The sequence below is a fragment of the Protomyctophum parallelum genome, assembly GCF_964188405.1.
Source record: "Protomyctophum parallelum genome assembly, chromosome: 11".
Taxonomy (NCBI): Eukaryota; Metazoa; Chordata; class Actinopteri; order Myctophiformes; family Myctophidae; genus Protomyctophum; species Protomyctophum parallelum.
This window is the reverse complement of record NC_139707.1, coordinates 26519051-26591139: the sequence shown is the minus strand read 5'-3', so window position 1 is coordinate 26591139 and position 72089 is coordinate 26519051. Positions and strand designations below refer to the sequence as shown.

Sequence of the window (72089 nt, the reverse complement as noted above, 5' to 3'; positions counted from 1 at the left end):
TATCTGTGTCCATTTTATGTAGTTCATTGATCCATGCCCAAATACAGAGTCCAGGCTATTATGTCAGTACTTTTACACAATTTTGTTGACATCAGGGTACTTCATGGGGATTTACGGATTCGTCATTGTTTTTGGTGATCAGCTGCTCCACCCAACTTCCCCTTATACATGCATACACATACTGTATATACCATACATGTGTTTACATACAAATAGTTCCACACAGCTCCAGATTGGCCTCCAAGTACTGATATGTCTTATTATTGATGACATCATTCACAAACTGCACACACAGTAACTCGCTATCATTAGGCAGAATGTCTCATTTCAAGTTTTCAAATGTATAAAATATTTGGAAAATAGCAGATCTACAAGCTCACATTGTGAGCTTGTATTGTAGAGCTTTCTAGGCAATTATCAAATGGCCGAAATGTATATGACACTGGTTTGTGTATGTTTTGTAATAATCCAAATCTACAAAGTAACTTGTAACTAAAGTTTTCAAATAAATGTAGTGAAGTAAAAGTACAATATTTGTGTCGCGCGTGCAGACTCGGCCCCCAGCCTGGTACGCTAGTCAAAATATGGCCCTTGAGGAAAATTAATTGGGGAACCCTGATGTAGGCTATAGTAGGAGTAAACGTATTGGGAATTGGAAATGCTCAAGTAAAGTACAAATACCTCAAATTTATAAGTACAGTTCTTAAGTAAATGTACTTAATTACTTTACACCACTGGACAAGAAATAACTCACATAAAGTGTCTTCTCAGAGATCACTAAAGACAGCTTAGTAAAGGAGGTAATGGCATTTGTGTTTCATCAGGAAGATGATTTGCATATATAGAGGAGACTATGTTTGAAGGACACACTTCAGTGCTCAGGGAGAGTTTATAGCTCTGCAAGTTGAACCCTTGAAGGTGAAGCGACAAGCGTGTTACTCGGGACAATTTCAAAATCATGTGTTTTACTATCATCTTCATCTTGACATGTGCTCTCTGCATTCAAGGTAACATTGACACAAACATTTTCACGAATTCTCTTTATTTATCTATTCTAAAATTTAAATTTCAGATTTTTTTTAAATTGTTGTAAATGTGTTTGTTTGCAGAAACATTGGGCCAGGTCACCGTGACTCAGACTCCTTCAGTGAAATCTGTTGTAGGAGACTCAGTGAGTCTAGCATGCATAGTGAGTAGTAGTACTAGTTATTTATCCTGGTACCAACAGAAACCTGGAGAAGCTCCTAAACTCCTTATTTATCAAACAAGCAATCGTCACTCAGGAACTCCATCCAGGTTTAGTGGTAGTGGATCTAGGACTGACTTCACTCTGGCCATCAGTGGAGTCCAGGCTGAAGATAAAGGTGTTTACTACTGCATGAGTCACCAGTGTCCTAGTAGCTGTCTGTTCACACAGTGATACAGAGTCGTACAAAAACCTTGCTCAATAAAAGAGGAAGTGACTGGAATATCTCAATGAGATATTAACACACTCATGTAAATAAATTAGGACTGTCAAATTATTTGAAGAAATGATCAGGTTAATCACATCTTAAAAAATGTATCATGATTTATCACCATTCGAACTATGTCCAAAATTTTCCATGTTTTTCTGTATATTGTTGTGGGAATGGAAAGTTCCAAAAGAATAAATGACAGAAGCCGGATATATACATTTTTCATACGTATGTACATTATGTTTTATTCTTTATAACAAATCCAGTGTGGCAGGATGGTGTCTCTCTGTCTCTCACCCTAATTCATTTAACAATTTCAGTTAATTAAACATCTACTGAGGCATGAACTTGGACACATCATCAGTGTTGTAAACCTGAGATCATTGGGTGTTTCTGGGTCTTACAACAGACACCCTCCGCCAGGCGACCCGACCAAAGCTGATCATACCCTGTGTCCAAGTGACATGCTACAGCTCCCACTGTCTCCTGCAAGACTAAGAGACAGTCAATGGGGAAGATGGCTGTTGAGATGTTGGCGACACTAAGACACTCCTGATGCTGTGGAAGTGTCCAGGCCTGGCTCCTCCTTCGTCTGATCAGAAGTGCAGAATTTAATTTCACTCAGTTAACTCAGTTATTTTGACAGTCATGAATGTTATACTGATAAAAAGTGAACGTTAAATGAGGTAGGAATTTTACAACATCTTGGATACAGCCTGTGTTTGGATGACACGATGTCAAGTTATACTTTGAAGAACAGTTATATGAGTTCATTCACTATACACAGTTATACTGTACATTTACACACACACACACACATGCACGCACACATACACACACACACACACACACACACACACACACACACACTTATTTAGTATTATATCTAATTATATTATTATTACCATTATTATTATATTCAAATATTTACTGCAAGATCAAGTTAATCAAAACACATTATAGAGATTGTGTTAATAATTATACCTAATTTACCTTTCAGTTATGATTATGAGTATTGAGTGCTTCATATTCTATCACATTAATGTTTTCTCATAATTAGCCTATATTGATTGTGACAGGTTCCATCGAGTTGTTCAAGTCACTTCCTCTTTTGTTGAGGGAGGTTTTTGTACGACTCTGTATCACTGTGTCGACGACCACACACCGTTGAAGTTTAATACTGCGCTCATGCAGTAGTAAACACCTTTATCTGCAGCCTGGACTCCACTGATGGTCAGAGTGAAGTCAGTCCCAGATCCACTACCACTAAACCTGGATGGAGTTCCTGACTGAAGGGTATTTGTGTAATAAATGAGGAGTTTGGGAGCTTCTCCAGACTTTTGTTGGTACCAGGACAAATAAGTAGTACTACTTGGTCTGCATGCTAGACTCACAGAGTCTCCTACATTAGCAGTTTTCACTGAAGGAGTCTGAGTCACAGTGACCTGGGACCATGTTCCTGCAAACAAATGAAATATTTATATTTCAGACAGTATTTTATATTCCAATCACATATATGTTTTTAAGCATGATATCCTTTATACCTTTTTTATAAAAATAAAAAAATCCATAACGTCAGTCATCCAAACAGTATTGAATTCCATGCATCGGAATTATGTGAAGATTATTTTGATTTAATAAAATGTTTGAGATAAAACAAACAGCTAAAATCAACGTTTATATCGGATTCAGAGATTTATAAATATTTGAGTCTTACCATGAATGCAGATAGCACATGTCAAGATGAAGATGCTGGTCAAAGACATGGTTTTGGGAGTTATTGTTATGCAGAACACGCTTCAGTCATGAAGGGTTCAACTTGCAGGTCTATAAACTCTCCCTGAGCACTGAAGTGTGTCCTTGAAACATAAAGTCTCCTCATATATGCAAAACATCTTCCTGAAGAAACTCAACTGCTATTAACTCCATTACTACAGTGGTACATGGTCAGCCATGTTACACCCATTTCTTTGACTGAAAGAAGAATAAATTGGTGTCTAATTAGATTCATATGGAAGTTATTAGTTATCTTATTTCAGCTTTGAGGGTGTGTGTGTAAACACAAACATTGTCCTAACACAAACATTGAATGCCATTGATAATGAATGGCCTGTTTTGAGTGTTTGTGTAAACAAACATAACATAAACACTGAAGACAAAATTGGCCGGAATGAGATGTACTGTATGATGTTTGATGATAAGAGCGCCCCTCACTTCACAAGGGTGTGATTTTTTTTAAACTAACAGGCTTAATGCAACACATCTCAAAGTTTTATTTACTGTCTTCTCATAACATTGATAATATATTGGAAAAACACGATGACCAAAAAATACTACAAAGATGGGTGGACAGATTTAAAGAAATGGTATCAACGAAATGCTATACAGTAGTTGTTGAAACAAATTATACTAACACAGGGAAGTTATGCAGTGCAGCTAGTGCTCTTCTAAACACTCAAGGATGCTTTACAAGGATGACTATGATGAGTACAAATTAATTACAGAAATTAATGTCAAAATATGAATATGAGGGAGGCTGCTGGAGGAGTTAGGAAAGATATTATCCAGTGCCTTAAAAGACGTTGGTGAGAAGGAATTTTAAGTGTATCTTGTTTGGTATTGTTTGAGATATCAATTATGATATTTTCTGTTGAATTTTCCTTGTTATGGACACTTACTGCTGTTAAATGTACGTATTATTATTATTTTTTTTTTCTGTACATTTTTATCCCACGATTTTGTAACCCAGTTTTCTTTTCACCCAGTGCCAATTATCTAATGTAATCCTGGGCGCTACACTTCCTCTGCCAACCTGGGGGGGCAGCGGACTGACCTCATGCCTCCTTCTATGCATGAGGAGTCCAAACTGCTTCTTTTCACCTGACAGAGGGGAATTTCCCCGGCCGGACGTAGCGCATGGAAGGGACACGTTATTCCGACCAGTTCCTTTCCCCTCCATCAGGCGCCCCGGCTGGCCAGGGGGAGGTAGTTTTAGAGACCAGGATTGGTCATAAATGTATGTAGAAGAAGAAATATAGAATGTTACTATGAGTAATGTTAGTATATAATTGAACCTATACTTCATGTAATAACTGTTTTTCTCATGGTAATGGCAGATGAGGTTCTTCAGGAAGATGATTTGCATAGAGAGTTTGAAGGACACACTCCAGTGCTCAGGGAAGGTTTATAGTTCGGTAAGTCGAGCCCTTCACGAATGAAGCTGGTTCCTTGTGACAATACCTATCAAAATGTGTTTGACCATCATCTTCAGCTTGACATTCGCTTTCTGCATTCAAGGTAACTGACAGTCTGACACATTCATAAATCTCCTACCCTGATCTAAATGGTTTGGCTTTAGCTAGAATAGATATTTCCATACTGTCTGCTTATATGTTTTGTTTGTTTGTTTGTTTGTTTGCTTGCAGAAATATGGGGCCAGGTTACTGTGACTCAGACTCCTTCAGTGAAATCTGTTAATGTAGGAGACTTTGTGAGTCTAGCCTGCAGACCAAGTACTACTCCTTATGGAGGTAATTATTTATCCTGGTACCAACAGAAACCTGGAGAAGCTCCTAAACTCCTAATTTATTTATTAAGCAATCGTCAGTCAGAAACTCCATCCAGGTTTAGTGGTAGTGGATCTGGGACTGACTTCACTCTGACCATCAGTGGAGTCCAGGCTGAAGACAAAGGTGTTTACTACTGTCAGACTTATCACAGTGGACCAGTGTCCACACAGTGATACAGAGTCGTACAAAAACCTCCCTCAATAAAAGAGGAAGTGACTGGAACAACTCAACAAGTGGGACATAACAGCACTGACAATTGACATCACATTACCAACCTTCTTAAGAGCAATCGCAACTGGAAAAACAAGGATGAGGAGGTTTTACAGATTACATTTTGATAGAGAGCTGAAGGAAAAGTGTCCCTTTCCTTACCTAACCCTGAATCTGGGATTGGATTCTACACTGGATTTACCAAAGCTACTACAAGGAACCCAGACCTAGTTATCTTTGCTATCGTATCAAGCAAGGATCAGCAGAGGATTTGGTATGTTATTGGTCCTGTCAATTGGAGCCAATATGGATGGAGTTTGATCATAGCCTGGCCTATAACAACTTTTATTCAGGATGGAGAATGGACCAGGAACCCAGATGTTTCCCATTTGGTTTGATGATGCTGGGGTGTTTTTCCCCAGTCTGAATACTCCTGGATGAGACTGAATTTGGATGTCTGGATAAAACACTTGAGGTGTCTACAGTGCACACTTCTGCATTTCTCAGATTCTTAGCAGCATTTTTCCACCGTTTTCTGCAAAAAACGTGTCCAGTCTGTACCAGTCAGGACTTTTAAAGCATTTTTGTGAACCTGGACAACATGCTGCTGAGGCCTCCTGAATTTCCTTGAATTTATCATCAACATTTTTTAATTTAGGTCTTGGAACACAATTAGAACATTAGAATAATATTCTCAATGAACATCCTCCACAAGGAAATCCTGGCGCTCAAGTTGCGCTGTGTTTATAACAATACGTTTGCTGTGTATTATGAATAGGCTACACATCATGACATGATCTTTTACATTATGAAGTATTTCACTGACTGTGTGAAAACTGAACAGTCATACAGTATGTATTTACAAAATAATAGAATCAGTAATAAGTAAAATTTCAGGTATGGTTCCTTATTAAAGTGTCAGTAAGCCCTTACAGTACTGTGGAGCCGTTCACTACATTGTGAGTGAGTGAAGTGAAACCATTCATGTGGAAAGGAGGTTTTTGTACGAGGATTTAACCAGACTGTATCACTGTGGTGGACTTTCGGTGGAGGCACCAGACTCATCATCAAGAGTAAGTACTGACTGATTTTGACTCCATTTATCTTCACCGTTTCTTGAAGTGACCTGTGTTAGAATTTGTTCTAAAAGTGTGACTGAAGGAATTCGTTCCAAAAGTTATTTGTTTATATATTTTTTTGAAGAAAATTGGGATGACATTCATGACTTACTGTCTTACAATACGATATTATAATTAAGGAAATTATTATATTGCATTTATATTACATTACTTCATTTAATATAAAATCCATAATATATGGCCTATACCACTCTAAAATAGTTTGAAATTGAAATATTATGAGTTAAGTAATTAATCAGTAATAACCTGCTCAGTACATTGTGAAATATTACATAGCATGGCATACGTTACATTAGGCCTACTGTAGCATTACATATTTACTGCAGTATTTTTACTATTTACTGGTCTGTCATTATATATCAGAAACAATACAGTCATGTGCAGTAGATGCATGTGTTACTATATAGATATAGTACCATATTGAATTAAACTGTATCTTATGGTCTATTTTATTTTTAACGGTCTTATAATCTGTTCATGTTCAACGGTATGCTCTAAATCACTGTTTCCCAAACAGTGGATCGGGACGCAATTGTGGGTTGTGAGTCGTGACCCTATTTTTTGTGGGTCACGAGTAAATAACCAGAGTTTATATCTTGTATAAGCAATTTTCCAAAAGACTTTCATGAATAAAATAATTAAATAATTAAAAGAAAGACCATAAATTCCACAATGGTAATTAACTTTTAGACTTTTCTCACTTTGTGTAGTATTATACTGTTGTGATTCTATGCTAGTTTGATGTACAAAGTCAATTGAAATGGATCAAATTGATTATTTTCTGTACAGCGGGTGACTTGGCCAGCCCCTCTGTCTCTCTGCATCCTCCGTCATCTGAGCAGCTCTCTGCTGGGGACTCAGCCACCCTGGCATGCCTGCTCAGTGGCTACAACCCCCCGGGTGCCCAGGTGAGCTGGGAGGTGGACGGGAAGGAGGTGACGGACGGGGTCCTGACCTCAGAGGAGGTGGAGAAGAACAGCCATTACGGCCGCAGCAGCACCCTGACCCTGAGCAAGGCACTCTGGGAGCAGGGGGAGGTGTTCACCTGCAAGGTGAACCATGAAGGAAATACACAGCCCACTGAAATCGCCAGGACACAGTGTGGGAAGTAGATAAGACGTGCATGCAGCGCTTCTGAAAACATATAACTTTATGGATCACGAAAAGTCTAATCAAATCATATGATGTTAGTTAATGTCATTAGTACTTTCACGTTTAGGAAACTAATGACACTCAATAGACTGTCTGCATTGTTCAGAAATCAATAAAAACTAAGACAAAAACAACAGGATTGTGTTGTTTAAAGAATGTCATTGTTTGTCATTAACGTACACTTACAGTGAGATGCTCTGACTACCGGCTTTGCTCAATGCTTGTGAAAATGACTGGCCTTTATAAATAAAAAGCAAATAAAAAAAAATGTTGATGAAGTCAGCTTTTTGCCATTCATATTTATTTACATATATAGAGATACTCAACTGAATGTATGACTACTTCGTTTAGGGTTTATAGAAGACAAATACAATTATATATAAATGATAAATGTGGGATGAGGCAGAAGAAAATTAAGTTTCATATAGCTATATAATTCGTTGATCTGCAATTTTCACAATAAATTGGGGATGCCAGGGTTAATGTCATGGTTTAATATGGAGCATTATTTGAATAGACATTTGGTCATACATTAAATATAGTCGGTTAGATTGTAAATATCCTTATTGTTCTAATGGGATTGACAAAGCTGTAATCTCATTCCAGGCAGATAAACATAATTTCATGGGAATACTAGATTTCCTATACCACACACATTCAAGACACAATATATTAAATACACACAATAGTCCTGTATTCAAGTTGTTCTTTGTCAGTAACCTGTCAATCAGAACATGGTGTGACCCACTTCTGCATGGGTCCCAACTCCCAACCGACACAGGGTGATAACAAACCATGCAGTATTATTAATAGAATGTTTCATGTGTTTGCAAATACAGTGTAAGCCTCTGAGGGATAGTTGAACATCTGGGAACAGTGATGCTCCATTGTGGTCAGCAGCTCAAACCACTGCCCCATGACTATGTAAATCAAACCACTACAGTACCATCCCAGGCCATGACGGTATGTAAATCAAAGACTAAAGGGGAAATACTGCATACCGGCAATTCGATAATTTATGTGTTTCCTCTATCTGTTGAAGTCTCTTGTGGATCTGTTCTGCTCAGGAGGTGAGCAGAAACTAAGATGCAAATCTTAGTTTCAGTCCCCTGGGACAGCCACAGTTAGCACAGTTTCAATTTCCATTGAGCAGATGTTGCTGTAGACTTTGCTATGATTTATAAATTATACTGTACTCGCACTTAATAGCCTACTATTGTCATTATATTTTTCTGTGAATCAATTCACTTGAGTTTAGCAGTAAGCAACATTCTTGTTAATGCAAGTCAGAGGACTTTCACTTGACACGGTTAAATTATCAGCTATTACCCATAGACTGTAAACTATTACCATAACCTGTCATAACTCATTCTATCAAATATCAATGGCCGGTGCATGGTGGGGCCGAATTTGGATAAAAAAGTAAATGACAGAATGCCACGTGATAATTAATTTATTACATAACATAACCTTATTCACGAATAGAAAATACCATTTGATCAACATCTAAATATATTAGCATTACGATGAACAAAGAACTGGAATCCCCAAGAAAGTAAGACGTTCATTCTCAATGGCAAATTTCATGGTGGATGTAATTAATTTTAGTTCTTTGCCAATAAAGCATATCCACTAAGAGAGCATGTCATACAGAATGTATCTATTTTGTTAGTAGCCTGCCCTATAGTATAATTAATGCTTGTTTATTTTCCTATTAATTTTTTTTATTTATTATATTTTATTGACAAATGAGATTTCATAAACATGGTGAGCACTACAGCAAGTTCTTTTTTTTCTCCTTTCTTTCACAAGACAACACAAATACACAAAGGTTGCTCACAAGCACGTTTTTCAAATAGTACTGTCGCCCCCAAATCCCGCTCGCCCTGGGTCAAATCTGATGACCCACGTATTGATATCCCTGTTACTGAACAAACTCTCTATGGTTACTATTAGAATATTATAGAGCTTTAACTTGTTTGGATTAATCCAAAACAATATCACAAGTTACCCTACTTTTAATTAAAGGCCATCTGGATTTGGTGTCTAGGACTGCGGTCTAGTGTCCTAACACAAGATGGCAGCAAGATATTGCAAAAAAATAAAATAATCTCTGTACTGTTTGAGAGCTGAGGAGAGTGTACAATAAAATATACACTCTCTATATCTGATGATGTCAATGTTGTTGATTGGTAACATTTCTTGTCTGGTCTTTATCTTCCAATTATTACATCCTAGTCTTAACTGGTCTCAATGATGTCGTACCTCTACAGTCATCTCCTACATCTCACTGTGTTCGTTCTTTAGTTCTTTCTTTCTTTCTTTCTTTCTTTCTTGTGGGTACAATGAGCGGATGGTCATACCCTGGTGGTGGCAAGTTACCTCCATGACTTTGGTCACATGCCCCATTTATTAACTTCCCTTTGTGGCTGACTGGAGGCGGCAGCACAATCGACAGATTGTCCTGAGTGTGTGGATGGTTTGGAGGGTTGTGAGTGTATGTGTGTGTGTGTGTGTGGGGGGGGGGGGGTCCCCCTCATTTAATCTGCCATTACACGCATGAGATTAGTTGGCCTGCTTGTTGCTACGACTGCTTGACCAGACCACACCACTTGACCACAGACATCATCACAGGAGAACACTCACTCACTGGTCTCCTATATCCACCATGGCCTGCTTAGACCTGATTCTTGACTACGATGTTCGGACACATGTAAACAATTAATAGCCATCATATCAGATACACACAGAAGGAAACAATCACACCCGTGTGAAGTTAGGGGTGCTTTACCAACATCACATATGACATATGCCGGTATATGACATCAATTTAGCATCACAAAATAGCAGTTTATAAGAATCGTGGTCCCTTATTGGCAGAGGTGGCGTTTTTAATGTTGTCTAGACAAGACAAACATTAAACCTGTGTATAGGAGGTCAAAAATAGAAAAAGAAGAAGTTCTGCTTGTGGTGATGCAGACGAGAAAATATCCATTTTTGCCCTGAGTCCCTAATGCTCATTCTGGAGCTACAGCATGAGTGTAGGGATGTAATAATAATAAAGATGTATGTATTTATTGAGCAAGGCAACAGAGAATACAATACACACTCACACTGTAGGCTAGTCTGTCTGTCTGTCTGTCTGTCTGTCTGTCTGTCTTTGACCCTCTCTCCCTATCCACGTATACACACACACATTATATTCGTACTCATTCTGGAACAGCTACAGTACATTTTTGTACATGGGGAGAGAGAGAGTGCTGCAACATTAGCTTCATTATCTCACATCTGTTCTTCATGTTTCAGGATCTGTTCAAAAAGCCCATAAAGTAGACGTACATGCTGTATACAAAGAGGATGGTGTGTCTGCCAAGAAATACACACACGCGCGCGCACGCACACACGCACGCGCACACACACACACACACACACACACACACACACACACACACACACACACACACACACACACACACACACACACACACACACACACACACACACACACAAAACAAAAAAATACATTACCTGTAGGCTGTCAATGATCTATGTCTCCACTTTTTTCTTCATTCAGTCATTTTTTGGGTCCAGCACCGTATTCTGAAACTGGGATGTGCATATCGTTTTCCTTCTTTACAAATGATCTATGTCTACACACAATACAGTGGGCTCTATTTTCGTCCATGCTAAACCCCTTAACCCTAAACTTCTTTGCCTTTTTTACTATTTTGAAAAACATTTTTAAATAGTTCAATTAGCCGATCTACATCGGCACGTTGTGAGCTTGTAGATTGGGTATTTTAAGTATTCAAAAACGTATTTCAAAATAGTAAAGAAAAGGCAAAGAAGTTTAGGGATAAGTGGTTTAACTGATTGTCAGACTCTGAGGGCTCCATTTTTGTCACCACTAAACCCCTTATCCCTAAACTTATTTGCCTTTTTTTTACTATTTTGTGAAACATTTTTGAATAGTTAAAATGGCCAGTCTACAAGCTCACAGCGTGTCAATGTAGATTGGCTACTTGAACTATTCAAAAATGTTTTTCAAAATAGTAAAAAAAGGCAAAGAAGTTTAGGGATAAGGGGTTTAGCGGTGACGAAAATGGAGCCCTGAGAGTCTGAACCAGTGCACTCAGTCGAGTGGGCGGGGTCTATGGGCTGGAAACCAGGCTAGGTTTAGCATGGACGAAAAACATGTACCGGTATTTGAGACTTTTCCTCTCTTCTGCATACAATAAACACACACACACACGCACACGCACGCACACGCACACGCACGCACACACACGCACGCACACACACACACACACACACACACACACACACACACACACACACACACACACACACACACACACACACACACACACACACACACACACACACACACACACACACACACACACACACACACACACACACACAAAACAAAAAAATACATTACCTGTAGGCTGTCAATGATCTATGTCTCCACTTTTTTCTTCATTCAGTCATTTTTTGGGTCCAGCACCGTATTCTGAAACTGGGATGTGCATATCGTTTTCCTTCTTTACAAATGATCTATGTCTACACACAATACAGTGGGCTCTATTTTCGTCCATGCTAAACCCCTTAACCCTAAACTTCTTTGCCTTTTTTACTATTTTGAAAAACATTTTTAAATAGTTCAATTAGCCGATCTACATCGGCACGTTGTGAGCTTGTAGATTGGGTATTTTAAGTATTCAAAAACGTATTTCAAAATAGTAAAGAAAAGGCAAAGAAGTTTAGGGATAAGTGGTTTAACTGATTGTCAGACTCTGAGGGCTCCATTTTTGTCACCACTAAACCCCTTATCCCTAAACTTATTTGCCTTTTTTTTACTATTTTGTGAAACATTTTTGAATAGTTAAAATGGCCAGTCTACAAGCTCACAGCGTGTCAATGTAGATTGGCTACTTGAACTATTCAAAAATGTTTTTCAAAATAGTAAAAAAAGGCAAAGAAGTTTAGGGATAAGGGGTTTAGCGGTGACGAAAATGGAGCCCTGAGAGTCTGAACCAGTGCACTCAGTCGAGTGGGCGGGGTCTATGGGCTGGAAACCAGGCTAGGTTTAGCATGGACGAAAAACATGTACCGGTATTTGAGACTTTTCCTCTCTTCTGCATACAATAAACACACACACACACGCACACGCACGCACACGCACACGCACGCACACACACGCACGCACACACACACACACACACACACACACACACACACACACACACACACACACACACACACACACACACACACACACACACACACACACACACACACACACACACACACACACACACACACACACACACACACACACACACACAATAACACACAAGCACCCCCCCTCTTGTGAATCTCCTGGGAGATCAGCCACACATTCTTTAGTGTACACTTCATTCTAGCAGTGATTCAGAGACGCTCATGGCCAAATAAGAGCAAAAACCCACCGCCGACTTACTGGACATACAAACTGGGTTTTTTAACTCACTGTGTCAGCCGTTTGTCATTTGTCTTTTAATTCTGTATGTCAGTGGTTCAGAAGCTTTTTTCATTTCAAGGACCTTATCTGGCCGCAGGCAGGCAGACCAGACCCCCATCTGAAAATGTGCCAGGGACCCCATACACTTAAGAATTGTTTGAAAATAGCAAGTCAGCACACACGTGAACTTTTAAATAATCTATTTTCAAATAGAAATCTTGTTGGGGACCCCTGGAACCACCTTTAGGACGCCCGGGGGTCCCCAGACCCCATCAGTAAAATCCTCAGTGTTAATTATGGGTCCATTTGGTTCCAGAAAATAATCTGTTTTGTAACTCTTTGTTACCAGAATCAGTAAGACATCTTTGTTTTAGTTAAAATGTAATATATAGACCAAGACCATATATAAATAACAACAATAAAGTGTCTGACTTCTGCATAATGTATAAGTTGTCAGAGGAATTAAATTATGTCATGACTGGGCTTTAAATCGCTGGAATGTACGGTACTGTACATGGAATGTTAAAGCAATGACGTTACTGCATTAGGAGGTGATCCAGGTTATGTGTGTGTGTGTGTGTGTGTGTGTGTGTGTGTGTGTGTGTGTGTGTGCGTGCGTGCGTGCCAAAAATGTTTTGTGTACTCTCCTCAATAGCTGTGTAGATAATGACAAGATAATGACTAAATGAAACTGTAGTCATGAGAATAATCAACACAGATGACTCAGGGACTAGCCTAAACCTAGCTCTGGTCCATTAGCCTTAAGGACTTCTCGTCCTCAAGGCTATGGAACAGGGCTAAACAGTAGACTAGACCCTGCTTGGAGTTCTAAGCCCTGGACCTGCCACAGGGTGCCATTTCGACACACAATGATATAACCAGACCAATGGCATCTTGAGGAGGGCCCCTGTTCACTTACCCTTAGGGAACCTTTCTATTTAACAGCATTCATCAAATAATGAAATAATACTTGAGGTACGTAGTAGCTCTCTTCTGTCACTTAAAAGAAATGTAGATAGTATCTATCTAGTTGTGTCAGCTTATGTGTTCATAGCTCTGATCCATAGCTCTAATGCGTTGCATTTAGAGCTATGGACCAGAGCTAATGTGTTCAGTGGATGGCAGTAGTGCTGTAGGCTAGTAGCGGCCCCAACACACTATCAACTGGACAGTGCCTGTATGTTTTCTATTTTATTTATTGTATTTTATAGATTTTTATTTATTTATTTATTTGTTGTTACTTTGAATACTGTAAGTACACATGTAAAGAAAACGTGAACAAAAAAGTAGACTATAAGTAAGAGTGGGAGGCTGCATGCAGCCTATACCTGGGTTATTTATTGTTGATGAAATGTATGATGAAATATTGTTTACTGCATGGGCACAATGGCGCCCAAGAATATCAGTTATGGACCACGGTCGATCCAGGGTCCCAAGCAGGTCCCGACAGTCTCTCTTCAACGCAATGGTCCCAACGCCATAGTTTGAACAACCAGACGCGTAAAGCTTATGTCCCATAAAACATTCCCTTTTAACTGGCGCCGCCTACATTGCGGAAGTCGGCTCGTAGCCCCTGTGATGCGGTGGAGTTAACTTCCTGTAATGTATTTATGCCGAGCCCTGATGACACACACAGTCACACACACACACACACACACACACACACACACACACACACACACGCGCGCACACACACACACGCACACAAAAACCTCCCTGTGCTCGTTACAATGTTGCTGCTGCTGATTTGGTAACAAACAGGGATTGTGCTGCGGTCCAGTCTGTGGATGTGCTACAGGGAGGTATGCTTATGACGGCTTTATACTGAACCCCGGCTGGTTAGAGGTGGCGACTCCGAAACAGAAACAAGTATATCGCTCCGTTCGTTACGCAGGTTGAACAGATCTCCGGGGAGACGGGGAATATTGGCAATAACTTTACATTAATTCACGATTTTAATACCCAGCATGAGAATCATGTCTGGAGGAGGAGAGCTGAAGTGGTGTTTCCCGCTGGCTGTTGTTGTCATGCTGGCGTGTTTCAGATGTTGTTCTGCGTTTAATCTGGATGTGGATAAACCATCCGTGTTCTCAGGACCACAGGGAAGCTATTTTGGATTTTCGGTGGATTTCTTCAAGACGCCAAATAATCAAAGGTACCAGTCTTGAGTCTCCGTTTATGTTGTGTAACTTCTTAATCTGTCATGTACCACAAGTTACAACGGTGCTATCGGTGACTTATTTTATTTTAATAGTCCCTCAAAGCAACGTCGATATATTGGGCTACTTTCGTTTATTGTGATTCTACTTATTTGTGTTCATGTCACAGCATGCGCCACGTTTAGTGTGAGGTGACTGAGGCAATTCATGTTTTGGGTTGTAGCCTACGCTAGAGCCTAACTGTATGGTTGTACATACTACTACATAGCAACCCAGAGGCCAAATCTATTTGTTTGGGTTGTATTGATTTCGTGTTGATTAAATGTACGAAATCATAATCTCAATGGAAATTACGTGTTTGTTATTTTCCGGGTGCTTCTATCATTTTAGAGGGGTTGGATAGTGGTAAAGATGGTAAATGTAGTCAGGCTCTTTCTAGCACCCCTTGGCGCTACAGTAGCCCCAATCTGAGAAGCCATCGTCAAAAAAAGGAAAAACAGCGCCCTCTTTTGTGAGTCATGAGAGACTACATTAGCCCTGGTCCAGAGCGCTTTCTTTGGACCGGTACAGGGCCGACCGGGGCTATCTACAGCTCCCCACATCTCATAGTCCATTTCATTTGTATGACACATTTCACACAAAGTAAACTTAAGGTGCAAGGACAACAAAATATGTATAGATAAAATATAGCAAAGATCCCCCCACCCATGGCACACAGACTTTGAGATGAGATTCAATTTATTGTCAATGTACAGTACAAGTACAGCACAGCGAAAAGTATTTTCGCATCTCACCATCTCACTTTCATCAACTAGATTGTAACTGTATCCTTTGAGCTGTTGGTGTGCTATATTCAGTGTGCTTATTGAAGGCGTGACAGTGATCTCTTATTTTTACACTCCCCCATAAAGAACATCTTCACACTGTCATTAGATGTTTGCGGTTAGGACACTCATGGTGTTGTTGACTGAAGTCTGTGTTTAGATGCTCCTCTCCTCTCTTCTCCACACCTCCTCTTCAATCCTTCACTGTATCCTTCACTGTGCTCTTCCCTCCCATCCTTCAGGTCGGATGTTCTGATCGGTGCACCGAGGGCCAACACCACCTCCTCTAGCAGCACGGTGGTGGAGCGGGGCGCCGTCTACAGCTGTCCCTGGAAGAGCGTCACGGCCTGCCAGGAGCTACAGTTTGACAATACTGGTAGGACCACGAACCTCTCCTCTGCCCTTGCAATCTAATTTCTCCTCTCCTCCTGATCAGCAGTGGGACTACATTCTGCCTGACATGGAACCTTTCACACAGTGTGCAATGCCACCGGGAGCCGTGGTGGGGCCCTGGTGGCAGGGAAGTGCTGTGGATTGTTTTAGCTAGTGGGTTGTTATGTCGCGTGCACACGCTCGCCGATTGAAATAACCTATTTAATATGTAGGCGGCAGTAGGCCTATTTATTAACCCACAATATACTGTATATAAATGTTTTCCTATTTACTTGCATAATGGGATAACTTTAGTGTTATCATAACTATGCGTTCACCGAACAAACGTCACCTTTGTAATTTTATTAGTTCATAAATTCATCAGCCACTGTTATCCAAATATTTTGCTGCTTCAGACAGAACACCTACAGTATGCTAACTTAGCAGGTTGACACAATGGATATGTATCCATTATCCAACCTGGTTGGATATGTATCCAACCTGGTTGGATATGTATCCAACCTGGTTGGATATGTATCCAACCTGGTTGGATATGTATCCAACCAGGTCACTCACTCCTGAGTCCTGTTAATTCAACACCGCATCGATCGGCAGATTTGGTTATTGAGGTGCAAAAAACTGCAAATGGCTGTGTGGACATGCAGGCATCTTCAAAGACAGTAGAGATCCGCCCCAGTAGCCCAGCCCCCCCCTGGCAGCCCAACCTTGCGGCTGGTGGCTCAATCAGTTGGTGTCGTGACCTCAGAGGCCAAACACATTGATGTGTACTCGGTTCTGACCTTGCTCACGATCTGTGTCACTGTCACATGACCTTCTCCCTACATGCCTTTACCCTTTTCCATTTGAAAGGGTTATACTACGAATTGTAAGTGGTTAAATTACTGCTCCGAAATGTTCTTTTTTGTCGGAAACAAGGAGGATTATATTGCTGGACTGGTAGGAGAGAGCATTAATGTGTGTTGTTACGACGATTCACAACAGCGCATTGATGATAAACAATCAAGTACACAGTATTATTGAGGGTTCATCTAGTTACTATAGCTCTACTCCTGTTCCCTCATGTCAGGGCTTATTGTGGAATGTGTAGCTGAAAGAGGATGTGTGTGGACATGAATTTGTGTGTGTGTGTGTGTGTGTGTGTGTGTGTGTGTGTCTGTCCAGGTGTGTTGTGTTCCAATTTAACCCGCAAATGTTTCATTTAAACACGGAAGAGAAGAAATTACTTGGAACATTTTTGTGTGAAAAAATGTATACATCTTTACAAAATGAACAGTGTGTGTGTGTGGAGGGGGGGGGGGTGCGTGCGTGAGCAGTGGTCCTTGTCTTCCTTAATGCACAGCACAAACTGATTCAGCCTGGCATAACAGCTGAGCTGCACTGTGTATTGTACTGATTCTACGCGTTAGTAACAGGGAATAGTCGCACAGAAAGAGAGAGAGCGAGGTAGAGAGAGAGAGGGGGAGTGAGGGTGACTGTGACTGACATTCAGCTTGAAGTCTAGAATGCATTGATATTTAAAATGTTAGTCAGAATTAGAGTTGCTCTGTATGAACATTTCTGCGTAGTGACTAGTGAATGCGAGGAACACTTCATCATTCTTTCTCTCCCTTTTGTTAAAAACAATTCCTTTTTTGGGCACAGAGCACTGCTTCACCTTACAGCTCAGCTGATTGCACATTTCACTCTGCCTGTCTGCCAGTAACATATAATATGAGACGGGCTAGATAGAACAACCGTCCATTTATGCTTTATAGGGGGAAAAAAACGGTTAAGTCCTCTGTGTTAATTCAACCCTGGTGGAGAGGGTGAGTTTACAAATGTAATCAAATATTGGTCAATTTGGTAACATTTGTACACTAGTTACAATTATAAATCGATACATTTTCGAGGATTTTACCCCCCCCCCCCTCTTACCAGTGTATCTGTATATTGTTTTTAGTAAACATTTCCTATTTTGTAGTTATTCCACCTCCCCTTTCCTTCTTTTCATCAGGGTCACTTTTAATGACACAAATGTATTTGTCATGTGACTGTTTTTTAATCTAAAACCTAACAGTTGTTTCCTGGTATTTTATCGCTGCCGTGTGGTTTGTGTGGCAGCATTCTCACATGCTTAATGGGATGGTGTCAATGACAGCTCAGCTGGCTTGCATCCTGTCTGGTGGATTCCTGCAGAAGGGTGTTTGTACTATCTGAGGAGTACGTCGTCATTCAGTAAAAACCCGCAGTAAAAGTGAATTGCTGCAAAGGTTGCACAATATTATCCCATGAAGAGTGGAGACAGATGAGACAAACGGACTTCCTAATTTGTACTTTATTATAATTTCTTGGAAGTTGGAATGGGTATTGGCAAGTAACTCATCATATATCTATACCGATTACAGGAGTTATGATGTGATATGTTTACCAATATGATACACCACAAGATGAACCCAAACAAATCTTCCAAATATGGGCTTTAAGAGTGGCAGGGCGTAGCTTTTTATTCATTGTTCTCATGTCCTGCTCTAGTCTACACATTGGCTGGGCAATATGCACAAAATAGGAACATACTGAACACTCAATTTCCCCAATGACAAGAAAAGCATTCTGATACCCATGGAGTGAATTGACAAACCCTTATACTTTATGGGTAGAGTGACAAAAAGGTCCTCCAGTGCACCAGTTCTGAGCAATGTGAGCATGGTTATAATCACTGCAAACTGCATTTCAATTTGTGCACGGTTTGGTTCTGTTTGGCTGTTGGCTGTTTTACAGATTTGGCAAACAGTGCTCAGCCAAACTGATCCGTTGGGTCTCGTGGGGGGTTGGGGGGGGGGTTATTGTCATTGGTATTCGATTATTGGTTTTACGCCCTCTGATGGGAAAGAACCCTGAGAGTCAACACAAAATCCTCTTTTCTCTATTTTACCTTTCTTTTAAATGTAAATGTGCTGTGACAATAAACTTTGAGATTGAAAATGCATATCAAAATATTTTCTTCTGCCTACAGTTGAGGAGAGACAACAATACATGTACAATTCCACAACTATTCATATAACACTACAGTTGTTGTTTCCTATAGACAGACACTCATCAGTGGCACTTAATTGTATGTTATCATGTTTCATTACAGTATTCAGGTACAGTTAGGGTTGCTGAGGTTCCATATTATGTGTATTTGGATTGAGACTAATCTCTTTCTCTCTTTATCGCACATACCATATACTGTATATATATATATATATATATAGTAGATATCTTCTTCTCCGAGGCTACTTTACCCATTTCTGATATACTGTAAATCTCATTCTACAGGCCATTACCTTTCAGTTGTATGTACAATTGACTGTAAAGTTGTGTAGCTGTAACCTCAATGTCAATTGTAATATGCTGTTGTGTTATCCCACACTCAACATCACTGTAGTTTTTCTTGTGTTTCCACGAGAAGTGGAAACACAAACAAATTATAATGGCTCACACACAAGCCTGGCACGGAGAGGCATGGCACAGCACACCCTCACTTGGCCTATACGAACCGTTATGGAAAAGAGGCTAGAGTGAAAGAAATTTGGAAGATGGATGTGAGGCCAGAGAAGCAGAGATACACTTGGAGGAGAGATGTGTGAGGAGTGAACGACTAGGCTGCGCGCGAGAGAGACAGCAGTGTTTTGCAGTGAGATGGTTCAAGCCTCGTTGGTATTCTGTGGTTGTCTAGCTCTAGCAGACCACTGCCAATCTTAGCCTGCCTATAGAGGAGCAGCGCTTCAGCCCAGACCCTTCTGAGAGCAGACAACAGTTGACATAATGTAACCATCACTCACACGCAAGCACACACACACACACACACACACACACACACACACACGCGGGCACACACACACGCACACGATAACACGAAGAAGTGACACTATGGCTGATGGACACAAACACACCAAATGATGACAGAAATATCACCATAGTGACTCTGCAAATCACCCAACACAACATTAAAACTGTTTCCCTCTGATACAACATACAACACACTGTGTGTGTGTATGCCCTGTGTGTGTAAATATCTTACGCACCATACTCGTGGCCAAAATATTGTCACATATATTCATTGAGATATTCTGTCATAAATTTGTCACTATCAGTCACTGATGTCACTGATGCACGTGCATAAACGTGTGCACGCACGCACGTGTGCACGCACGCACGTGTGCGCTGTATCATACGTCTGCAGTGACTACTATAGTCGGTGCCAACAAGTCTGTGGGAAACATTTGTACATAGTCTGTACAGTAGTATTATATTTAGACCACACTATTATTTATACTATATGTACTGTTGTCCACTAAGGTTTATTATCATATACTTGTCTGTTGGCCCTTGTCTGATATATTGGCCTAGTCTTGTTACAGTAGGAGTATAAAGTGTGTGTGACCGTGCGACTGTGCGTGTGTGCGTGTGCGGCTGTTCTCTTGCCACAATAGAACTCTTTGTTGGTCATTTGACCTAATGCCTGGTCAAAGCATTACTGCCCTAGAAAAGAGAATTGACTGGAAATAGTGTGTGCACTCTTGTATATGTGCTGTATAGAAGGAAATTGTATTTGAGTATGTGTTTCTATGTTGCAGAAAATGTTTGTTGTTGTTACTCTGTGTGTATGCGCACACACGCAAAAGATCATGCTTGAGTGACTGTTAAAAAATAAATACGTCTGGGTTTCCGAGGCTAGTGTGTGCCTGACTCACTGTTTGCCTTCTGTCTGTCCAGCCATTGTCAGGCATATGTTGTTGTTGTTGTTTTGCCAGACCCTGGGAGGGACAGCCTTGGATAGTCAATACACAGTCAAATCCTCAGAGTTAAAGCTCTCTAACAGACACAGTTAACGATCGCTTGTTAAGTGCCTGCCAGACAGACAATCAGATGAAATGAAGGCAGGTGTAGACTAGTGAACTGAACATGTTCTCTTTATATCAAGTACTTCATACCAGCCCCTTATGAAACTACTTCTCCCCAAATCCAAATGGATTTCATTTTCCATCCTGAATGGCAGTAACTAGCATACAATGAGAACTGAGAAGATCTCCACAAACGTTTACTCATCAAAACTGATTATAAAACTGTAACCATCAAAGCATGCACTCAACATTTAATGGTTATGTGACCATGGCATGTGCATAATATAAAATCTTATAAGTTGTATCTGATATTGATTAATATGGGGTGTGGGTTCAATGAATCGATTATTAATCGGCAGAGCTGTGGACTATTGTCAACATATTCCCCAATTTCCACTGAGATTATGGGGTGAATGAATGTGGCCAGACCCATCTTCTCTTTCTGTCATAGTGACATTGTCCTGCATCAGATCATGTCCAAATCAGGTTCTCCAATCTCCAGTAGCCTCTTCAGTTTTTTGAAGATTCTTTGAGTGGTGCTCCTTACGGAGCTATGTGTGTGGCTGGCTGGGTCTGAGCACTATGTGTGTGTGTGTGTGTGTGTGTGTGTGTGGCTGGCTGGCTGGCTGGGTCTGAGCATACATAGACAGATAGATAGATTATAGCAGTGACTGACTGAGACATCGAGCGTGCGTGCGCAACTGGTTGTGGCCCCCATCAAGTGACCTTTTGACCAATGCGGCCCTCGCCCCAAGTTGAGTTCGACACCCCTGGTCTAAACCCTCTGTAGACATTTTTAAATCTCAACTCAAGACTCACCTCTTCACTCTTGCTTTTAGTTGAGTTTTACTATGCACGTTCCTACCCTGCCCTGACTGATTGCTGCATGTGGTGTTTTTATTTGTTTTTATTTATTTTATGTTCTTATATTCAATTTTGTTCTTTGCCATTGTTCTATCATTTTAACTACTTGTGTTTTATTGTATTATATTTTTGTGTCCTGCCCTGTGAAGCACTTTGAGCTGCATTTATGTATGAAAGGTGCTATACAAATAAAGTTTATTATTATTATTATTATTATTATTAAAAGTCTCACTGAAAGACTATAGGGAGGGAGACCACTTTCAACCACTGTACACATACTATACTATTACAATTTAGGCATTTAGCAGACGCTCTTAATCCAGAGCGATTTACATTAAGCAAGAACAAAAAGCACTATGTATACACACCTACAGTACTATCATGTACAGATGTACTTGCTCTATTGTACTTTAAATTCAATTCCAGACACACCCATATAGTATATACAAATCATCAACATCACAAAACATTACCATACAGATTCAGGTCACAGGTCACCAGGATAATAGAGTTTGTGATGTTTGGAGTGATATATGAAAAAACTCAAACTGATCTGTGTTGAACGCATGACTATAGAGGTAGTGTATACCAATTTGCGTGATGTATGGATAAAATCTGTACGAGTAATATTAATATAAAGAAATGTGTTTAGCAAAACTGGTCTTATGATGGCGCTATAACTGTTTAACACTAAACAGGCAGATGTGGAAAATGCAGGGCAAAGGGTTTTCCTTGGCCTCTAGGGAGTGTGCATACAAAGCGGTGCAGTTGTAGGTAAAATCATAAATAGGCCTGTTATAGCGCCACCATGAGGCCGATTACATTTCTTTAAAGTGCCATTTCTTCCTCCTGCCTAGTGGGAATGTGTGTGCATATTTTCACTGCAATTGCATGCTGTATTCTAGATTTGAGGCATTTTGTTCAAAATAGACCAATCCTGCAAACATTGGAAGGCAATCTTAGCCATGCAGGCAACCAAGCATTAAGCAAATGGACCCGGAGAGGTTAACGTGCCTCACGCCCGTTTGGCTACATTTGTAGTTGTACACTCTCCGAGTTACAAATGGAATTCTCTACCCCTTGTTGAAACATGCATCTTGACAAAAACTCCCTTATGACCGTGTGCAAACAGCAAGTGATGTACCCCATTTTATTAACTCTAGCTCTCCGAACAAACTCGACAAGGAAATGTAAAGTATGCATCTTCATTATCCCACAGGCAGCTTTACTCGGCACGTCTTTCAATTAAAATCAAGTCACTGGTAAGTGGCCAGGGCTTTTATAAAACAAAAAACAAACAGAAAGAGGCCTCTGGAATGCGCTCATGTGGTCCAATGTTTGCCATTTGTTTTCCCAGTGGTGTCATTCAAATGTTTAATTAGTTCTTGTCCTACTCGCTTGCCTTCTTAAATCTATATTACTGTATTGTTGGAGCTTCACTCATGCTATCTATTACACTGCGTTTAAGAACGAGCATATACAGGTACATAAATTCAGCTGTCGGGGAGTAGGACTATGGGCACCAAATGGAGAAGGCAACTTGAGCAGTTCCTTCAATTAAGTTACTTTATTGTCAATGCAAAAAATCTCAAAAGGCTGTAAAGAAAGGTATATAAACTAAGTGTAACCAGAGTGAACGTGATGCAATCTCAATTATTGCTGTGTAGATAATGGGAGGTTGTGACGTTACACAGTCTTGGTTTAGGTTGCAAGAATTCAGTTCAAGTTAGTTTGTGGGCAGGCACACAGTATTGTTATCCATGTTGCATGGAGTGACTGGAGAGAGGAAGGGCTGAAGCGAGTTGTGAAACTTGTAATGAGGCTGTCTGTTTGTCTGTCTGTCTGTTTTTGTGTATGTGTCACTCTGTCCAGTGTGTCCACAAATTCGTCAACAACACAATGCTGAACGCATGTCTCAACTAGGCACACCTCTAGAAAGCTGTTGTATTACCTTTTGGAGGGTTATTGCCTCAATATAATATGACTAACTGAATCGAGTTGACTAACTTGAGTTGACTCGTAGAAGACATGGGTGATGGGTCCCAATCTGTCCCAAACCCATCATGTGGTGAAGACATCGTACACGCCTTGGTCTAACATCCATTCTTCTGCAGTGCACATGTTCTGTGGGCGTAACTTCTTTCATGTGTTGCCTATTTATTGTGCTCTTTGTATTTACCACAGATTCTCTGTCTGTGTGTCTTCTGCCTCGATGGTTGTCTCCTTCCTGCGTTTCTGTCTCGTAGATTCTCTGTCAGTTGACTAAGCAGGTGATTGTCCGTATGTATGGACTATGGAGAGTCACAGACAGACAGACAGACAGACAGACAGACAGACAGACTATCTAGACTAGATCTATCATTCAACCACTGCTGTAGGATCAGTTCAGTCTTTGTTTTTGTAAGAGTGTGACCTCATTCCCAAGTCTGGGCGTAAAATCCTTACTTGACACGCAGCCAATCATCAAACAGAGGGAGAGATTTGTTGTCACTATTACCACACTCCAAGTGAGCTAGATATATCCACCAAATCATCAGGCTTTATGTTTACATTTTTAGTCAAGTGAGCCATTGCATAACTATATATAATCAAGTTTTAAATTATGAAAAGGTAATCAACGCAAAGAACTCAAGTTCCCCCGTGGGGTGTAAATTATATTAAAATCGATTAGTTCGATTAACCCCTATTTACCATGATCACACCCTTCATTTGAATTGTGGGCACAGAGACACTTATTACAACTATTCGTATGAATGTTCTCCACCAAAATGATTAATACAATTTTGCAGGGAAATGGCATGTTAGGCTCAGTGTGTGACTTACGTGTGTGTGAGCTGTGTATAGGCTTAACTATTTAGCTGTGTGGTTGTAGCTAGGTGTGTTGCAACGCCCTTTTTATTTAAGTAATACCGGTAAATCATGGCTTAGAACTGGCTTCGTACTCTCTAACGTTGAATTCACACACTAGCTTTGTTCAGCTGGCCCCAGGCCACGAGCAGAGGAGGATGCTAACTATCTGATGTATTTGATATCTTAAAAGCTGTGGTTTGATGCTGTGCTGCACAAGTATGTGTGTGGAACTGCACATTCCTATGGAGCACACAGGCTTATGCAGTGCTGTCTGTCTGTGGCTCCCTTTTAAGTTTAAGGAAGAGATGAGTCCGAACATTTAGCTGTTGGAAACATGAGTGTTGATTGTTGAACATCCTATAGTTTAGAAGTTGACACATAGTCCACTTTTAAGGAATTCTGTTCAGTTTTGATATATTTTAAATATAAGTTTCAATCTCATTTACGCTGTCATTCATCTATTTTGTGTCAATATTTAAAAAAACTGTACACACACTGTACACACACTAATGTTGAATTAGTACATGGCGTGCCATGCTTAGATGAGTTTGCCATATCTGAGCCCTCCAGGCAGCCATCTCTCTGCCTGTGTTTGTACAGGACGCCATACCAGGCTTCTGTTACCTCACAGCTGTGCAGGTCGAGGGGCAGGCTGAGGCAGGCATGCTAGCTAGTTGCAGGTCTGTTAGCTCACACTGTTTCAACCTTAGCCAACATACTGAGTCCAGGCTTGTCTCGTTGAGAGCTGGGTATACCCTGCACAGTGTAAATGTACTTTTTGTCCACTGACCACAATGGTTTGGGAATGGGGAATGCCTCCCTGCCGAGTTTGCATTGCCGGGGATGACTAACCGGAAATCAAGTTGAAACCGGTGGAGCCCACTTCCTGCTGGTCTGTTATGCATCTTGTGATTGGCCAATTAAAACTAATCTGAAACTTGGATGACCTGCCTGCTCTGACACCCTCATAGAGCCAGAGCTCCTGGAAGCTCTGGGTATGAGGTTTAGGGAAATCCTAAAATTAACTTGCACATTTCTGCCAGCCTTTTAGTTTTACAAAAGAATATGACCTTGATTTCACTGAACTTGAACTTATTGATTGCGAGAGTTATAACATCATCTACAGCTGCCCTTGCCAGCCATTCATGGCGTTTTCACAAAACTTTGAAAATTCATCATAAATTATAGTGTTGTAGAGTCAACTGTGCTGTCGTGATAATCCGTTCCATAGTTCTGGGCAGTTGATTCTGGCTTGTTATGGCCAATAACCACCAGCAAGCAGAGAAAAGTTTATTTTTAGCATTATCCTAAACCAGCTGAAAAAACTTGTGATCACATGATTTCTGGGTGTATACTCTTCTTCGTTGATTCTGGGAGCATTCACAGACTGCGCTAGATCACCATGGATGAACAACATAATAAGAAAGTGGGGTCTGCTTAACATTAAATTAATTCCTGCCAAAACTGCCCAGAGTTTGGCTGTTGAACCCCAACACTATACATTGAATCCAAATGCTATGTTTCACTGCATTGCCTTTAATTAGAATCAGGCAACCTGCCTGCTTATTTTGTGTGTGCTGCTGTCGAGTGCAACAACAAAACACAAACACACCCCCACCGAGAGATGCCCAATACAGCCACAGTACTGTGGCCAATGGCAGCTTCCCAGTATTATCACCATGTTCTACTGGCCGCAGAACATATACACATACAAAGTAAAGTATATACACAGTTTACACATAGTATGTGTATACTTTCCAGCAGGGTAAGGAAACACAGGATATAAGTATTTTTAAGGTTTTGTTAAATCCATGGTTCAGAATGATTTTGAACATCCTAAAGAGGTAAATCTTTATAGATGATTATTATATTATACCATTTCTTTAACGACTTTCTCCCTGGCGTTCCTATTTTGGGTCAGGTCTACTAACTAGCTCAGAATGCAATGTGGTCTGAGCTTGTAGATCTTCTATTTCTTTTAATGGTTTTATTAAAGTGGTTAACATGTCCAATAACTTAATATTTGTGTACTAGAGTGGTTATGTAATACAAACTCAGCATTCCAGAATATTAGTGAAGCATATGCACATTTAGTAGCAGCCATCAGAGTTAAATTAGCACTCAGGATTTAGCAATGTGGTTATGATGTTACATTATTTTCAAGCAACCTATCTTTCTATTCTTTCAAGCAATGTCGTAGTGGCTCCACCTATTCTTTGTAGAGTCACTCTATCTGTCTATAATGCTTATAGTCTTAATGCCTGGCTATTGGAACAAAGGCTATCAAAGCAAGCGGAACCATTTTTAGACTCTGTCTGTGTGTTTGTTCAAATCCTGGCACGTGCCCATGTGTATTAAGTCGTAAGCGATAGTCTTGTTTTTTCTTCAGCTTACATGTCCATTTGCTTCTCACTCCTGCTTGCCCTATACACACAACTCAGCCATTCCACAGAGATTGAGTAACATGGGAGGGATTTTACGCACGCACGCTCTCAGGAGGCGTTGGGTAAAAAGAACACACAGCTGATTATTTTGTGCTTCTTTCAAGGCTTTGCGTTTATCTTTCATACAAAGCACATCGAGGTTCATCATTTACTATATGAATTGTGACGAGAGAGACCCTGCTTTTAGCATAAGCTGCCATTGTAGAATATGAATGAAAGTTGTCCAAACTGTACTCTGTATTTATAATTTCATTTTACCGACGGCACGGGTGGACGGCCGTGGGCCCCAAATGACTGGGCCCCAATGCGTTATGGTATTTAGCACCTGCAATCTGGGACTTCATATCAATGAATAAAACATATGTTTAACCAATCTGCATGGTAGTGAAGTTAATAAACTCACAATTAGCCTTTGGACATGTTATTACCGGTAAATGTTAACTCTTTAGTTTCAGTAACCCCCCACCACAGAACCTTGGTACTAGCAAGGTGTCTTTTGGGGGTTGCAGCTGATTGCCCCTCATTCTGACAGACCACTCAGACAACATACTATAGCCCCAGGCCACTGCTTTTGGTCAGCATGCCTGTCAGCTCCCTTGCACATGCAGTACTTTGTTAATTCCATGTTGGAAACAACCTCTTTGGAATGCCCAACCCATTCTGTTTTTAATGTTTTAGTGGTGAGGGGGTGGCTGTCAGAGCCTCAGAGAGTAGGCCAGCACAGAGAGTATGAAGTTAGCAACATAGCGGCACAAGTTGTGTACAGTTTAGACCGTTTGTGTCAGTGAATTCATGCTCCTACTCTGCATAAAACATGTTTGTGTCAGTGTTGTCCGCCAGTGTTATCAGCACGAGTGACTAGTGAATTTTAAATCCATAATCACACACCACTTTTTACTCTATGGCCTTGGCCAGTCAGGATAATAGCCGTCTGTAAGATGTCTGCAAGTGTCCGGAGCTAATCTCTTAACCCATTCTGACCGGGCACCCATTTTGGTGTCGGCATCATGTTATGCTTTAGCTATTTAAAAATAGCAGATCTACAAGCTCATATCGCGCCACCGAGTGGCGCGATACGAGCTTGTAGGTCTGCTATTTTTGAAAAATCGATGAGCGACTGACATTTTTTTAGAATCTGATCTCGGGTCAGAATGGGTTCATCAGACCAGTGTGTGTCCGGCGGAAACCTCGTATGAATCTGATCTCAGGTCAGAATGTTTTAAACTGCTGCACCGATCAGTACCCTGCATGTGGATCCCAAGATCCACGATTTGATCACCTTTTGGCACTTACTTCATCTTTACCTTTGTGATGGAACGTTAACTGAGTTAACCTGACCTGACCTTAAAGTTGGCCAGCTATTTTAATTTTATGAATAGCCGCTCCTAAATGGATAACTGCTGAATTTGTTGCAGCCCCACACACCAATTGTCTATATTCTGCAACACTTTAATAGCTGTGACACAGGAGACAATTCCTCTTTCCTCTGAGGTCGAGACGGGGCTGACAAAGGTTCCATACACACTTGGCACAGTGGCTATTTTCGTTTGTATTATTATTATAATTATTATGACACACTGATGTCTCTGTCTGTCTCTCTAGCACATCCAGCTGACCCTTTACATTCAGCAAACTTGTAGAGCTGATATTTTTGGTGAATGACCCCCCCCCCCCCCTCCCTGTTTCACATTATATATTGTGGATGTTGTTTTTACATGATGTGACCCTCTCTCTCTCTCTCTCTCTCTCTCTCTCTCTCTCTCTCGCTCTGTCTTTCTCTAGATGACAGGAGGAGTCCAGAGGGACATCAGATGGAATTCAAATCCAAACAGTGGTTTGGTGCTTCTGTACGCTCTGATGGTGAGCATATCCTGGTGAGAATGACACACACACGCACGCACGCACACACTTACTTTTTGGTGTTCAATGAACATGTGTATTTGACTGTGTGAATGAATGTCTCCCTGCAGGCGTGTGCTCCCCTCTACCAGTGGTCAACCCTGGGCTTTTCAGACAGGGAGCCGGTGGGAACATGTTTCTTGAAGAAGGGCGGTCAGGTGGTGGAGTATTCACCGTGCAGATCAAGTCAGTGATGTTGCGACAGCGTTTTTGTTTGTCCTATTTTTTTCCTGCTTCTCAAAAAAGATGAGTAGTTTTATGAGTAATCTTATAATCTCTCTCTCTCTCTCTCTCTCTCTCTCTCTCTCTCCCCCCCTCCCCTCCCCTCCCTCCATCTTGTTTCTGCGAACAGAATCGAACACACCAGAAGGCCAAGGATTCTGCCAGGCTGGCTTCAGTGCTGATTTTATCAAGGTGGGTACTGAATCAAAAAGAAAAAACTACGCAACTAAGTAAATCAGAACACATACGCATTAGGCACATGCTTGATAATATCCTAATTAAGCAATCAAACATGATTGATATAACTACAGTCCCTATCCCTGTGACTGGTAACTTTGTCCTGTTCTAAGATTCTTCTCTATATTATAAACCTATAGCGGTGGTAAAATGGTGGGTGCATGCTTTAGTTCGACATACCATTGGTCCGAACGACAACCTACCTCAAACGCTAACATAACCATAACTACAAGCACGGAGCAGTGCATCCCTCACCAACCTTAATCCGGTCGTTTTAACGCATCCCTCACCAACCTTAATCCGGTCGTTTTAACGCATCCCTCACCAACCTTAATCCGGTCGTTTTAACGCATCCCTCACCAACCTTAATCCGGTCGTTTTAACGCATCCCTCACCAACCTTAATCCGGTCGTTTTAACGCATCCCTCACCAACCTTAATCCGGTCGTTTTAACGCATCCCTCACCAAACTTAATCCGGTCAGACCAATGCTATGTCGAACCAAAGTCTGCCTCCCAAAATGGTGAGATTTTCCTGGGATGTTATCCCATGACAGGCCTGTTCATCACAGTAAGCTGTCCCTTATGGAAATAATGGGTTGATGAATGGAACGATAATAAAATAGCGGCTCTTGTCTTTCCCTGCTGTTGCAGAACAAACATAAAGTGGTGGTGGGAGGACCTGGCAGCTTCTACTGGCAGGGTGAGTACTGTGTGTGTGTCTGTGTGTCTGTGCATGCGTGCATGCTCATTTTCCAAAAATGAAAAAAGTTCTTGAAATAGCACGGGCACCTCATGTATTGGAAGAACAATAACAGAAACAAGGACGCGTGTTTTTGATGAATCTATCATGGTTAAATTGCAGTTTGAAGTTACAATGGGTTTGTGTAGGAAGTGGGCGGGGCTGGGTTTGGGGCTGCTCAAATCAAGCAACTGTCCGGGGTGTTCACATAAGCCTGAATAGACGATAAAATGACCATCTTTTTCGGAAGTGGAATATCACTTTAAGGAACTGGATAGCCTCCTCTGCGTGGAGGATGAAGAACAGGTGTGAGAGTGTTCACTCCGACCGGGTATGGAACCAGACAGTTGAAGGTACTGTAGGATGTCGGAGAATGTGTTGCTGGACAGCATTCTCTGTGACCTGTTATTGAGAGAGTCTATTTTCCACATTAGTCGGTCATCTATGTAGGTGAAAGTGGGTGGTGAGTTTCTCGGGAGGAATGTGTGGCTGCAGGGTGTTGAAAGTCTGTAAACAGGTGTCCAGACACCTGTTTGTAGTGTTGGAGGATTCCAGATGCTTATGGATGTCATATATAATATTGGATGCTTTTGCTAACGCCCGTCCGATGCCAGATTTTTGGGTCCAATATCAGTCCCGATTTCAGAGATTCCTATACCACCGATTACCAATGCCTTTAACTATATTTTGTCAGAAAGAGCAACATTTTATAATCAATTTGTAAACCTGGATTTTATTAAAATTGTTTAAATGTATCCTTACATTTTCCAAAAAAAATATGAAATAGCAGATCTATTTTTGTGACGTGTAAAGAAAAAAGAAAAAAATATAAAAAATGATTAAATGTCAGTAATTTTGTTGTTGTATATTTAACTCATATCTGCCCAGAAATTGTAACGTTCCAATAATGTTCAATGTGAGAAACACAATGAATCGTCAACTTAAATTTGTAATCGTGACAGCCCTATCTATCGGTCTGCCTCTAGCTTTGCATTGTGGAGCCCTCTGACTGCACGCTATGCAAACTGGAGTGGGTCCATCTGTGAGTGGGTCTGCCGCCTTGATGATGTGGTTTTTAATGACCCTCTCCTTAGCCTTCGTCACAAGAGAGGTGAGAGCCACAGGCCTGAGGTTATTCAGGTCCTTTATAGTATCCTCCTTCCGTATGGAAATCATTGTGGAATCCTTCAAAAAGTATATCCAGGTGGATATAAACATAACATGAGCGACTTACACAATAAATAACACACGGATGGATATCTCAGTGCCGATCAGGCACCACAATAGGGGTGACCCATTTCAAATGATTTGGCAAAAGAACATGTCATCCAAAATCTGACAGCCTTGCATGTTGCTAACCGTGTGCTCTCAGAGTGTCCAACCGCTGCTAGAAGCTAAAAATATTTCCAGTGATTTTTGCCAGCCTGGCACGGTAGCAGCTCTTTGTCCCATGCTGTGGGTGATTTGAGTGCTGCTGGGATCAGCAGGTCCTGTGTGGTGGTGTGGTCAGCCCTCCCATAGGGAGAGAAGTTGCAAGATGAATTTAGACAAAGTTAGAGGAGCCGTAGTGGAAAGTCGGCTTAGTCCAAGGAAAAACTATTTTGGAAGCTTTAGAGGATTATGCTTTTTTATGCTCCGTTGTACTACGCCTGTTTCGCACGCTGAAAATGGCAGATTTACAAGCTCACAATGGGTTGAATGATACACAAACACAAAGTGTTGTGAGCTTGTACCTGCTATTTTCGACGAGCATAGACATATATCTATGCTTCCCATTGCCCAGAGGCTGCTTTGCCGTCCCATTGGCTAGAAGCAGCCAATCGCGAGGTTGTTGCCAGTGTTGCTAACCAACCTCCAAAAACCAGGCAAGCAACTGTGGGGAAAAAACAATCCAAGTTTTGCTGGAAATAAGCGGACTTGGCAACCCTGGAGTCGACTAGGTGGCGAACTGTCGTCTACATTTCACAAGTAGATGTCAGTCAGGTTTTCACCTGACAAAAAAACCCCAAAATATATTGCGCATGAAACTGTTCCATCTTACTGCCTCATAAGTCAGACTCACACGGATTTAGTCCCAATTCCTATTCCTTCGGCATGACCTCAAACTGTTAAGTCCCTTGCATCATTGCCTTAAGCGTTTAATTGGCAACAACAAAGTGGGCAGGTTAGAGTTTAGCCTGGTTACTGTGTGAGTACTGTGGTAATCTAGGTGTGTGTGTGTGTGTGTGTGTGTGTGTGTGTGTGTGTGTGTGACTGTGTGTGTGTGTCTGGTGTGACAAGTGACAGCATGGCTGTTAACTATAGACTTCTCTTCAACACCCCCCCCCCCCCCCCTCTCTCTTGGCACGACTCCTCCAGGGGTGTGTTAGCCTAATTACTGTTTCCTGTTGAGTCAACACTCATACACGATGCACCAGAGCCTTGTTTTTATTTTTTCTTGTTTTTTATTTTTTTAATCAGAAAGGGGTGCTGTTAAAACTCTGTGGCAGATGTGTGGATGTTGTAATTAGGCATGTGTGTGTGTTTGCGCGTAAGCTTCTCTGTGCTGCGGTTGTCCTTGTAAACAAACGTAAAGCATGGACGTTGAATGTGGCTAACTCTCCTCTGCCCTATTCCAGTGGTTCTCAAAGTGGGGTCCGAGGACCACTAGGGGTCCTTGAGGGGTTCCAAGGGGTCCGAGGACCACTAGGGGTCCTTGAGGGGTTCCAAGGGGTCCAAGGACCACTAGGGGTCCTTGAGGGGTTCCAAGGGGTCCAAGGACCACTAGGGGTCCTTGAGGGGTTCCAAGGGGTCCAAGGACCACTAGGGGTCCTTGAGGGGTTCCAAGGGGTCCGAGGGGGGTTCCAAGGGGTCCGAGGACCACTAGGGGTCCTTGAGGGGTTCCAAGGGGTCCGAGGACCACTAGGGGTCCTTGAGGGGTTCCAAGGGGTCCAAGGACCACTAGGGGTCCAAGGACCACTAGGGGTCCTTGAGGGGTTCCAAGGGGTCCAAGCAAAATGAGGGACAGTTTAACAGGCCAATCTAAAAATGTGTTCTAAAACACTTGATGTTGCTATATACAGTACTAGGGGTAACGATGCATTTTGAACATTGATATGATGCGTATCACGATACATGGTTGACAATACGATACACAAACGATATTGGTTCATTCATGGAGATAATGCAATGATTTAAAATCGATATACCGATTATTTGAATTCCAAAACAATATGATACAAAGTCAAATGACACAATATGTTGGTGTCTACCTACTTACCTACTATATACTGTATATAGCAACAACTACACATACACTAGGTGTTCCCGGCTTTAAAGGTATAACGGCATATAGATGTTGCAGGTCTAAATGAGTTATTTTAGAACCGCTGCTCTACTCCATTCTGTTCTTGTTTGTCTGTCTCAGGTCAGTTGATATCTGATGACTTGTCAGAGATTTTCGCCCGCTTTAACAATGAATTCATCACCGGCTATGCAAACACCTTGTCCACCAAGTCAGCTGGTGCAACCTACGATGACAGTTACCTGGGTAACACACACACACACACACACACACACACACACACACACACACACACACACACACACACACACACACACACACGCACACTTTGAATACATTTTTTGACCACAATACCGACTAGTGTTAAATTAAATTAAATCCTTATTTAATGGACTGACCACATCGTCCAGACTCTCCTTCAATGTAATGGCATGTCTCTGTTTGTCAGGATACTCTGTGACAGTAGGAGATTTCAACCAAGATGGAGAAGAAGGTGAGGACGTCTCATCACTGTTATTTATACCAGTGTAGGTGGCTTTTAGAATAAATCTTAACTTCTGTGTTCTTGTCCACATTAAAAATAGACTACATCACTGGAGTGCCAAGGGGAGACAAAGCTCTCGGATACGTAAGTGAATAATCATGCACACACACACACACACACACACACACACACACACACACACACACACACACACACACACACACAGATTGATTTTGTTTTTCTTCCTCTAGGTGAACATCTTCAATGGTCTGAACATGGAGTCTGTGGTGAACTTCACAGGAACACAGGTGAGAGGCTGGATGCTTTGATGTCCAAACACATTCATAGTAAATTATCCATGAATCATCTATCCCTCAGTTCTAAATCCCTTTATACGTCGTCGTACTTGAGCTTGTAGATCTGCGATGTTCGCTATTTATTTAATATTTTGAAAGTGTTTGCCCAAGACAGGGTCAGCAAGGTTAAAGTGGTTTGAAACAGCAACACAGTTGCATTACATTTTCCTGGCATTGTAATTGTAAAACAAATTGCAGCCATCTGCTCTTTCTATCGAAAGTTTAAGTGGAGGTAATGATCACTATGATTATTATTTATAATACCTTTATCATCATCATCACCCCCCCCCCCCCCCATTATGCAGGAATGCAGGCTATCTGAGTGGGCTTTCGTTTAGGCTTCGGAGCAGAGGAATGTGAGGACGCGTCGTTGTTTTCTGCAGTATGCTAGGCTGGGTCCACAAGATGGAAACCACCAACGCCCTGTTGTCAGCCAAACAAATGGGGAGGGACTAGGGAGGTAGAGAGACAGAGAGAGAGAGAGGGTGGAGCAAGGGAGGAAGTGGAGGAGAGATGCAAGGTAATGAAAGGAGAGGGGGTGGAAGGGTGGAGGAGAGAGAAAGAGAGATGTTCTCTCCAGGATTTAAAGTTGTAGTAATCATAGGGTGTTCCTCTTCACTTTCCTGACTCACCCCTCCTGTTTCCCAGTTGTTTCTCTCTCGATCTCTCTCTCTCTCTCTCTCTCTCTCTCTCTCTCTCTCTCTCTCTCTCTCTCTCTCTCTCTCTCTCTCTCTCTCTCTCTCTCTCTTTCTCTCTCTCCTTCTGTCGTTCATCAGCACCCAACCATTGGATCTGTCTGTCTGTCTGTCTGTCTGTCTGTCTGTCTGTCTGTCTGTCTGTCTGTCTGTCTGTCTGTCTGTCTGTCTGTCTGTCTGTCTGTCTGTCTGTCTGTCTGTCTATTTCTCTTTCTCTCCCCTTCCTCCCTTTCATTGGGTTGTGGTGGTGATGAGTCAGCCTCCGTTTCCACTAAAGACTCTTTGGTTAACTCACTGAACTCTGATACTGTCAAAATCATCATAGACTTGCCAGCTAGAGGGAGATTCACACTCGGCCACCAGCCGAATGTTTGGGGAACTTTGTCTGTGACAGTCATCATTTACAAGGTCTTACTCTTTAGGGTGGACCTAACCTTTAGATATCAATTTGGGTCAATCAATAGCAACAGCAATGCTGTTTTTAATACTTTTTGTTATGTTACATTATAATATATATATATATATATATATATATATATATATATATATATATTGTTTAAAGAATATTATTAATGGTAAATGGTTCCTTTATATAGCACTTTGATCCAAAGTGCTTTAGATTCACCCATTCACATACACATTCACACGAGCATGGCAGAGGAAACCACGCAAGGCACCCACCAACCTATTGGGAGCGGTTATTTTTCAAAAATAAAGGCGCTAGAGTGCCCAGCAGATGAGGCAGATTTTACTCTGAAAAGCCCCACCTTCCATTACCCCCAAAACTGGCATAATCTTCAGTTACTACCTCGCGCTGTCACATCTGAACTCTCTCTAGAAGCGTTTATTCCAAACGAGATGCTTGGTTAAGTCAGAAATGAGGACAGAACATTGCCGTTGTAATCAAAACCATGGAGAGCAACATGGATTCAGAGAGAATAGACAGTTTAGTCGGGCTGTAAACAAGGAAGTGAAGACGTCTCCAGATGTCATGGGCTTCCTACGGGGGTAATTCTAGAGACGTGTGGGGACGAGTGTTAAGTGTCTTACTCAAAGACACTTCGACACTAACACAGGGAGAGGAGTGAGGAATTGAACCGGGAACCTTCCGATTCCAAAGCAGCCACTCTATACCTCCTGAGCCACTGCCGCCATGTTTTTACAATTGTACCTGTGGCATTTAGACTTTGGATAATAAAATATGGGTTTTATTGCTAAACATTGGGGTGAATCAGACCCCAAAGACAACACATCTTACTTTGTTTAGGCATTTAATAACACAGAATTTCAATGTAACCATGCTTTATCTACTGTGTGTCACAATCTAAAGCCCTTTTGGCATACAATTAGCAAATCTTGTTTTAGCAGCTGATTGTTCTGAATCAGAGGTTCTCTTTTCCAATGAACGGTTGAGGCCGGGAATGAACTTGATGGCGCGCCAGCCATCAAGCCCACCGCCATCTGGAGGATTAAAGTGTGTTATGCAAGTGTACCCGGGTGAGCTGTTGAATCTCGGGCAATGTGAATCATGGCCATCGGGGACCAGGCAATCATATTCGGAAACGGTTCCAATTAAACTGATTCAGTCTCAGTGTGAATCGCCTATAAGACTGCCAGGTCCCTTATCCAGTTTCTACTGCAACCTGACCCCACAGCTGCAGAGTTGACTTGGTTCTAATTGCTGTCTCTGTTGATTTGTCACAACAGTGGCTGCAGCAGAGAGGAGCCAGACATGTCTCTTATGTTACTGAGTTATTATGTGTATGTGTTTGATTAGATGAGCCTGATGAGGGATATATATTGAGATTAACCACATGAAGCTTATAGCATCCCTATTCTGGGGGGAACATTTTGGTGATTATTTTTTCCGGCAAAGCTATTTGGTATAGAGCAAGGGTCTTCAACGTTTTGCAGGCCATGGACCCCTTAGCTAGGAGAGATACATGAAGCAGGGATCCCCACTACACTACATATTGTATAAAATTGTGTTGCAGATTAACATTTTCATAGATAGTTTCATAGACTTGTTTGACAGCACTATCGTCGGCGCTGTGTACATTTACGTATGTTTTTGTTTACACATTGCTTTTTCTATTAATTTGTGTATTTTCAGACATTTAAGCACCTCAAAACGCTCAAATCTTGGCCATTGGCTTTGTACTTGGTCTGCTCTTTTCCCCCCTCTATATCTTCACGAAACATATCCGATCTACAAGCTCTCAACGCGTCGCAACAACTGGGGCATAATATAATGACATGCCCAAAACAGAGACGGAGTTTGATTTGATGCCCCATTAGTTTAACTCTTTAAAGATGCCTTTTCCCCTCTGAAATGATTCTAATGATTCAGTCAGCTTGGACCATGTTAACCTTTCACCTCCTTTCCTCTCCTTCTCTCCTCTATCAAAGCTCTCCTCTTCCACTTCCACTTCCTCCTGCTGTGTTAACAGCTGCTGAAGTTCAAGAAGTCTCTCTTATCTCAAACTGTAAAAGGCCCAGCAAGACCACGCAATGCAGGATGCTAGTTAGCCATCCCCATCCCCACACAATCTACACTTGAGGCGTACTGTTAACTTACGTGACTTTCCGGACCTTTCTGCCCGATGGGTGTGGTTTTAAGATTGTTATTCTTTGAGGTTAGGGGTAATGTTAGGCCTAGTGTGTGTGAGGTTAAGTTTAGGTTTAGGCATAGTTAGGCATATAACCACGCCCATCAGGTAGAAAGGTCCGGGAAAGAGGGTGTCCCGTTAACTTACAGATTTGAACTGTTCAGTTTAAGTCCCCCTACATGAAGCGCTACGGAAAAACCACATTGTCAAGTCTAGACTGTCTAATACTCCATGAAGTTAATGATAGATTTTCTTTTACAAAATGCATGCATATAGATGACCATATATTTTTACATACAGTATCTGTCGGTCGAAAGGTTATTTCCATCATACAGATTTTGTTTCTCATGGATGTTGAGGACATTACAATATTTGTTTAGAGCACTTTAGAGCCAACCAGGTCTATGGACTTTAACATTTGTTTAGGCCCTAAACAAACGTTAAAGTCCTAAACTTTAGGGCACTAAATGACAACGTGGGCGCCCCTCACTTCATACGAGTGTGATTTTAAATGTAGACATGATCGAGAGAACTCAATGCAGAAGCATGAAGGACACAACACATCTAGCCAGCCAGGAATTGAACCAGGGACAAGGACCATGCCATTATGTGGTCAGCTACTGGGATGCCCCCATTGGTCTCTTATCTTTTATTTTTGTCTTTATATCCCAGATGGCAGCTTACTTTGGTCACTCTGTGGCTGCTACTGATGTTAACAATGATGGGTGAGTTCTGTCTGTCTGTCTGTCTGTCTGTCTGTCTTGTCTCCATTTCGGTAGGCCTGTTTGTCCTCCATTCATTGTTTAATTGAACTGCTTTAATAATTTTCTATGCGTCTTTGTCTGTTCTACAGTATGCCTGTTTTCTGTTTCTCTTCCTGTCTGTTACTCCATGTTGGTCTTCCGCAGGCTTCCTGTTTGTGTCCATTAGTTTGTTGTAGAAAGAGGTTATGTAAAAGTCCTGCTAACTGCTCTGTCATTACACACTGCTGGAGTGTCTCCAGTTACTCTGTCTGTTTTTCTCTCGTTCTGTCTGTCTCTCACTCCAACTCTCTATTTATGTCTCCAGTTACTGTCTGTCTGTCTGTCTGTCTGTCTGTCTGTCTGTCTGTCTGTCTGTCTGTCTGTCTGTCTGTCTGTCTGTCTGTCTGTCTGTCTGTCTGTCTGTACGCACTCACTCACTCACTCACTCACTCACTCACTCACTCACTCACTCACTCACTCACTCACTCTCTCTTTCAGTATGATAGATCTGCTGGTTGGAGCTCCTCTCTTCATGGACAGAGGTTCAGATGGTAAACTACGGGAGGTGGGCCAGGTATGAGAAACACTCTAAAATCGATCTAACCCCAACCCTCATAAGTCTTGGGTACTGGAGATAAACAGGCTGTGTATTTCTGCAGGTGTCTGTGTACCTGGGCAAGGGAGGGTTCTCCTTCCATTCGCCCCAGAAGCTGACGGGGACGGAGGTCTATGCCCGCTACGGCTCTAGCATTGCTGCCCTTGGAGACCTGGATATGGACGGCTTCAACGGTACTGCACACACACACACACACACACACACACACACACACACACACACACACACACACACACACACACACACACACAAACACGCAAATGTGTGATGTAATGTACGATATTGTGATATTTCTGTCCAATAGACGTTGCCATCTCAGCTCCATACGGCGGCGCCCCCGAGCACAACGGGCTGGTCTACATCCATAATGGACGCCGTGGGGGCCCTGACTCCTCCCCCTCTCAGGTAAACGGAAAGTGACTGATGAGGAAAAAATAGAGTCCGCAACACTGGTATGAAAAACTCAGCTCCACTGGTTTATTGATTCAACGTTTCGATCACTGGGATCTTCTTCAGGAAAGAAGACAAATTGGACTGATGACAAATGACACTTGATTGGTTTATAGTCTTGCTTGCTATATTGGCATCAGTATTATGTCATTATTAGGTTTTGTTACGCTTGTCTTTTCAATACCTGGTGCAATGAGACCACCCGCTGAGTTGGCCTGACTCACATTATGTTTGGATCACAGTCAACTCAATTGGAATGATATAGTGCCAAATCTCAATACAGTAGGTTGTCTCATGGCACTCTCATGGCACCCATGAGTGTTTGGTGAAGGCATCAAGGTTCAAACTCCCCTTTAACGGGAAGAAACATCGGGTAGAACCTGGCTCTGGGTGGTCGATAATACTACTGATACGTTTGGTGACGCTCTAATTCTGTGGGGGCTAGAGGTGTGTGGAACCTGGTAAAACAAAATGCAATTCCAAGGACGGAGGGCAGTGATTCCTAATCTGGGCCGGAGGCATTCAGTTGGTTTGGTGAAGCAGGTAAAGGCTTGTCCTAAAAATAAATAAAAACAACAGTGGGCGTAGCTTTGCCTTCGTCGGCCGTCCAAGCCTCTGCAGAATTTAAATGAATCGGAGGAATTGGTAGGAAGAGATAGGTGGAGACATCCAAACGTCTGGCTGAGCAAGACTAGGTGGCTGGCCATCTGCCTTGACGGTTGGAGGGGGAGACAGACAGAGACACACAGCAACAACAATAATAATAACAATGACAGCTATAATAACAGTCTCTGCAGCCATAATCCATGAAACCCCTTGATCTGCAGCAGGTCCATAATCACAATCCATGTACAGTAGGCCTGTGTGTGTGAGACGAGAAAGCACCAAAACAACACAGTGAGTTGTGGACAATTATGTGGGCACAATCCACACAATTTATTATCTTCCCACATATCGTACATCGTAGCATTTTTATCCAAAGCGCCTTACAAAGATGTGCATTACATTCACCCATTCACACACGCATTCATACGGGGTGCATACCTTGGTTAGACATACCAACAGCTGCGGGTTAAAAATCACCCCTGCTGCCGGTTAAAAATCACCCGTGGCTCCCGACATGCGTGGCGGGATAAAACTAATCCGTGCTACCACCCCTGAGCCACTGTCGCCCACATATCATCACACATTGTACATTACTTTTCTTTTATGATGTGGGAAACATTTCTACTGTCATAAAAACTGCAGCAAAGTAGTGATTTTTCTCCTGGTACAACCAAAAGTAGGGCATCACGTTATTGTCAACTGTACAGTAAAAACCACACAAATGCACAAACGGTTTTGTGGTGAGCACTGTGCGTCACGGACACTGCAAGAACAACTGATGTTGCAAGCTGTGGACAACTAATTACACTTTTTACTATTTGACTGCTGCAAATACCTAACAATTAAGTAAGACTGTAATAAAGGGATTGGCACAACAACAACTTTGTGATATATGTAGATTTAGCGTTATATTCGCAGATATTTGCAACTTACAACCCTTACATCCCTATTTTGGGCATGTCAAAATAATTCAAAATGTTCAAAACTAGCGACAATAGCAGATCTACAAGCTTGCGACGTACAAGCTTGTTTGTAGATTGGCTATTTTATACAGATTTTAATTTATTTTACATAATCTTAAAAGTAGTCAAAAGTATGATGTATGATGAATAGCAAAAATAACTGTTTAATGCAATGTGTTTTGAAACATTTTTACATGCCCAAAATAGGGACACAAGGCTAAAAGTGGTTAACATACACATACAAAATAGAGAGGAGTTACCTGAATATCAAGAATTGAATAGGCAATCAATACATAAAAACTAAAGGATGTAACATTGTTGGATGTGAGAATACAGTAAGTCAATCAAAAAGCAACCATGTGGTCTGTAAGGCTATGCAATACTTTTCAACAGCTGATTTAAAGGTGTACTATATAATACAGGGTCTATAGCAGTGTCATTAGAGGCCTCAGGCAGTATGAGAGGCCTCAGGCAGTATGAGTATTTGAAAATCACAAGTATGAGCCTTTTTTCTGTTATGCAGTTTGCTACTGCAGTAGCTGTAGGCCCTAACAATTGAATTGAATAATTGAATCAGTCCACCCTGGCATGCCACATTCAATTGGCTCTATGCACACAGAATAACTCTTCCTACTTACCGACGATACTAATTAAGCGCATTTAGTGTACAGCGCTTCTCAAACTTTTTAATTCCAAGGACCTCCATAACACTGAGAGTGTACAAATGGAACAAAATGGACCCTTACCGCTCCATTTGTACACTCAGAGTTACACACCCGTACGGGGCCATTTGGAACCCACTCAAGAGACTCACTGGTGTAGCAGAGTGTCTCCAGTCAGCCAACATGCTCAATAGCAGCACCCTAACTCAGTTGGACCAGAATGGAACAGAGCCTTCATTAGTATCATCGGTAAGGGTAACACCGGTGAAGGAAGTAGGGAAGGGGCCCAAGTTCTTTCGAAGAAGGCGTGTGTGCATGGAGCCCATTGTCAAGTGTGGAAACGCATCCCATGAGTTTTGCTGTCCATATGTCGGTACATAAACAAAGTACCTAACATGATGCTGCCACTCCCCCCTCCTCAGGTCCTGCAGGGAAAATGGGCATCTAGCTACATGCCTTCCAGCTTTGGCTATTCTATGAATGGAAACATTGATATAGACCAGAATGGATACCCAGGTACGCATGTGCGCACACGCACGCGCACGCACGCGCGCACACACACACACACACACACACACACACACACACACACACACTAATATATAAAAAGGTTTGAGCATGTAGACACGAGACTGAGGAATAAAGGTACTAAGGACCCCTGTAGGCTACATACATTACATTGTTTCTCTCATACACAGTAGGAGACACATTAAGACGGATTTATAGTTGGCTGTTGCACACCGAAAATAGGCGATTTAAAAGCTCACAAGGCATCGCACTGCCGCTCGTCTGTGAGCTTGTATATTATATACGGATATTTCCGTGCACAACACGGTGCAGAACATGGTATCTCAAGCCTTTAATGAGGTTCAAGCAGTGTTGCATTAAATACTGATGACCTTGTCTTTACAGATTTAATAGTGGGAGCATTTGGAGCAGACACAGCAGTTGTGTACAGGTAACTATTGTGTGCCTGTGCGTATGTCTGTGTGTTTGTGCATGTATAAGGGCTATATCTTGCGCCACCCCTTACCCCTTATTCCTAAACTTATTTACCATTTTTTACTATTTTGAAAAAGGGTGGCGCAAGATGCCCTAAATGCCTTTGGGTGTACTGAGTATTCTGTATTTATTTGATGATGTGTGGCTGCGTGTTGCAACCTGTATGTGTGGCATGTGGTGTTGTGCATGTGATTAAGTGTACAGTATGTGTGCACGTTGTGCTTAGATGTACGCGTGTGTGCAATTGTACGCAAACAATCTATCTTAGTAACCTAAACAATAGCTGTTGTTGGTGCCTAAATATATGCGTGTGTGCGTGCCCGCACACGCGTGTGAGAGCCTATATGTAAGGCTTTGATGTAGCACATGTAAGCTGTGTGTTTTTAATGAGGCGGACCACCTCTGATATCAAAGCAGCAGATACAGTCCTGGCCCACTGTGTTTATAGATGCTGTTAACCTATACTGTACAACCACACATCTCCACTCTAGACACACAATTCATATACGCCTACGGTACATGTTGGTGGGAATAAACGGTGGCACTGATAGCATCCATTTAAAATGTAATGCTGACCCGACGGTTGAGCTGTGAGCGTGTAAAGTGTATGATTTAACTTGACCCTTTTAGTTTAGCCGAGCTGGGTCCCATGAAATTGATTGTTGCATATCGTTGCTGTCGGGAGGAAACCACCTAACTCCATTTTTGAGTTTTTTCTTTTTTTTTTTCATAATCGGTGCACCCTTTACGTCTGTGTGTTTTGAAAATATTGAACCAATGAAAAGTGGTAAAACAAAAACGCTTCGGAGAAAATCTCTTAACTAAATTGGACCCTCAAACTGTCTGCTAAAGCAACTAACTCCACCACCTCTTCCCCCCTCATGGAAGTTATTGACAATATATAAAGTCACAACACCAACTAAGGCAGTATTGCTTTGTTTTTTTTATTTCCTGAAACAATAAATGATCACATAGTGATATTTGTCAGGTGAGAGAAGCGCTGGTTTCTTTATTTAGTTACGAACGCTCCTCTCAACCGGCCGGTCTCAATCATAACATTACCTTACATAACATTAGGTGGTGTCTATAAAGATCTGTGATACGTGCTTCCTGTTACCTGTTTCCTGGTCATGTGACCAATACATGACAGCAGCGTGTGTGGCAGCCAATCAGGACTAGGTCCTCAGTATGACTCATGTTGAGCTTTCACTAGTCAGGTTTCACCTGACAACAAAAATATATATTTCTCATTTCCTGAAAACATTTTGGAGTTAGGTGGTTACTTCCCAACAGCATATCTTTTTGCCATGCTTTTAACACTGTAGCACTCTGAGATTCGTGAGAATGTAAAGTGCTTCATAATTATTATTTTTTAATTATTATTATTACTACTACTACTACTACTTTGTATAATGGTTTGATTTTGCTCATTAATTTGCTCATTAATCTAATTAATCAACTTGTGATCTGCACTTGCAGTAGCGTTACACTGTAGTTGTTGATCTGTATTGATCATTTACTGTATAATGTTGATCAGAGCACGTCCTGTCATCATTGTGAACGCTACACTGGACATCACACCCCAGATCCTCAACCCTGAAGACAAGAGCTGCAAACTGCCTGAGACTGACACTCCTGTCTCCTGGTGAGTGCACAGTACACACACACACACACACACACACACACACACGCAGCTCCTATCAAAAGTATCATGCATATTTGTATTCTTTCACCATAGGTGTTCCACTTCTTCACTGCTGGTGCTTTAGGCTGTAGTTGCATTCGTATCTTATTTTGACTGCCAGAGGTGGCCGGTGCTTTAAGCACTTAGTATTCCTCTTCGTGCATATATACTGTGTTACCTGACCTATGTTTTTTTGCTTCCTCAACAAGATAGATAGATAGATAGATAGACAGAAGACATCGTCGTTTAATTCTGATTCTTATCTGTCCAGTTTCAAGGTGAAGTATTGTCTAAGGGCCAATGGGAAGAGAGCTCCAACCACACTCAGTAAGTACAAGAATCAACAGTAGTGGAAAGTAACTGCAGTACTTAAGTAAAATTTTGAGGTACTTTTACTTTACTATGGTATTTCTACTCCACTACATCTCAGATCCAAAATATTGTACTTTTACTAACTCCACTACATTTGACAGTGTTAGTTACTTTGTAGATATTTGTATTATTATAAACACTATAGATAGAGGAGTGAGGCAAGCGACTTGGTTTCCTATGACGACCTCTCCTCTATTCTTTCCCCAGATTTCCGCGTGGATCTCGTGTTGGACCGTCTCAAACACAAGGGGGCGACCAAGCGTGTTCTCTTCCTGCACAGCAGGACCTCCCAGTACACCAAGAACATGACGGTGAACAGTGGGAAGATCCCAGCCTGTGAGGAACTGGAGGCTTTCCTCAGGGTGAGTGTGAGCACAGCACACAGCCTAACCTTACTGCAGTGGTGTCCACTCTCCGCCAATCAATGTGCCTAATGTCCTCGACGTCACGCATCCAACAAGCTTTTAAACTGAGCAGATTTAGACCTTCCGTTCCAGAGATAATGGCCAAAACATATTGAAAACGGCCATTAAAATAGCAGATTTTCACTTGGATTTGAGAACTATAGAGAAGTACATTATACTAGGTAGGAGATGTAGCTGGCCCTTGGGTGTTTTCATATTGTCTAATTTGGCCCCCTTTGAAAAAGGTTTGGATACCCCTGCCTTACTGGTTATGTTTACTAACCATGCGCTACACTCTAATTTGGCTTCTGAACACCTGTCCAATATTGGAATAAACGGGATCATGTGTAATATGACTGATCTTTCACCTTCCTGTAATGTATCTCAAAAGAGGCTTTGTGATTCCTGATCGTGGGGATAATTATATTTAAAATTTTATGAATGTGTCCCGTTTTTTAATATTTAATTAAATCTAAAAATGTCAAATAGATTTCAAACTTTTCTGAAAATACATTCAATAAAATATTGTTCGAAACTTTGGTACTCCATGGTCTAGGACGGTCTCTCAAAAATCAGGATCAGCATTGGACCCAAATAAAGTTAAATGTGTTCCTTCCTGCTCACCTCCACTATTTGCATCTCTCTCTCTCTCTCTCTCTCTCTCTCTCTCTCTCTCTCTCTCTCAGGATGACAGTGAGTTCAGGGATAAGATCACTCCTATATCAGTGTTCATGGAGTACAGTTTGGACTTCAAGCTGGCTGCAGACAAAACAGGTCTGCTGCCGATACTGGACATGACTGCCCCCCCTAATGTCACCAAGCAGGTAGTGTGTGTGTGTGTGTGGTGTGTGGTGTGTGTGTGTGTGTGTGTGTGTGTCCGTCCATTCACTCATGTCTCTCTCTCTCCTCTCCTCTGTCTCCAGGCCCATATCCTCTTGGACTGTGGAGATGATAACATCTGTAAGCCTGATCTGAGGCTGACTGTTAAGAGGTAAGTAGGCCTGTCACGATTACGAAATTGTGCTTGACAATAAAATAGTCATACAAAAAATGTGCGATTAACGATTTAATTGACGTTCAGAATTAGGCTTCGTAAAATAACTTATATAATGAAATAACTTTATACTTTATATGAAAAGTAATCACGAATTGTGATTATCTAAAATCATTTTGATTTGGTGATTATGTATTACTTGTGACAGGCCTAGAGGTAAGACCTGTTCCTACACCATTCTTGTAAGGCGAGACACTTAATGTTATGAGGTTCGTACGAGGTGTTTGTTTTGGCAGGTTCGGAGGACAAATGCCACATTAATCGATCACACTTATTGATCACGCTAGTGCATGTGCATTTAAGTTCATTGTTGATGATTATCATAGTCTACAGAAACGACAATATTTACAATACAACCCCATGACAGAGAAAATTCCCCTTTCTGTCGGTTTTGGCCTTTTTTTTCCTTTTTGCTATTCCTACAATTCTCATGATGCATTTTATGGCCGTTCACTGGTCGGGCAAACAATGTCTATGTAGCAGCTAAAAACAGACATGCATACATAGGGACGTACGCTGCTCAACAGTGCCGCTTTAGGTCACCCAGCGGTATTGCAGCTGGCCGTAGTCAGACGTACATACATACATAGGGACACACATAGCTGTTCATTGTTCACATGTCGATCTTCCAATCCTGGAACTGCAGTGACCGCGAGCAGATCTACATGGGCGACGACAACGCTCTGACACTAGAGGTCAGCGCGGAGAACAGAGGAGAGGGCGCGTACGAGGCTGAGCTCCGTGTCTACCTGCCTCCACAGGCCGACTTCACTGGGGTGGTCCGCAGTCAGGTACACACACACACACACACACACACACACACGGCACATTGCACACACACCAGTGGTGGAAAAAAGTACTTGCATGTTTTACTTAAGTAGAAGTATCAATACAGCAAGGTAGAACTACAAGGTAGAACTACTACTCTGTTACAAGTAAAAGTCTGGAATTCAAAATGTACTTGATTAAAAGTACAAAACTATTGGCATCAAAATGTACTTAAAGTACCAAAAGTAGAAAGTACTCTCTATGCACAATGTCCCATTTCAAAATATTTTGAAAATAGCCGATCTATAAGCTCACAACGTGTGCTTGTACTTAAGTACAGTACTTAAGTAAATGTGCTTGGTTACTTTCCACCACTGCTAATGTATTAGTATTATTTTTCTCTACACATCCTAGAAATGCAATGCAAATGCATGTTTTTGTAATGATATTGTTGTCTTGTGTCTACCAGGCCAGCCTAAGCAGGCTATCGTGTGCCTATAAGAAAGAGAACCAGACCAGACAGGTGGTATGTGACCTGGGAAACCCCATGAAGGGAGGAACCAAGGTGAGACACAGCTATAGTATCAAAAGCTGTATTGCAATATTAGGGTTGGGTGATATGTCAACAAATATTGACATGGCCACCGTGCAGCCCAAATATCAGCGATTGCCAATATATCCACGCGAGAAAATCAGTTCACTCTAGAACAGCCCCAGTTCCTTGGGTATAGGTTTCTCTTTTGTTTTTGACAGTACTGTCTTTTGAAAATGAACCAAGTTTTGCTCTCAAACCATAGCTGATGAGACTACTTCGCGTCATTCAGTACCAGGGCCTTCGCTGCACTATTGCCCTTGCCTATTACTATAACAAAATACATACATAAATGGATGCACCTGGGACGTATCCTCAGTGATGTATCCCAAGGTCATTCGGGTTTCGGGTCTCGCAACATCATACCCCTCATTCAGGTGACCCAGCCGGGAGTGATCAAGTCCCGACTTACGTCCCAGTAGCTACCCTCGATAAGTCCCATTAGGGAAAAACCAGGGCCACACAATCCGTTCCTCCTGAACTACTCTGCCGGGACTGGGAGGTACCATTCTGGCACATGGAAGGACTAGGCTCTGTGGGTTGACACCTGTCCGGGCCCCTCCTACGTCTCACCAGGTCCACTCCTGCTCTCACCAGGTCAGGCCCTGTGCGTTGCACCAGACTCCCAGCACCAGGCACTTTATTCAGGAATGGTGGATTCTCAAACAGCAACGGTTCCGCAGGCTCCACCTTGCCCTTGGTGGTGCCGCAGGCTCCGCTTGAGGCTTGCATGGCCCTCCTAAAGGCCTCACCGTGGGTTTGTTGGGCTTCTTCCTCACGGAAGACACAGGCTGGGGCGCTAACCCATACTGCTCCCGGTACTAGTATGTACTAAGAAGTAGCCTGGTTTCCAGCCCATAGACCCGCCCACTTGACTGAGCGCACTGGTTCAGAGTCTAACTAAGAAGTGTATCTACGTGGTTTTTAACCTTTTCTAGTTTCTGATTACTGAGTTTTCTTTATTCCCTCTATAAGTAATTAATAATAAAGTATGTAAGAATGTATTAATTAAGCTATAGTCCATGGAAATGTATCTCTTATTTCTCCATCTTGTTCACAATGCAGCAGCTAAGGGCTCGAATTGGTGCCAAACACAGTTAGTGTGACATGCTAACTTCTGCTTCCTTTAACAGGTTAGCCGTAAGGTTTGATGTAACGGTTCAATGTTATTAATCATTGAACATGTAATTGTTCAGGTACTGGCAGCGCTGAGCTTCAGTGTCCACCAGCTCTCAGAACAGGACACCTCTGTCAAGTTTGACCTGCAGATTGTAAGGTACGCTCCCTTGTCTCTGTCGGTATGCCTGTCTGTATGTACGACGTACGCACCTATGTGTTATTGTGTTTACACACCTATGTGTTACCTATGTGTTTTGCCACCACTTGTTGAAGACAAGCTTGTGGAGGCAAGCTTGAAGACAAGCTTGTTATTTGAAGGGAAGGTTCAGGAATATTAGTACATAAAGCTGCTTATTAGGGCTCAGTATGTAGAGTGTCCCTGTCCTAACATTTATGATTGTGCAGTAAGCAAGCTGTAAAAGCAAATGCTTTATGTCATTACCATTAATAAACATACTAATAATAACTTGTTGTCCTGAACAATATTCTAGGGGATTGTATAATGATAGCCGTGGGTGCCACTCACTCAAACAAGCTCAGTTTAAGGTGTATTTTTGTTATTACATTCCGTAATAGTTTTGGATCAGGGGGATATATAACATCCAAATCGGATCCACTCAGATTGGGATCAAATGTTTTGAACTCTTGGTGGGGATTTCAGTCAACAAACCCACTTTTGTGTTGTATTGTATTGTATTACCATTCACTTAACCAGAGCCATTTTCCAATTGGCACTAATCTCACCACAAACATTTTCCAATCTCCGCTCAATTTTAATGACAAAAGGCCTTCACATTCTGCTTCTACCAGGGAGCTCTCTCTCTCTCTCCCTCCCTGTCTCTTTCTCTCTCATTGTGTCCATATTGTTTTTGTGTGTGGAAAGTGGCGGGCCATGGTATCTTATATCCATGCATTTGCATGGCATGCACACACACACCGGAGTATGTTTTGTGTGTTAAAGGAAAGTACAAAGATTGGTATGTTAATGACAGTCTTTAGATGTAGACGGCGACGCTGGTTAGAAGCGGACAGCTCCAGTCCAAATGTTTTGTTTATCTGACCTCCCGTTGACACAGAACCAGTGAATGGGACAGTCACGCCTTCTCTGGCTCTGAAAACATCTAGAACCTTGGGGGCTTCTTAGAGGGGATTCCCACAAAAACATAAACAGTGGACTTGTTAGAGGGGACCCTGACCAGTGTGGTTGTCATAGAAATCTGAATCGGAAATGTGTCATTGACTATTATGACGTTCAAACAAAGACCTTGGCTAACATACAGTGTAATGGCTGTTACTACAACTCTCACATGAGGGCGATCTAAGCCAAGAGTAAATACATTAATCTGCATACTAATGCGCTTATAAGTTATCATTCTGTATTTGTTGGAAAACCCAGAGAATTTACAGACTTCCAATCCAGCAATCCAAGTTCAAATTCCTCACAGGCCTCCTGAGGGCAACAGCTCCACCCTGTGGCTGTGTGTGTGTGTGTGTGTGTGTGTGTGTGTGTGTGTGTGTGTGTGTGTGTGTGTGTGTGTGTGTGTGTGTGTGTGTGTGTGTGTGTGTGTGTGTGTGTGTGTGTGTGTGTGTGTGTGTGTGTGTGTGTAACATCCTCAGTGTTAATTTAACTCAGAGAGTATGCAAATGTGGGTACATTTGGTACACTCTTTGATTTACAAGTGGATAAATTAACACAGAGGAGTTAATTGTTTTTATCCTGTAGAATTCTTTCATGTTGGGGAGGTTCATATTGGACTTATAGCATCCACCATCCCATAATAACCATTTTGATTTGTGTGTTTCAGTTCCAACGAGTTCAACAACAGCAGTCCTCAGGTGTCCAGTGTCACCAAACTGGCTGTCATGGTTAAAGTCAACTTCAGAGGGTATGCCGTACATGCACACGTACATAGACATGCACATATATCCATAGGCATTATACAGTACACTCATGTGTATCATTTGTACAGCTTGATCGTATTCTTATGGTCACTTGATAAGCTGTATATAACAAGTTTAATGGAAGTGTCCTGTTTGATTGATTGATTGAAATATTTAACAGTTTGCAGAATTACAGTACATTTCAAGCACAAACTCAATACAAAGACTGTTAACTGTGAGTGGACGACCCAATTAAAACACTTTTAGTGCCGGAAGTGCATCAAAATAGGAGCTCTGGGGTGCCGGAGTTGTCTGATCGCTTTTACTCTGAAAGCCATGAACCGGAAACACTTTCCTAAAAAAGTTGACTTGACAAATTGACCTTAACATCCCGATCATTTTAATTTATACGATATATGATCCAAAAATAGTTAATATTTTGCGGGAGAGACGGATGAGGAGCAGAAATGAAGCGCCAGCATATCGATCCATTCATCACCACGGAGAGCGCCCTGGATTAGGAGATACGAGTCATTCTTTCCGCCACGATAACATGGGAGTCAATGACAAGCTAATAGTTGCACAGAGCGTTAGCGTACGGCAAGCGAAACGTCCACAGTCGTCCAAGGCTACGATCGTTTCTAATCCTTATGACGGTCTCATACGTCGTATGTAAAAATTGTGTTAATCTGGGTTGTACATGGTTCGTTGCACTCCTTCTGGTGTTGTGGGTGTGGACTTCGTTAACATTAAGGAAGTATCTAGACAGGTACATGGGTATCTTGATGGTGTATCGAATCTTGTGGACCAGGCCCATTGCAAGATGCTGTACTCTGTCGTCGACCCTAAGCCATTCCAGCCTGTCAAAGTGGGCAGGAGTGAGGTGGGTTTGGGGGGTGAGGCCAAGTAGGAGCCTGACCAGTTTGTTTTGGGGAGTCTGGAGCCTTGTTTTAAGGTCCTTAGAGGTGCTGTGGTACCAGGAGGTGCATGCATAGTCAAAGAAACATTGTACGAGGGCTCCTGTTAACATCCATTTTATCACCGGAAAGATTAGGTAGGTAATTTCATCTTTACGTGTGATAACATTGTCACCAACTCTAACCAAGAAGCCATTTGCCTTGCTGAGATTGCTATTAGATCCAAAGAGAATGGATTCAGTTTTTCCCAGGTGTAAAGATAGTTTGTTATCAGCGAGCCAGGTGTAGATTCTACCGAGTTCAGAGCTGAGGGCCTTTTCAACCTGCAGTTTGTTCCTGTCCGAGACTAGCAGTGCCGAGTCATCTGCGAACAGGAACAAGTTGCAGTCACAAGCTGATGTCATGTCGTTTACATATATTAGGAACAGTAAAGCCTAGTATGCTTCCTTGAGGAACACCACAGCTCACTGGGAGGGGGGGGACAGTGTTCCATTCACTTCCACCATCTGTTCTCTCCCCTCCAGGTAGGATTGCATCCAGCTCACTGATGTGCTATCAAAACCAATTGCTTTTAGCTTGTTAACCAGTATGGAGTGGTTCACGGTGTCAAAAGCCTTTTGGAGGTCCAGCATGACCATGCCGCAGTATTTGCCAGCATCCACATCATGTTTGATGTGGTCGCTCAAATAGAGAAGGCATGTGTCAGTGGAGTGGGATGTTCTGAAGCCAGATTGGAACTCGTACATTAATTTATTTGTGGCAAGATACTTTTCAACCTGTTCATAGACAATTTTGTTCCATCACTTTCGAGATGGAGCTTAGAATAGAAATAGGGCGGTAGTTGCCGGGGTCTAATTTACTCCCTTTCTTGTGCAAGTGGGTTACTTTGGCCAGTTTGAAATCTTGGGGGACCTGTCCCTGTTTGATGGAGAGGTTTAGTATGTGCGTGATGATTGGAGCTATAGAGATGGCTGAGTCTCTGAGAAATTTGGAGGGAATATTGTCATGGCCAGTGGCCTTGTGGGGTTGGAGGGCACTCAATTTCAAGTACCTCATCAGTTGTCACCATAACTAGTTTAAAATTGTCTTTACAAACACCTAGGTTTCTGTAGAAGGTTTTAATGTTCTCTACATGTTCTCTTGTCTCCCCAGTGGGTCGTTTCCAGACCAGGTGTTGCTGCCCATTGCTAATTGGAAGCCCAAAACCCCTCCAGTAGTCGGAGACGATATAGGCCCACAGATACTGCACGTTTATGAGGTGCACACAGATGCGCGCACACACACACACACACACACACACACACACACACACACACACACACACACACACACACAATCGCTTGATTGAATTTCTTCACTTTCACATTCATAGCACTGGGCACACACACACTCGCTAATGCATTCACAAATTCATATGAGACCAAATGCACACGTGTAACAAAATGGTTGCTTAAAATCAGTGGTACTCATAGTGGGGTTCCAGGAGGACCCTAGTCTCGCTTAGCCAGACAAACACAATCTCCAAATGCTACAGTATATAGTCTGGAACTACACCTCCCGAAATCCGCGGAAAGGAAGCTGCCACTTCGCTTCACAAAAATATATTCTAAAATATGGTTAAATTTGATTTATTCTTATTTCTGCTAAGCAGCAAGCGATATATGCTTAGATGAGTAAAATTTATATTAGGATAAATTTGTGCGACTGCAAAGACAAAACTGAAGTGGGGAGGAGGCTTCACTTCCGCTTTATCGCTTGCTCATGATCAGAGCTTCCGTGATCCAGACTGTGTGACGGAAGTCTTTGAAATGTGCGAGAGGCAACAGTCTGGCAAAGCAAGATTAGGGGGACCCCAGCTAAATCTTTGACAGTTAGCAACTAAATGGACCCTTGCAGGTCTGTAGCTCTATCCCATTTTGGGCGGGAACCCGTTTTGGTATTAGCATTATGTTATGCTTTTGCTATTGAAAAATAGCAGATCTACAAGCTCATAGCCGAGCTTGTAGGTCTGCTATTTTTGAAAAATCGAAGAATGACTGACATAGAAACATAGGTTTTTCAGAAAACTGTCATTTTCAAACAGACATTAGAATCTGATCTCAGGTCTGAATGGACTATGCATACCAAACTGGGTGTCCTTGAAAATGAAATAAAAATGGTTGAGAACCCCTGACTTACAGAGTTCTCTGTGGCTGTGTGTGTGCAGCTCCATAACAGTGGTCCCAGTACGTTCAGTAAAGCCGTGCTGGATGTGGACTGGCCGTATCGCTTCAGCAACGGCTCCCTGCTCTACATCACGTCCTTGGAGACGGACGGACCCATCAACTGCACCACAGACATGGAGATCAACCCGCTCAATGTGTCTGTGAGTAATGCCTACATCAAAGTACACACTGCACAGTGAATGGTGCATTTATAACGCCTTTATCCAAAGGCGCTTTACAATGTACATACTGTATACCGTACCTTCACCCATTCATACACATACGGCGTTGGAAACCGTGCAAGGCACCAACCTGCTCGTCGGGAGAAATCGGGTTGCTCAAGGACACTCGGACACTAACTTTGGGCGTCAAGCCCGGGATCGAACTTGGGAACCTTCCGGTGGGGGGGGGGAGTGTTGGCTGATGAATGAAAATATGCCCCCCCCCCAGTCAAAAAACACTTTGTTTGAAATAGACACTCACGCTTTCCATGGTGTGATTATGACAGGCAATTCCTGCTGTCAAAATATGACCCCCCAGTCAAAAAACACTTTGAAATAGACACTCATGCTTTCCATGGTGTGATTTGGGCTGGGAGGAGGAGTAGGACTAAGTAGGGCTGGGCGATATGACAACATTTGAACATTCCGGTTCCCAAGCGGCAGCTCTACCTATTTAAACATTTAGTTGATGCTCTTATACAGACTGACTTCAAGGTAATCACATACAGTACAATACATAGAATGCAAACAATATACTAGGTAAAAATTAACCTAGTATCTGTTTAAATAACATTCAAATTACATTCTAATCTAAACATCATGGTAGTGTTAACTGACCATGATGTCCAATAAGGCTGCAAAGTTAACCGCTTTCAATTAGAGACGGGCACTTGAGTGTTTTTTTACTTTATGAAACATTGTCACTTTAATCTGTTTTTTAGCTTGTGACCCAAAAAGACATTTTATGTCTTCCCGGGACCCAAACTAGTGAAAATAGCCGATCTACAAGCTCACAACACATCGCTTCGCACCATGTTGTGAGCTTGTAGATCGGCTATTTTCACTACTACTTAAAGGTTTTATGACATTAATTTTCATTTATTTTTATTTTTATTTTTTATTTTAGGTTTTATGACCTCAATTACACCCAAAAAACCTGAACTTTGAACATTCAGTGGATTTTCTGTGGTCTGAAGTTTTCTTTGGGGTTTGGAAGCCTTTTGAGCTACAATGAAAACAGTCAACACAGTAAAAACAGTGACATCTGCTGGCAAATCCCATTGACATATATGGGATTTGCAGGGTCTTACATCACTTACTGCCGGCAAATCAGAGCACCTGTTTAAGCCAGAAAACCCCAGATCACAGAAAATCTACTGAATGTTAAAAGTTCATGTTTTTTGGGTGCAATTGAGATTAGAAAACCTAAAAAAAATAAGAACAATTCCAAAACCTTTTTTTTTATGTCGCAATCCCTTTAAACATTTGTTTTCTAATTTATGGAATTTCTTAGATTGTCCCTTGTACCCATTATTTGGGAACCAGAGATCTATAGGCTCTAGAGAGAACCCTTGGTCCAGAAGTCCAGAAGCTTGACGTAAACCTCTGTCTCTGTCCATCCATGTAGAACCCTGTGTCTGCCGAGAAGAACACCAGCACGCCTGCGCGAGAGAGGGAGGGACGCAACCGCAACCACGTCCACAAGAGGGAGCTAGAACCACAGGAATTACAGGCAGACAACCTGCAGACACTGGTACCGTCACTGTCACACAACGGCACACAACAATATGCGTGCGTCATGCATGTGTCCATTTCTATTTGTGTATGTGCATAACGTGTGTGTGTGTGTGTGTGTGTGTGTGTGTGTGTGTGTGTGTGTGTAGGACTGTTCAACAGCACATTGTTTGAAGCTGCGCTGTCAGGTGGGTCGCCTGGAGAAGAGTCAGAGTGCAACTCTTTTCATCTACTCCAGATTGGATGTTGGAAATTTCCTCAAGGTACCCTGCACACAAGCGCGCGCACACACACACACACACACACACACACACACACACACACACACACACACACACACACACACACAGACACACACATATACACACACACACACACACACACACACACACACACACACACACACACAGCCACACAGATAGAGGACTCCTACAGCAAGTTCACAGTGTAGAAACTAAAAATGTCAGGTATTTACTAGCAAACTTTGTATGAACTGTATTTGTGTTTAACATGGGACTTATTGGTGTGTGTAGTTGTGTTTGTGTTTCACATGGTGTCTGATGATGTGTCTTTCAGCCTGAGAATCAGAACCATTCCTATGTGGTGAGGTCAGCAGCCTCCTTCAGCGTCATAGAGATGCCTTACAAGAAAATCAAGTATGACCCACCAACCAACGATACTATTGTAAGATCCACGCGCACACACACACACACACACACACACACACACACACACACACACATTATACATTACAAAAAAACTATGGAGGTCATATTGGACCTTAGGACTGGTGCTCATGCACACCAGGAAATTGTCATTGGTGGGGATGGGGTAGTGATTGTGGAGGAATATAAGTACTTGGGTACAACGATTGATTCCAAGCTGACATGGAATTCCAACACTCATTCCATCTACAAGAAAGGTCAGCAGAGGCTGCATTTTATGGGCAGACTGAGACAGTATAACGTTGAAAAAAGTATTATGGCACTTTTTCATCGATCCTTTGTGGAGAGTGCATTGACATTTTGTTTTGTTTCATGGTATGGCTCATTATCATTGGTCAATAAGAACAAACTCCATAAAATCATCAGTGTGTCCAGCAAAATAGCTGGGGTACGATTTGAGAGTATGACCTCAATGTATGAGACCCGGGTACTCAGGAAGGGGAAAGCTATTACTAGGGACAACACACACCCGTTACACAGCCAATACCATCTTTTACTATCAGGGCGACGGTACATGGTACCTTACTACCTTCCCTGCAGGCTAGGGCCTCAAGATCGTTTGTTCCCATAAGTATAGGACTTATGAACAAGCAGGCCCCATCTCAGTTCTGTGCATAAAGTGTGATGTGATGCCTCTTGGAACTATGACTGGTGGCCTTCTGTTGGCACTGTTTCTTTATTGTCTATGTACTGTGTGATCTGTTTGTTTGCATATGTTTTATGTATATCCTGATGACTACTGTGCACAAAACAAATTTCCGAAAGGACAAATAAAGTATCTATCTATCTATTACTGCCCAGTGGTGGTGGTGTTGTGGGGGCAGAGCCCAGGGGGACTCCAGTCAACTAAGTATCGTGTTTAATAATATAATATAACTTTGGGGTTCCTTGACAGGAAAAGGTTTTGAGCACCACTGATATACAGTATATAGCAACATACGTTTTTCAGAAAACTGTTAGGATTTAGAAGCCATTTGTAGAATCGGTGTCTGGTCTAAGTGGTTAAAAGCCCTGGTTGTTGTTTGTGGTTGTAGGTGAGTGTGTCGGTGCTGTGGGTGACCGATACCACAGCGCCTGTACCAGGCTGGGTGGTGGCACTGGCAGTACTGGCAGGTCTCCTGCTACTGGCCCTGCTCATATTCGTCATGTACAAGGTAAGCAACAGACCTACACAGTGAAGTCCCCGGTGTTCATTTAACTCAGAGTTATACATGGATTCATTAATAAACACATAGACTGCCAGGAATTAATTAATTCACTAATCTTTGGTTCTTTGAATATGGCTTGTTTCCACCAAAAACGCAACCTGGGAAAATAAATCAGAGATCGATGCATTTTTATGAATCCTTTAGCGTTGGATCGGACGGGCTGGGGTTTGTTTGGATCACGTGATTTACAGGTGTATTCTTCTCCGGAAGTTATAGCATCATTCACAGATTCTGCGAAGAGTGCCCTCTAGCGTAATCGCTGGAAACACCAAATGGCGTGACTTTACGTCAATGGGGGTCAAGCGTTGAATTTGAGATAACACACCTGTGTACACTCCTGTGCTTCTTCTCTAGTTGGGTTTCTTCAAGAGGGTGCGGCCGCCGCAGGAGGACTGCACAGAGAAGGAGCAGCTCCAGCCGGAGGAGAACGGCAACACTGATGCCTAGTGGTCACTAGCAGGTGTCAGTGTCTCACACTGGCCTGCACATGCAATGCAGGACGAGGAAAGGAAGATTCAGGGTAAAAATCCCCATTCCTGGGACAGATAACGAGAAGTGTTCACAGATAATTCACTGTATTAACTTGTACACAGCAACTAGCGGTACGTTTTATCTCTTTTTGTTCCTGGGAGAAAAAAAACAATAATTCCCAATGCATTATTATCAAGTGACAATCACCTGACACTGCTCCTTTCATAAGTTAAACTAAAAGAAAGCATCCAGCCACCCTTGAAGATGTTTTGGAACAGAGGTGTTGACCATGATCTTCATTTGTTTGTTTAGCAGTTGGTCGTTTCTTAACATAAAGAGGGTTTTGAAACACACGGTTGACTTTTAGATAAAACGCATGCAGTGCTGGAGACACTGCAGCTGCTGTTTTGTTTTCTTTCTTCTATTGCATTGATTTCACTGTTGAACTGAAGACCATATAAAATGCCCATCGTTTCTGCACTCCCCCGCCCCCTATCTCTGGTGCACTGAGCCGGTAATTTGTGGTACGCCCGATGGCTTTTTCTTTAGGCAATGTGATGACGCAAATTCTCTGGCGGCAGGAAGTGGGGAGGGCCCCACTTTCTCATAAATCTATCTGCAAGCACTCCAAGAGAAACACAGCACTCCAAAACGAATATAAGTATAAGAAAAATACTATACTCTGTTAAACTGTAGTCTATGTTGTTTGGCACCTTTATCAGAACATCCTTATAATTTACAATTACATTTGAGTTGACCTCGAAGCAGGATGTGCCTGTGAGCGATATACGTGTGTTGAGACCTCCCCCGTTGACAGTGCCGTCCTGTGTCTTAAGCCTTAACACTGTAATAACTGCCTGTAATGTAACATATAGCGGAGAGCAATAATGAATATGGCTGCATTGAGACGAGGTAGAGTAATAATAGAGGAAAACGTCACAAAGACCTTGTTTCTGTAGCACAAGTAAGAAACTAAAAAAACGAAAACATAGCAACGTAGGATATTAAGACACAAACAAGTGGGTCGGGACCCACTGTTTGGGACTCACATTTTTATGGGTCCCTTTATTTTATTTAGTTTTTAATTGTTATTGCTTGAAAAACATTTTCAAAAAACATTCCCAAAAAAGCTAAAGGAATCATGAATTAAAAACAAATTCAATGATTTATTTTCAGTAATTTCATGAAGCAATCAAATAAAAATCTAATTAATACCATACATTAGAGAAGAGACATGTTTAAGTAGAAGTGAAAATAGCCGATCTACAAGATCACAACGTGGTGTGAAGCGACACGTTTTGAACTTTGTAGATCAGCGATTTTCACTTGTTTGGGGCCTGGGGAGACATCAAGTTTCTCTTTTGGGAACCACTGTATTAATAAAGAATACTGTATGTCAGAGAGGAAGGGCAGTAACAATGCACTGCGCTATTAAAACGAGCCATCGTAGCGGTCTCACTTGTTGTTGCTGCATCGCTGTGAGGAAGTGTTTGGGGAAAAAGACCCCGTCCCCTGCGCTGCCCATGCAGACCAGGTGAAAAAGACCCCGTCCCCTGCGCTGCCCATGCAGACCCCGTCCCCTGCGCTGCCCATGCAGACCAGGTGACCCCGTCCCCTGCGCTGCCCATGCAGACCAGGTGAAAAAGACCCCGTCCCCTGCGCTGCCCATGCAGACCAGGTGACCCCGTCCCCTGCGCTGCCCATGCAGACCAGGTGAAAAAGACCCCGTCCCCTGCGCTGCCCATGCAGACCAGGTGAAAGGGTGAGGGAACGTCTACAATGGCGAGCCAGCGCGGTACGTTGCCACCATAAAATGTTTTGTCCTGCAATGTCATCTGGCTGATTACACGGTAACGAAATTAGATCAGTTCTTTGATATGAAATATTTGATTTGGAAATTTGATTTGGAAATTAATTTATTAGCTTACTACTACTAAGCTACAACCTTCCATAGCCATGTCAATGGAATGGAAATCGGAAAACAGCGTGTTGCTGTTGAGCATAAACAGACTGCGGAACACCTTGACTGATCGTTCAGGATCAATTGTTCAACAAAGCCGTGTAATAAGTCAGTGACAAAGGTGGTATTTTATGACATTATACTATATGGTATGGAATGGTAAAGTAATATATATTTCTTGTATATTTTCCTTTTCTGCTGTGCGTGTTGAGGCAGCAATCATGAACTTTTCAGATGAATATAATGCAATAACTAAATTGTGTCCCAGTGTGTACTGCTGGGCTTTGGGAAGCTTTGGGCTGTTTTTTTCTTTCTTTTTTAGAGTGGTCACTGGTCACTGTTACTTTATGTAGTTCTACGAAATGTGCCATTGAATAATAATGATATACTATAGAGGGGACTTTACTTTATAGTTGAATATAAAGGTATTTTTTCCATTGGTGAAGATAATTCCATGGGGAAGAAAAAAAAGTCCTTCTTTGTCAGCTAACTATCCACTGTTTGTTTTGTCTCATTCTACCAATCTAGTTGGTCTTTAAAATAGATACAGCAGAATCTGCAGATCTGCAGATTTGTTTGGTTTTGTTTTTAGTTTTTTTTACCGCAAGGACTTCATTCTCCTTTTTTCGTTCTTGATTTAAATAGTATTTGTCCTTCTATTTCAAAGTCCTGGCTAGCTGTTTTGTACAGGACAAAATTACAAGGTAGCCTGATTGCAGTTTTCTATTCGTTTGTATGTGTGTGTGTGTGAATATGCAATGTGCATAAAACCTTATGAAGTTGCCCATATTGGGTTTGCATTGAAAGTTGACATGATAAACGTTCATTAACTGAAATACCGTAATCAGTGAAGTAACTCAACATCAATAACCACATCCTTTCAGAATCTCATTTGAAACTTTATAATTGCTTCATGCTGTACTTGATTATTCCGTGCTCTTTGTCATGTCAATTTTGTTGTCCCTTATATTACACACCGTTAATTCTTTGTCCAAACAGTCATTTTGTGTCCCTAACAAACTCTGCCTCTCCCTAAAAAAGTCATGGATGCACTGATACTGCTGGGTTCATCACTCTTCAGTCTTATTCCAGTAGAACCTAGAAGATGTGACATGAAAAGAACATCCTGGTGGCTGCGTGGGTTGGGCCGTGTGGAGTCTCACGTGGCCAGACTGTTGCCTCCCACAATTTTCAAATGTTTCCTATCATACAGAGAGGGACACGGAAGCTCTGATCATGATAAAGCGGAAGTCTCCTCCCTGCACAAATCTTTTTTTAATATAAATCTAAATCATCTAAGCATATTTGCTGCTTTCAGGAGGTGTAGTTCCAGACTAGATAGTATTTGGTGATTGTGGAATAGTTGTCTGGCTACACGAGACTAGGCCGTGTGCGCCATGTGCTTTTAATGTCAGGGGTTGCAGTCCAACTCGAGGCAGAAAGTCATTTTAATCATCTCAAAGAAACGTGTACACTTTTAATGGAGTCTACTATAAAAGTGAAGACGAACCTCCCTTCGGCTGTATTTCACTGTTTATTAGGCTCATGCAGTAGGTTTACAATATGTTACTGTCTGGTCATTACCGCTCAGAGTGAATAATGGCTATTTTGCAATGTATGTATTCTTTCACCTTGAGATTAAAATATTTCATATGGAGATGATTTCACCTTTTAAACTGAAATAAACTAATTGTCCACATTTTTCTTTTGTCTTGTATAATTGTCATATTTAAGAATTAGTTTGAAACTTTGACTATTTATGCCCAACCTTTAATTGGGATCAGAATTGTGCAGATTTTGAAAATTGATCTTACAGACTGATCTTACATTAAGCAGATTTGAGTGATGCTGCCACTTCAAAGCACAGCAATGTGTGTGTCCCCTGTCTGTCTGTCTGTCTCTGTTTAGAGTACCAACCATAGAGTATATATATCTATAGAGAAGACACCCGAGTTCTCCTCCCATCCACTTGCATTGAGTTGCTCAAAAGCGCATGAGGCGGATTCACTCCTCCTTCCGGGTAGGAACAGAGTGCATTCTGGGACGGATTGCAATGGTGAGTGGCCCCAAACACATGAACGCGCTGCCGTTGAACGCGCACGAGCGTCGTCCGTCGTGAACGTGTACAATGATAGTCAACGGACAGCGCTCTAAGGTACCAACTGGTGACAAAGTGGTGCTGTTGAGCTTCACACTGTGCATTATGGGAAGCTGAGTTTTTAGTGTAAGACCAGCACAGAGCACATGCAGTACTACGGTGCATCACATGCACATTCTCCTCGGTTCGTCCTGTTTGTACCGCGCCAGGTCATGCCACACCCGTTTGCGCAATGCTTGTCTTTGCATTGACTGCATGTGTAATCTCGCCACTTTAGCCATTCAAGTCTGAATGCACCTTTAGAAGAAAAATAATACTAACCTGCATCTAATTTCTTGAAAGGAAGTAGCATTAATGTTTGAGTTTGACGACGTTTACTACAATCAGATAGGACTTTTCTGTTTTGATGAATGGGCTCATTGGGCTGTCAATGGGACCTGTCACCTTACAGGTCTAACTCTGAGAGTGTAAACATGTAACCAAATGGACCATTACAGGTCTAACTCTGAGAGTGTACACATGTAACCAAATGGACCATTACAGGTCTAACTATGAGACTGTACACATGTAACCAAATGGACCATTACAGGTCTATAACTGAGTGTACACATATAACCAAATGGACCCTTACAGGTCTGGTGTAACACACAGGTGCATGACGAGGGGCAGTACAGTACAGACTACACTACATAGTCCGACAGCTCCACTATTCTAATAGTCTGACATCCCAACAGCACCACTCAGTTCAGACAGGTCTGATTTTTAAATGTTATCAGATGGGTCCAGTTTGGATCCAGTTATGATATCAACAATGCCAGATGTCTTTTTGTGGATCTAGAATTGTATCTCCAAATCTGAAAAGAATCTCATTGATCAATGGAAGTGCCTAGGTAGCCTATAATCCGTTGATTACTGTTATCCTATACCATACCTTTTGTGAAACTATCCATTTTGGCAATGAGTTACCATTACCAACTGTGAGAGACCCGTTACTGCTGGTTATGTATAGACAGAATGGCAAGGACACCGGCTGAATGCAATGGACATCCTGGTAGCATCCAAAACCAGCAATGCTAGAGTTAACCTGGAGCACAGTCCTCCTGGTCCTAACTAGTTTTCGCTATTTAAAGAATTTCAACAACTTTCAGAAGGCTTCAAAAAAGTGACACATCGTGAGCTTGTAGATCGGCTAGTTTTTTGCTATACTGACTTTATAGTCTGCACAAAATCTGGTTCTCATGTGTAAGCAACAAACTCTAAGATAAGTAACATTAACAAGCAAAAACAAGCAAAAACATTAACAAGATGTGGATTTTTAAGTAATTTTATTCCTTGTTGAATAATATATCCCATCCATAACAGTAGCCTGTCCCTACACTGGCTTGTGATTTGTCGAATACTCGGCACTCCTGGTTTCATCCGATTGGTCAGTGTCCATCTTTCAGCTAGGACAGTCTTTCAGCAGGAAGCTGAGGTCACTCCCAGTGTCGTATTCAACGGTTGGCTTTCCCCTGGAAAAGGAGGCATTACAGGAGGATGTGAAAGATATGGATTTTGCACGGAGAGAGAATTGTTTATGTGAGGTTAGTACCTGATGAAGAGCCTAGCCTTGGTGGTTCCCAGTAGTGTTGCCTTGTTTGCCTCCACCAGAAGCAGGCCTCCCTCTCTTAGTCCCTGAAAACAACATTATTTCATCACTAAAGCTACAGTCCATGGGTGCTCCGTTGGGTGGTATCTGGTCCTGCCAAGCATCTATACAAACACAATGGGCTCTATGCAGTGTACATGCCATTTTGGAAAGAACTTTCCCTACTTCCTTCACAGGTGTTACCGTTACTGATGATACAAATAAAGGCTCTGTTCCATTGTGGTCAAACAGTCAGGGTGCTGCTATTGTGCATGTTGGCTCACTGGAAACTGCTACACCAGTGGGTCTCAAAGTGTGGGTTCCAAATGGCCGTGTACGGGTATCTGAGTGTATACAAATGGAACCAAATAGACCCTTACGGGTCAATTTGGTTCCATTTGTACACCATCAGAGTTATGGAGGACCTTGAGATTAAAACGTTTGAGAACCATTGTACACTAAATGGAACAGAGCTTTAATATCATCGGTAACACCTGTGAAGGGGCCTGGAAGTAGGAAGAGATATTCTGATTTTATAGAGCCCATTGGCCCATGTTGGGGGGAGGGTAGCCTGACCTAAGCAGAGACATTTCTGGCCTAGATGGGAGGGTCGTGTCTCAGAAAAGCGCGCACCCTGATTGGATCTCATCGATCTGTCCGTCACCCCCGGCCCCTCCTCTCCCCCCTAGTGCAGCGCTACGTCACATCATTTAGAGCGACGCCTACGCGGAAGGGTTGACTCCCACTTTTAGACTGGTTCAGCCCACGGCTTTTTCCAGGCTTTCATCTTTCGCGCAGACGAAATGAAAGCCTGGGTATCGAGGCTAGGGGGAGGGTGATATTTGTCAATACATTTACCTGTCAGCACAAAGTATTTGGAGGAGTAGGACGGAGGCACTACATCCTCCTGGTGTGGGCTCCTCACAGTACACAAAAGTAGTGACAACACTGTGTGTGTGTGTGTGTGTGTGTGTGTGTGTGTTTTCAGGCTTTGCTTCTTCCGATCTCACGCTTGTAAAGTCGCTGTGGATAATAAGAGTGTGTACAATGCCTAAATTGTTAATTGTCCATCAAGAACATGTTTTACACAACACGTCTCTCACCAGCACACATGGCGTGTCAAGTTCTTCATGGTACTGGACGAGTCTCTGCTCCCTCGTCTCCTGGAGGTGAGACAAATGTTACACACGTTGCATACAAGATACGACTCAGTTTAAAGCCAAGGCATAGACATATAAAGACATTTAAAGGCCTCTTCCGGCTCTGTATTTTGAGGGGAGGCAAGCTTTCCCGAGATTCTTTGCAAAGCATAACCGGGTACGTAACACGAGGGGACGTTCCCCTGCAATGCAATGTTGGTGAGTTTAACGTTTAATACAATCAGACTTTTCTGTTTGGATGCATGGGCTGTCAAGACCAAAAAGTTGTTTTTTGCCACTCAGTAGGTGTTCCCGCATAATTTCTGGATACGATGATGTCATGCGCATAGCCTCTACTTGGGATCCATAAAGACTGGTCCATGAGCTACCCTATGTTTGGGAAAAACAGGCACAAGTGGATATGATACTTTTTCTTACCCCCATGTGCCTGCTGTTGGGATCAGTGTCCAAGTAGTGGGGGTTTATGTTGAAGGGGACCAGGCCGATGGCAGAGAAGGTGGGAGGGTAGACGATGGGCATGTCGTTGGTGGTGTTGATGCTGATGGTTGCCACGTTGGTACCGGCACTGGAACCCATGTAGGGAATGCCATCCTACACACAGAGGAGAAAGGTGTTACATGCAGCACTGCAGCAGGGTGCTATTCGTCCCCAAATCTTTTTTTTTGTTTCCCTGAAAAAATAAATCCTGTTTCTGACTAATAAAAATCACACAAAGATAACATCCAGTCGCATAGCATTAAAATACACAGGTCTTCAACCCAATCAAAAGCTTCACCAGCTGATCTCACTTAGTAAGCATGACTTCATAGAATATGACATGAGAGCACTGCTAAACTAAATAGCCCCATCATTCTACACTTTCAAGGTTCAAATCGAAAGTTTGCTTTGTACTTTCCCTTGGTGTGTGTGTGTGTGTGTGTGTGTGTGTGTGTGTGTGTGTGTGTGTGTGTGTGTGTGTGTGTGTGTGTGTGTGTGTGTGTGTGTGTGTGTGTGTGTGTGTGTGTGTGTGTGTGTGTGTGTGTGTGTCACCTCCAGGACTCTCTTCCTGATCTCTGCCACCACCTTGTTGTCATAGAGACACGTGAGCAGACGGAAGGTGTTGCCTCCACCTGTAATCAGTGGTGGAAAGTACAATTTTGAGGTATTTGTAGTTTACTTGAGTATTACTGATTTCCAGTACTTTTACTTCTACTCCACTACATCTCGGTGACAAATATTGTAATTTTACTCCACTACATTTATTTGAAAACTTTAGTTACTTTGTAGATTTAGATTATTATTTCAAAACATACAGTAACCACTTCAACCATACATTAAAAAATAAGTTCTACAAGTTCACAATGCATTGCGATGTGACGCATTGTGAGCTTGTAGATCGGATATTTGAAAAAGATTTTATACATTTGAACTTGCTACCTACACAGTAAAATCCTCAGTGTTGGTTTATCAATGTCAGTCAGAGGTACATTAACACTGAATTTCATAATGCGGTAGTTAATGTCCCTGAGCTTGATGATGCTTGTCTCACCTATAAAGATCCCCTGGGCCTTCCTGACTGCTTCCACTGGGTCTGACGCCTCGTGGATGCTGTCCAGTTCATAGCCTGTTACACACACAGCAATACATAATGTCATAAACATACTATATCATAGTATCAAAGAGTTATGAATATGGTTAAAACAAAGACTATAAGAATGAATTGGTCAAATCATGCAATCTGATTGGTTTGATGAGCCCGAACCACAGTATTTCACCGTCTGACCTTCCTAGCCTGTGTTATTAAAGAAATATGGCGATAATGGCCAAAACTCAAATGAAAATCGTCGAAAGCCATTATCTCTGGAACGGAAAGTCCAATCTGCTCAGTTCAAAGCTTGTTGCATTGATGCATGACTTTGAGGACATATTCAGGGGGGCCTCTAGCAACTCCCAGGGCCCTAGGCAGTCACGTTTTTGTGACAACAAGGTGGTGGCAGAGATCAGGAAGAGAGTCCTGGAGGTGACACACACACACACACACACACACACACACACACACACACACACACACACACACACACACACACACACAGTCACCTTTTTTTGCTTGCCTCTTGAAGAGGGCGGTCGCATTTTTTCTCTCTCCCTCCCTGTCTGTACTCCCTGCTCAGAGCGTCTCTTCTACACTGTCTCTTCGAAACCGCTGAAACTATCAAGACATGGAACTAATCATGGAATTAGTGTGCTGGTCTCTGTACGTGATGGACAACATTTTTTTCATGTAAATTGGGTTCTGGAGAGCCCGCTCAATACCCTGATGGATCTTCCCCCGACGATCAGCGTAGAAGAGGCATATCTATTTGGATTATGGTTACAGGATTTCTGCTGATTGGGCTGTGCATTGGTCTTGTGTACCGAAGAATTGGAAAAATGGCAACGCTGAACGGAGCCCCTATGCTGCCTGCCATGGCCGAGCTGAGCAGGGCACTTGGGGAGATGCATCAGAGGATGGACACGATCTTGGAACAGGCCAGCGCCCTGCAGATGCATCAGAAGATGGACACGATCTTGGAACAGGTCAGCGCCCTGAGAGCCATGACGGACAGAGAGCCATAACGGACATAGAGGAGAAATAGCCATATTGCTATCCCTCGCTCTAAACATGAATCTGGATTCCCCCCCAATTGACAATCTTCACAAGAAGAGACAGGAAAAGATCCTAGAGATTATAAACGTACAGGCTGGTATAGACGGTATGCTACAGTCAAAAGTTATGCTAAAAAGCATAACACAAAAAGCCCCATGGCCATGTTTCCATTGTGGTCCATTGTACTACCCACCCAGAGAATTAAATTTGCTCCTGGCTGTCTTGGTGTAGTTATCTCTGTCATGAAGTGCATATGGAACAAACAGCACCTGCTTCACATCCCTGAAACACACAGTCACATATAGCCCTGAAACATTACTGTCATCATAATCATGTCCCATGACACACAGGGCAATAGAATGTAAAAAAAAATAACTTTAGTTCAACAGAATATAATAAATAACAATACCAGAAGTTACTGAAAGTGCCACAGTTAGTTTCCAACTGGGGTAATGTGAGCGCGTATAGCTGGTCCATCTTTACACTTCAAGTTTTCTTGTAATGTCATTTTATCCCCCCCACCCCCCCACCCCATTTTCCCTCACTGTATATTGTATCTTTTCCCTTTTTTGCTTCCCATTATGATGAATTACTGTTCTGTTCTTTAGCTACATAGAAATGTCTATTTGTATGTCTCTAAATGTTTGTATGTCTTTAAATGTTTTGATGAATTGAACAATGTGGACCCTGTTGTAAACAAGTGTAATGCTTAATTGGGTCGTCCACTCACAGTTGACAGTCTTTGTATTGAGTTTGTGCTTAAAATGTACTGTAAATTCTACAAACTGTAAATATTTCAATCAATCAATCAATCATTATGGATGGTGCTACAAAATAAATCAAGTTCATGGTTTAGTACGTAGTCTATTTTTGGACCTTACTTTCCAAAGAAGTCTTTGATGTGCTGCTGGCAGTGGTCCAGATAGCCGCTGCCGTGCAGAGTGGAGTTGGACACCAGCAGAAGTCTTCTCATTTCTGACACAAAGAAGGTGACAAAGACAAAGCAAGTATAAAGACAGCGTTACAAGGGATCGGAAACTGTCAACTCCAAGTTTTCACTTCTTCGTCTGGCAGGCAGAATGAGTCCAGTGTGTGGTCAAGGTTCACTGTTCAAAAGTCATCTAGAAGACTTATGACAGATATGATCCGCTGATTACGAAATCTTCCCATAAAACTATGTCGGCATCTTTAAAGTAAACCATGTTTTGAGCTCCCTGCCTGGACGTTTATAATTCCTCTCCTCTTGGTCTTGTCTTAATACTATATCATATTAATCTTGCAATATAATATAAAGGAAGACAGAAGAAGGGTTGTGCTTCTGCAGAAGCTTGGCAGTTGGCAAAAAGTTCAGTTCCAAAAGAAAATAGACTGCTTCACCAGCTGATCGGTCACATTACTTTTTGTTGTAGCAAATGCGTTATACGTCCGCTAGAGGGTAGCAGGAGCAAACTAAACTATAGTGTCCAAAACGCATAAATGGCCTAAACTAAACGTTATGCACAAACACAAGAAAATTACGTGTGTGTTACGTGTAGCCTATACATTTTACAACCATAGAATTTGGAAAACAATATATTTTCATTGGAATAAAAATTTAGGGAAGGCTATTAACCTGCATGATAGTTTTTTGGTTTAGGCCTATCATATATCAGATGTTGGTCTAATTTTATGAACCAACAATAAAGTGGTGAAATAACGTAGCTGACATTATTGCTATTGCATTCAAATTATGATAGGACAAAAACATTTTATTTTGTCCATACATTTTCTCGCGCATTTATTTTGGCCAGCTCTGCAGCCAGGGTCATGACTGACTGTGATTTTACTGGCTCACACACAACTAATGAGGTGGAATAAGCAGATTACCCCCTCTCTCTCTCACACACACACACACACACACACACACACACACACACACACACACACACACACACACACACACACACACACACACACACACACACACACACACACACACACACACACACACACACACACACACACACACACACACACACACACACCCCCACACACACACACACACACACACACACACACACACACACACACACACACTTGTAGGCCTACTTTCCAGGACATGAAAGGTGATACATCACCTAATCATAGCAACAGTTAGACATTAATATATTAGCGCCTCTCACTTTGTGATTTTTATACCATAAACCCGAAAATAACACCACCAATGCCCCTATTCGAAGTCCTTACTGACAGACTCTATCCTTTTCTATAAAACATGTGTGAGGACCAGGAAAATGGCAGTGTGGCTGGTGGAAAGCAATTACTCAAGCACTGTACTTTTTACTCCTCTACAGTATTTGATTTTGAATAGCCTACTTTAGTTGCTTTGTAGATTTGTATTACACCATTTGTATTTGGAAACGTACGTGTGTTTCCCCCTGATAGCGACAAAGATGTAAGATAAATGTGGAGGACTGGCGTGCCAATTATTGTCTGGCAAAAAAGTGGAATTTAGGTTTTTAAGCAGCAGCTGTGGGCGGGGTTAACTCACAGCTGGATGAAAAACATCTGGAGCTGCTTCACTCTCTCGCTCTCAATCCCTCTCCCTTCCCCAGTTGTTGGGTAAATACAACGACCGAGTCTCCTCTCCATAAATGAATGCCTAGCCTATATCTCCGATGCCCGAGAAATAACGGCCATCAAACCACGACTCTATCAAGTCGTTTCGTCGTCTCCCTTTACAGCAAAAATATGGCTCGGTGGTGGAAATACTCTACAGTGACTGTTACTTTCCTAACTCTCTGTAAGTGTTACCCAAGTCTCTCTCTTTCTCTCTCTGCTGTTTTCTTTCCTCTCGGTCAAGTTTATGCTCCATTGTCTCTTTGATACTGTCTGTGAAGTTGCCTGCGGGGGAGGGGGTGTTTGAAACCTATAAGATGGGTTGGTGTGTTAATTGGCAGAGTCTTGACTCTTTTTTTCAAGTTGTCTTCAGACAAATGGAAAAGTTCGGCTGCATCATGTAGTCTAATCTCAGTTTGACATTTGATGAGGAAGAGATCAGAATATGCCTTGACTAAATAAGTTACGTTTTTTTATTTATTTTTTTATTTGTCTTTCTTTGCAGGCAAGCCTAATTTCCCCCTCAAATGACCGTTTTTATTACATGTAAAAAAGAATAGAGTGATATATTTCTCTTTTGTATATATCAATACTGTTGTCAAACTGCATTGGAATAGGCATTCGACTCAGTAGTGAAGTGAACTTATAGCTAATTGGCTACACCAGATGTTTGAGCCAAACATTAGCAGATAATGTATGTGGTGGCTCATTAATCCACATGGTTCTCAAAGTGGAGCCCGGGGACCCCCAGGGGTCCTTGATGGTGTTCCAGGGGGTCACAAGCCAATCAATTAATAATTAATATTTAGCCTATATATAAAAGTAGAAAGAATTAACAAGAAAAAAAAACTATTGGAAAATATATAGCAATAGCTTGTAGATCTGCTATTTTCTAATTAAAAAACAAAATCTTTACAAATGATGAATTAAAATAATTTTGAATGATTTTTAACACAACGTTTCACTTATGGAATTCACTAGAACATCTTTTCAGATGGGAGTCCCTGGCCAATTGCATATATTATCAATTGGGGGGTCCTTGACATGCACATGTTTGAGAACCACAGTATAGGCTACCATGTCATATGGGAACCTGTTGACTCCAGTCATGGGGACCATTCTATCTGGTGTTCCAGGTCTAAGTGACTCTATCCATCTATGGCGCTCACTCTGGTACCACTAAGAGAACAGGGTATGTTTGCTATCAAAGAAGCAGGTGGAAGGAAACACCTCAGTTATTCTGAATTCTTCAGGAGACTTAAGTTCTGATTAAAAAATAATCAGAGCATGTTGCGTTTTGACTAATCCTTTGAAGAGAAATTCATTTTGCCACACAGAAAGACAAACAGCGACAAAGATGCAACAGTAAATAATGTGCATACAACAAATCTACAATTCAACAAGCTGGTTGCGGACAAATACAATATTGGAATAGAGACAGCGTCAAGGGGGAGGACTGGGAAGGGAGTCGTATTCTCTTTCTGTGAAAACTGCACATGATCTAACTATTTGAATAAAATGTACTTAAAAAAAAAAAAAAAGACAGCGTCATGGAGCTCTTTACATGCTTCATCCATTAGCGGGATCACTTAACATCAAACATTAATCAAATGTTTGATTCGCTTCATTCGCTCATGAAGCAAATTAACCTAAAGGTTCTTTGCAAGACGAGACAGAATATGTAACAAGGAAACAATATTAAATTCTCCAGCTAGACATTGTAGTAAGGATGGGAAAAGCACTCAAAATCCATCAGTAGGCTAATTGTGAGCATCTTAGAGAAGTTCAGTAATCAGTCCAGCTCCATGTGTCTGAGGTGCTGTTGCTGTTGTACCAGGTCTGGATGGATCCCTGTCCCAGTGGTGGTGTGTGCCAACTGTCATCTGG

General features: G+C 42.0%; 3 protein-coding genes and 1 gene segment (V, D, J or C); 3 read left to right on the top strand and 1 right to left on the bottom strand.

Moving 5' to 3' along the window:
- Nucleotides 1–4573: 4573 nt before the first annotated feature.
- Nucleotides 4574–7649, top strand: LOC310866953 (immunoglobulin lambda constant 7-like). The segment is given in 3 exons: nt 4574–4651; nt 6231–6309; nt 7165–7649.
- Nucleotides 7650–14716: 7067 nt separating this feature from the next.
- On the top strand, nt 14717–61794 carry itgav (integrin, alpha V). 7 transcript variants are annotated; one of them, XR_014569964.1, is made up of 34 exons: nt 14717–15188; nt 16259–16392; nt 29215–29306; nt 29403–29517; nt 29684–29745; nt 30443–30491; nt 33937–34059; nt 34262–34306; nt 34398–34441; nt 34549–34605; nt 38630–38682; nt 39199–39274; nt 39360–39489; nt 39621–39721; nt 42419–42512; nt 42909–42954; nt 44536–44643; nt 44954–45009; nt 45262–45416; nt 46145–46282; nt 46382–46449; nt 47159–47303; nt 47750–47845; nt 49069–49148; nt 50797–50877; nt 52942–53047; nt 53996–54154; nt 55623–55748; nt 55879–55992; nt 56306–56413; nt 57489–57608; nt 58017–59708; nt 59771–59811; nt 59847–61794. XR_014569964.1 is itself a non-coding variant. In XM_083776636.1 (32 exons), the coding sequence occupies exons 1-32, from the start codon at nt 15001–15003 to the stop codon at nt 58107–58109; spliced, it is 3162 nt and encodes a 1053-aa protein (XP_083632762.1). In that variant the 5' UTR covers nt 14717–15000; the 3' UTR covers nt 58110–61794. The 7 variants fall into 7 exon arrangements, 1 of the variants encoding a protein (XP_083632762.1); XR_014569961.1 differs by lacking the exon at nt 59771–59811 and having other exon boundaries at nt 58017–59667; nt 59888–61794; XR_014569962.1 differs by lacking the exon at nt 59771–59811 and having other exon boundaries at nt 58017–59667.
- A 1737-nt stretch (nt 61795–63531) lies between these two features.
- On the bottom strand, nt 63532–68942 carry LOC310866747 (alpha-aspartyl dipeptidase). The gene is made up of 8 exons (XM_083776470.1): nt 68486–68942; nt 67798–67886; nt 66507–66581; nt 66008–66087; nt 65396–65569; nt 64922–64981; nt 63783–63865; nt 63532–63702 (listed from the first exon to the last, which is right to left on the bottom strand). Exons 1-8 carry the CDS (start codon nt 68575–68577, stop codon nt 63633–63635), a joined length of 723 nt encoding a protein of 240 aa, XP_083632596.1. The 5' UTR covers nt 68578–68942; the 3' UTR covers nt 63532–63632.
- A 1268-nt stretch (nt 68943–70210) lies between these two features.
- Nucleotides 70211–72089, top strand: part of tgfbr2l (transforming growth factor beta receptor-like) — a 22498-nt gene continuing 20619 nt past the window's right edge. Inside the window, exon 1 of the mRNA XM_083777501.1 lies at nt 70211–70386. Within this exon, the coding sequence (XP_083633627.1) occupies nt 70242–70386 (145 nt within the window). The 5' untranslated portion in view covers nt 70211–70241. The remainder of the gene's footprint in view (nt 70387–72089) is intronic.

Bases quoted from the DNA above. Each gene is read 5' to 3' on its own strand.
- itgav (XM_083776636.1), top strand. From the start codon at position 15,001: ATGAGAATCATGTCTGGAGGAGGAGAGCTGAAGTGGTGTTTCCCGCTG. The intron at 29,746-30,442 runs GTGGGTACTGAA...CTGCTGTTGCAG, and splicing joins TCAGTGCTGATTTTATCAAG to AACAAACATAAAGTGGTGGT. The intron at 55,749-55,878 runs GTACCGTCACTG...GTGTGTGTGTAG, and splicing joins CAGACAACCTGCAGACACTG to GACTGTTCAACAGCACATTG.
- LOC310866747 (XM_083776470.1), bottom strand. From the start codon at position 68,577: ATGAGAAGACTTCTGCTGGTGTCCAACTCCACTCTGCACGGCAGCGGC. The intron at 66,582-67,797 runs GTGGGTAGTACA...TGTGTGTAACAG, and splicing joins GAGCAAATTTAATTCTCTGG to GCTATGAACTGGACAGCATC. The intron at 63,703-63,782 runs GTACTAACCTCA...CTCCTTTTCCAG, and splicing joins AAGGCTAGGCTCTTCATCAG to GGGAAAGCCAACCGTTGAAT.